Source organism: Phyllobates terribilis, unplaced genomic scaffold, assembly GCF_046119375.1.
Source record: "Phyllobates terribilis strain yellow unplaced genomic scaffold, ASM4611937v1 Scaffold_5__5_contigs__length_657084704, whole genome shotgun sequence".
Lineage (NCBI taxonomy): Eukaryota > Metazoa > Chordata > Amphibia > Anura > Dendrobatidae > Phyllobates > Phyllobates terribilis.
In genome coordinates, this window is record NW_027362765.1 from 291,437,073 (window position 1) to 291,493,975 (window position 56,903).

The 56,903-nt window shown below is 43.3% G+C and overlaps 1 protein-coding gene across 2 annotated transcripts; it reads right to left on the bottom strand.

The window, feature by feature from the left end:
• Positions 1–2,075: 2,075 nt before the first annotated feature.
• LOC141272995 (uncharacterized) lies at positions 2,076–33,929 on the bottom strand. Of its 2 annotated transcripts, XM_073684265.1 has the most exons (7): positions 33,831–33,929; positions 26,309–26,397; positions 18,955–19,146; positions 18,750–18,867; positions 17,917–18,011; positions 17,704–17,815; positions 2,076–4,613 (listed from the first exon to the last, which is right to left on the bottom strand). In XM_073684265.1, exons 2-7 carry the CDS (start codon positions 26,381–26,383, stop codon positions 3,466–3,468), a joined length of 1,740 nt encoding a protein of 579 aa, XP_073540366.1. In that variant the 5' UTR covers positions 26,384–26,397; positions 33,831–33,929; the 3' UTR covers positions 2,076–3,465. The 2 variants fall into 2 exon arrangements, with proteins under 2 accessions (XP_073540366.1, XP_073540367.1); XM_073684266.1 differs by lacking the exon at positions 26,309–26,397 and having other exon boundaries at positions 33,831–33,902.
• Between the last annotated feature and the right edge of the window lie 22,974 nt (positions 33,930–56,903).

A 56,903-nucleotide genomic window follows, 5' to 3' on the forward strand; every position in this document is an offset into this window, starting at 1 on the left:
TTACACACTCTTGGCATTCTCTTGATGAGCTTCAAGAGGTAGTCACCGGAAATGGTTTTCACTTCACAGGTGTGCCCTGTCAGGTTTAATAAGTGGGATTTCTTGCCTTATAAATGGGGTTGGGACCATCAGTTGTGTTGTGCAGAAGTCAGGTGGATACACAGCTTATAGTCCTACTGAATAGACTGTTAGAGAATGCCAAGAGTGTGCAAAGCAGTCATCAAAGCAAAAGGTGGCTACTTTGAAGAACCTAGAATATAAGACATATTTTCAGTTTTTTCACACTTTTTTGTTAAGTATATAATTCCACATGTGTTAATTCATAGTTTTGATGCCTTCAGTGTGAACGTACAATTTACATAGTCATGAAAATACAGAAAAAATCTTTAAATGAGAAGGTGTGTCCAAACTTTTGTTCTGTACTGTACAGTATATCTGGCACATAGAATCAAAATAAAGAACAAATCAATGGCAATAGCGCCAATCAAAATGTACACACTAGAAATACAGTACAGACCAAAAGTTTGGACACACCTTCTCATTTAAAGATTTTTCTGTATTTTCAGGACTATGAAAATTGTACATTTACACTGAAGGCATCAAAACTATGAATTAACACATGTGGAATTATATACTTAACAAAAAAGTGTGAAACAACTGAAAATATGTCTTATATTCTAGGTTCTTTAAAGTAGCCACCTTTTGCTTTGATGACTGCTTTGCACACTCTTGGCATTCTCTTGATGAGCTTCAAGAGGTAATCATCGGAAATGGTCTTCCAACAATCTTGAAGGAGTTCCCAGAGATGCTTAGCACTTGTTGGCCCTTTTGCCTTCACTCTGCGGTCCAGCTCACAACAATCCATCTCGATTGGGTTCAGGTCTGGTGACTGTGGAGGCCAGGTCATCTGGTGTAGCACCCCATCACTTTCCTTCTTGGTCAAATAGCCCTTACACAGCCTGGAGGTGTGTTTGGGGTCATTGCCCTGTTGAAAAATAAATGATGGTCCAACTAAACGCAAACCGGATGGAATAGCATGCCTCTGCAAGATGCTTTGGTAGCCATGCTGGTTCAGTATGCCTTCAATTTTGAATAAATCCCCAACAGTGTCACCAGCAAAGCACCCCCACACCATCACACCTCCTCCTCCATGCTTCACGGTGGGAACCAGGCATGTAGAGTCCATCTGTTCACCTTTTCTGCGTCACACAAAGACACGGTGGTTGGAACCAAAGATCTCAAATTTGGACTCATCAGACCAAAGCACAGATTTCCACTGGTCTAATGTCCATTCCTTGTGTTCTTTAGCCCAAACAAGTCTCTTCTGCTTGTTGCCTGTCCTTAGCAGTGGTTTCCTAGCAGCTATTTTACCATGAAGGCCTGCTACACAAAGTCTCCTCTTAACAGTTGTTGAAGAGATGTGTCTGCTGCTAGAACTCTGTGTGGCATTGACCTGGTCTCTAATCTGAGCTGCTGTTAACCTGCGATTTCTGAGGCTGATGACTCAGATAAACTTATCCTCAGAAGCAGAGGTAACTCTTGGTCTTCCTTTCCTGGGGCGGTCCTCATGTGAGCCAGTTTCTTGTAGCGCTTGATGGTTTTTGCAACTGCGCTTGGGGACACTTTCAAAGTTTGCCCAATTTTTCGCACTGACTGACCTTCATTTCTTAAAGTAATGATGGCCACTCGTTTTTCTTTCCTTAGCTGCTTTTTTCTTGCCATAATACAAATTCTAACAGTCTATTCAGTAAGACTATCAGCTGTGTATCCACCAGACTTCTGCACAACACAACTGATGGTCCCAACCCCATTTATAAGGCAAGAAATCCCACTTATTAAACCTGACAGGGCACACCTGTGAAGTGAAAACCATTTCCGGTGACTACCTCTTGAAGCTCATCAAGAGAATGCCAAGAGTGTGCAAAGCAGTCTTCAAAGCAAAAGGTGGCTACTTTGAAGAACCTAGAATATAAGACATATTTTCAGTTGTTTCACACTTTTTTGTTAAGTATATAATTCCACATGTGTTAATTCATAGTTTTGATGCCTTCAGTGTGAATGTACAATTTTCATAGTCATGAAAATACAGAAAAATCTTTAAATGAGAAGGTGTGTCCAAACTTTTGGTCTGTGCTGTATATGCTTCAAGAAAAAAACAGTATAGAAACAGATGTGAAACAATCAGCGTATAGAAGCAAAATTATTGTCACCAACTGCAGGGACACATCAGACGCACGTTCTACCAAATGATAAAGTCCGGGTTGGTTTATTGAAAGGGTTAGCTTGTGTCACTCACTTCCGCATCGGGAAGGCAGCAGTACTGAGGACATCGTGTCTGCACATAACTGAAAGGACATGTGCACTATGGGCAGTTATCGTGTGTGTGTCGTATTGAAATGAAAAGTACAGGTGGACGACACCTTATGATTGAGCACGTATCACTGCAGATCTATGCAGATGTGACATCAGTAGCAATGAATAAGTAAGCAACGCTACACCTTTTAAGGGAGTGGCGAAGGTGTGACAAGAAAAGAAATGTCATGGTGCGTGTTGCGCTCTGTTTTTTTAAGTTTAGGGGGAGGAAATTTTGTATGTGGGCTGGTGGAGTCTGTATGCCAGGGATGCTTTTTAGTTCCAGTCCTGCCCATAGGGATGCTGAAATGCAGCCATATTAAGAACATCCAAACAAGAACTTAAAGAAGTTGTCCACTACTAGGACAAGTCCTTCTCATATCCTACGTTTGGCCTCAATAAAATAAAAAAGCCTATACTCACCTCCCGTGAAGGCACCATTCCTGAGGTGTTGGCACTCACTCTCCACAGGGCTCTCTCTGATGGTGTTGTGACATGTTAGTGAGACACCCAATCTGTGCCAGCATCACTGTCGCCGCCTTTGTACAAACTGAACATGAGGAGGAAGTCAGAGATTAGCTGTAGCCTGGACTTCCTCTTCATGTTCAATTCGACAGGAGGTGGGTACAGCGACGCCAGCGCTGACTGGGCTCCGGGATCACGTTTCACAACACTGCGGGAACGGTGCCGGCAAGGGAGGTGAGTATAAGCTTTTTTTATTTTATTGGGGCCAAGTGTGGGGTATGAGAAGGGGGTTGTCCTAGTAGTGGACGACCCCTTTAAGATCCTGCTTTAAAAAGTATACGTCTTTTGACAACTGTGTGTCACTTATTTACAGTGGAGTATGGTTACATTTATAAAAGAAAAGATGGGCTCCCGCAACTTCATTTTTCTGAATTCTTTTCGCAATGAATTACAATCACAGGTTACCTCAGGTAAAAACATTTTATGCTTTGTCAGATCTCGGAAAATGTCATAAAATGTTTTTTTGTAATTGCCTGTTTTGCATGAGAGGACCTGATGTATTAAAATCATTGATTGTTGCGAAGACATTTTTGATATAGTGAGCATGACCCTTTCTCGTCCCTCTGATTTTTTTTTACAAAATATTTTCTATGGTATAAACAAATACGACTTCATACAAGAGTGAAGTTTCTGATGGCTAACAAGAGTTGATTTTTGAGTAAAACATTTTCCACATTCAGAACATGAAAACGGCTTCTCCCCTGTGTGAATTTTGAGATGCCTTACAAGATCTGATTTCTGGGAGAAAAATCTCTTACATTCCAAACATGAAAATGGCTTCTCCCCTGAGTGAGCTCTACGATGATAATCAAGTACAGATTTCTTGATAAAACATTTTCCACATTCAGAACATGAATATGGCTTGATTTCAGAGTGAATTTTTTGATGGTTAACAAGATATGATTTCTGGTTAAAACATTTTCCACATTCAGAACAGGAAAATGGTTGCTCCCCTGTGTGAGTTCTCTGATGATCCTTAAGTTTGGATTTCGTAATAAAGCATGTGCCACATTCTGAACACAAATATGGCTTTTCCCCTGTGTGAATCCTCTGATGTTCAACAAAAGAAGGTTTCTGAGCAAAACTTTTCCCACATTCAGAACATGTGTAAGGTTTCTCCCCTGTGTGAGTTCTCTGATGGTCCCTGACTCTGGCTTTACTAGAAAAACATTTTTGACATTCAGGACAAGAAAATGGCTTCTCCCCAGTGTGAGTTCTTTGATGTTGAACAAGATGAGGTTTTTGGGTAAAACATTTCCCACATTCAGAACAAGCAAACGGTTTCTCTCCTGTGTGAGTTATTTTATGTGTTAAAAGAAAAGATTTCTGATTAAAAGATTTCCCACATTCCAAACACGTAAATGGCTTCTGGCCTGTGTGAATCATTTTATGTTGCGTGAGACCCGATTTCCGTGTGAAACATTTTCCACATTCTGAACACAAGTATGGCTTCTTCCCTGTGTGAATTTTTCTATGTTGGAAAAGATTTGCATTTTTTGTAAACTGTTTTCCACATTCACCACATTGAAATATTTTTCCCTCGGTCTGACCTGTAACAATCTGTGACTGGTTAGGAGAATGTTCTTCAAGATTAGAGAATAGCTCGGCATTGTGAAGTTCCATATGTGCATTATGGGTGAGATTTTCTACTGACGAATGTTGCATGGGATCTTTCATTTCTTCTATATAACTTGGAGTTACACAGCCGTTTTCTTCCACGTTCTTACTAGGATTTTCTGCCAGATAAATAGATTTGATTATATTTTTAGTTTTTACAAACCACAAAATAGACTTATTTCATAATACTTATAATATTTTAAAATTAATGTGTGAAAAAGACATGAATTTACATGATAGTCACTTATTTACAGGTATGTGTACTAATTATTTTATCTGAACCTTCATCTTACCCTTGTCAGCACATTTGATCCATCCATACTGAATATTCCAAAAATATAACAGATTCCCTGAGTAAGGGGATCTCTTCTCACAACCCTGGTCCATGGTTCAGGTCAGTGCTCTCTGGCTGTGAACAGGAGTTGGCAAATTTCCTTACCGTCCGGGATCCCAGTCTCGGCTTATGATTAGCTGGGCTGGCTAGATATCAGCTGTACACTGGATTCTGCGTAGATAATATCATGACAGGCCAGTGAATCAAATGCCAAGCTGGCGAAGCATGAAGCTCAGGAAGTTTGCGCAGTTCATTTTAAGAGATAATATGCAGTGTCACAGAATACACTTTGTTTGATTCTATTTACAGTGCCGGTCAAAAGTTTGAACACAGCTGTTCTTGCAATAATTTTCCTTAAAAAGAAGTTGTCCATTACTTGGACAACCCCTTCTCATACCCCACGCTTGACCCCGATAAAAAAAAAAAAAAAACTTATACTCACCCTCCCGTGCCGACGCCGTTCCAGGATTGTCGGCCACTCGCGTTCCCGGGGCTCTCGTGCGGTTGTTATGACACGTGAACCTGGCGCCCAATCAGCGCCACTGTCCCTGCGTCCATACGGATTGAACATGAAGAGGAAGTGAAAGAGCAGCCACAGCCCTGACTTTCTCTTCATGTTCAATTTGTACAAAGGCAGAGACAGTGGCTCCAGCACTGATTGGGCGCCAGGCTCACGTAACAAAAGCACCAGAGCCCCAGGAACGCGAGTGCCGCCACCACTGGAATGGCGCCGACACAGGAGGGTAGTATAAGCTTTTTTATTTTATCGGCGCCAAACATTTAGATCAAGAAGGGGTTGTCCTAGTAATGGTCAACCCATTATAGATTCAAACTGAAGGCAGAATAACCACAAAGACACACATATGGAAACAAGAAGTAAAGAAATAAGTGTGAAACAAACCAGAATGTGTGTTAAACTTCAGATTCCTCAAAGTACCCCCCTTTTACTCTGATGACAGCCTTACAAACCCTTGGCATTCTGTCCAACAGCTTCATAAGGTAATCACCTGGAATGACTAAAGGAGCTGAAACCACTTTTCTTTTGGATTTTCTTAGTTTGTTCAGAATGGAGTTCGGTGCTCCTGCACTTCATGAGCCCTATGGGGTGAGCTGGCTGCAACTTTCCTTTTTACTATTTATTCACCTGGAATGGCTATCCAAATATTTTAAGTTGTTACCAGAGGTACTGAGCACATGTTGGCTGCTTCATCTTCACACTGCAGAGCAACTCATCCCAAACTATCTCAAGTGGGATGAGGTCAGGTGATTGTGGAGGCCATAGTGTCTGACTGATCCTAGTAAACATATAGTTCACTGGGAGCCTTTAAGTCCAGCTCCAAACCACAAAATATCAATCATTCACGGACAATGATTATTCAATTGAGAAATATTTTTCTCTTTAACTATATTTCAAAACCGTACAGTGGCATGTAAAAGTTTGTGCACCCTTGGTCAAAATGAATGTTATTGTGAACAGTTAAGCAAGTTAAAGATGAAATGATCTCTAAAATACCTAGAGTTAAAGATGACACATTTACTTTGCATTTTAGACAAAAAAAGTCATTTTTTATATTTAAAAAATTGCAAAAAGGAAAAATGGGCCGATGCTAAAGTTTGAGCACCATAGGAGATTTGTGTGCTCGGATAACTGTGACCAAGGTTTCAGACCTTAATTAGCCTGTTAGGGTTATGGCTTGTTCACTATTATCATTAGAAAAGGCCAGGTGATGCAAATTTCCCAGCTTTATAAAAACCCAGCCCCCTCTAAACTTGTGCCAAAAAAAGGAGCCATGGGTTCTTCTAAGCAGCGGCCTAGCACTCTGAAAATGAAAATGGTGGAGGCCCACAAAGCAAGAGAAGGCTATAAGAAGATAGCAAAGAGTTTTCAAGTTGCCTTTTCCTCAGTTCGAAATGTAATTAAAATAATGTAATTAATAGGCAATATACTCCTTACACCAAATGTAATTAAGAAATGGCAGTTAACAGGAACAGCGGAGGTCAAGATAAAGTGTAGAAGACCAAGCAAAATTTCAGTGAGAGCTGCTCGTAGGATTGCTAGAGAGGTAAATCAGAACCCCCGCTTGACTGCAAAAGACCTTCATAAAGATGTATCAGACTCTGGAGTTGTGGTACATTGTTCTACTGTTCAGAGACATCTGCACAAATATGGCCTCCATGGAAGAGTCATCAGAAGAAAACCTGTCCTGCGTCCTCACCATAAAATTCACCATCAGAAGTATGCAAAAGAACATCTAAACAAGCCTGATGCATTATGGAAACAAGTCCTGTGGACTGATGAGGTTAAAATAGAACTCTTTGGCCACAATGATACAAGGTATGTGTGGAGAAAAAAAGGGCACAGAATTTCAAGAAAAGAAAATCTCGCCAACCATTAAGCATGGGTTTAGATCAATCATGCTTTGGGGTTTTGTTGCAACCTTTGGCATGGAGAACATTTCATGGGTAGAGGGAAGAATGGATTCAATGAAATTTCGACAAATTCTTGATGCAAACATAAACACCATCTGTGAAAAAGCTGAAGTTGAAAAGAGAATGGCTTCTACAAATGGATAATGATCCTAAACACACGTCAAAATCCACAATAGACTACCTTAAAAGGCGCAAATTGAAGGTTTTACAATGGCCCTCATAGTCTCCTCATCTGAACATCATTGAAAATCTGTGGCTATACCTCAAAATAGCAGTACATGCAAGACGACCCAGGAATCTTACAGAACTGGAAGACTTTTCCAAGGAAGAATGGATGAAAATCCCTCAAACAAGAATTGAAAAACTCTTGTCTGGCTACAAAAAGCAATTACAAGCTGTGATACTTGCAAAAGGGAGTGCTACTAGGTAATAACGATAACACCTACACAGAACTACTAAGAGTCATAGGAGGTCAAAAAACATGTTTAAACAAAACATAATTTTATTAATTAACAGACAAAACGTTGAAAAAGACATATAATAAAGCCCTGCCTCGTGGCATGAGCTCAAGAAAGGGGAAAAGTTCCCACACAGTAATACAGAGGTATCAGTAAGGCTCACAGAAAGGCTCATTGGAAGGCTCACAGATAATACATTAATGTAACATAATAATAAAAAAGAAAAAAAGGAAAAACAGAGGACAAATGTATAATGCCCATAGTAACCTCAGAGATCATGGTCTTCCCTGTTAAAGGCATATCGGTATGAATACAAAGCTAAGTTGTACAGGGTAATTTGACCAGCCCTGTGGTTCACAGAGTTATACATGGCCACATGTAGCACCATGCTGCCAATAAAATTCCTCTCCTCCAGTTCAATAAGTAAGTCTAAATGTGAGAAAGTCAAATTGAATTAGCCCATAGTAAATGTAATATAGTGCATACCTAACTTCCACGCCAAAGATCTTGTCCTGTCCAAACGCACGTTTCGGTGCCAACAGGCACCTTTCTCAAGGGAAGTGAGGTAGCCTCTGAAGTTGAAAGCTGAAGTTGAAAACAGGATGGCTTCTACAAATGGATAATGATCCTAAACACATGTCAAAATCCACAATAGACTACTTCAAAAGGCGCAAACTGAAGGTTTTACAATGGCCCTCACAGTCTCCTGATCTGAACATCATTGAAAATCTGTGGCTATACCTCAAAATAGCAGTGCATGCAAGAAGACCCAGGAATCTTACAGAACTGGAAGACTTTTCCAAGGAAGAATGGATGAAAATCCCTCAAACAAGAATTGAAAAACTCTTGTCTGGCTACAAAAAGCAATTACAAGCTGTGATACTTGCAAAAGGGAGTGCTACTAGGTACTAACCATGCAGGGTGCTCAAACTCTTGCATTGGCCCATTTTCCTTTTTGTCCTTTTTGTACTTTTTACAATGTTGAAGAAGAAAATGTTTATATATACATTATATATATATATATATATATATATATATTTTTTTTTTTTTTTGCCTAAAATACAAAGGAAATGTGTCATCTTTAACTTTAGGACTTTTAGAGATAATTTAATCTTCAACTTGCTTAACTGTTCACAATAGCAGTAATTTTCACCAGAGGTGGCTAAACTTTTACATGCCACTGTATTACTAATTCTCTTTATTGCAAAAAAACCCAAAAACAAATACATTTCCAAATACTCACCGCAACATGCCCAATTAGGTAAAAGTCCATACAAAACATACAGTGTGGAAAAGACATGAAAAAGCACATATGGATGTTTCAAGAGGCATACCCTTACTTCAAGCATGCATTATGTGGCTCACACAATAGCTCTATAGTCTTCAATTTAAAACTGCATCCCTTAATTAAAACACAAACATCCACACATATTCTGTATTTTACCATTAGTGAAGTCTCATTCAAACACCTAAATTAGTTTAAATGGACATACCTAAAAAATATATGATTTTATAAATATATATATTGTAAGGCGGCGGTGTTCACACCGTGCAGTAACTGAGGCAGTGACCCAAGCAAGTCCAACAAAAACAGCTTTTATTCAGCAACTCACGGGTAAAACAGAAAGTACTCCGGTTCGCAGCCAGGTTCACATCAGTCCGTGCCGGGCCATTCAGAGCCTGACGGGTGCAGAGCCTTCCCAGGCGTGGGTTCAGCCACCCTCAATCCTGCTGAGCTCCCCTGCTGTGCTCCTAGCAGGTTCCAACATAGAACAACACTAATCCTTAGTGCAGGGATTTTAAAGGACCTGTGGCAAGAGCCACTGGAAAACCCGGGTTGGAGGGAGGAGGCCGCCCCACTGCCTCCTGTGACCTCCTCCAAGAAATGAAGGCCCTGCTGGGTTTTACTTAATCTGCCTTAGCCAGGTAGTCTGACCAGGTCAATGCTCACCTTCATTCCTGCATTGCAGCTGTGTCTATGACTGCAATGCACTCCATTGATTTTAATAGGTCTCTGTACACATTCTGGGGGAGATATAACGTCCCTCGTATACGATCCCGGTCACTGCCTGACATTATATATATATATATTTTTTTTTCTTATTATTATTTTACTATTCTGGTGTGAATTTACTTCAGCTTCATACATACAAAATGGTACATTGTTCAAATGCAATTTGTGCAATGTCCCATATGTTTTGTATGCACTTTTACCTATTTGGGCATGTTGCGGTGAATCTCAGTTTTGTGAAAAAGCAGTAGTAGAACAAAAGAAAAGAATTAAATCAAGAAGAAACATAACTGCACGCCCAACTGGGCAACCAAGGGTGGAAGCTGTGTCCCCCAATGAAGACTACGAAAAACCAAGGGAGGCAGCTGTGTCGCCCAATGAAGACTACGAGAAACAGATTTTACGGTGAGTACCAAAAATCTAATTTTCTCTTTCATCTCATTGGGGGACACAGAACCATAGGATGTCCTAAATCTGTCCCTAGGATGGGAAAGAATTAAATATCATTCTGTTACCACCAAGTCTTCCGCCGTAACTACGCGGAAGTCTTGGCTACTGCTGTCTGCAGTATCTTTCTACCAAGGCTTGCATCTGCAGATGCAAAAGTGTGGACCCTGTAAAACGTATGAACCGATGCTCAAGTAGCTGGTTTACAGAGCTGCAAAGCTGATGCTGACTAACCGCCCAGGAAGCTCCCACTACTCGTGCAGAGTGTGCCGTAATCCTAAATGGGGCCACCGTGGCCTTAGCTCTATAGGCCTGGATAATAGCAGTCTTGATCCAGCAGGCAATGGTTGTTTTAGAAGCGGCCTGACCCCTACGAGGGCCCTCTGGTATAATAAACAAATCTGCCTGAACAGCTCCGGGTGAAGAGCCCACTCTCCTGCGGGTAGCTGCTGGTGATTTAAAAAGTCTGTCTCTCAGTCATCTACACCTGGTATATGAACTGCCAAAATTAGAGGAACCTTGTCCTCGGCCCGCTCCAAAATCCCTACGACCTCTGTCATGGCAGATGGGCTTAGTGTGCCCCCATGACGATTGATATAGGCCCCAGCAGTAGCACTGTCTGATTTAACCCTGATCGGCAACCCTCGAACTAAGTGCTGCAAATGTAAAAGAGCCAGACGGAAAGCTCTGAACTCCAGCACGTTGATTGGGAGAAGTCTCTTCTGACTGCTCCAGATTCCTTGGACCGTCAAGTGACAGAAGATTGCTCCCTAGCCAGAAAGGCGGGCATCTGTGGTGAGAACCTTCCACTGAATGGGATGAAAAGAGCGACCCTGAGTTAACAGCGGTGACGTTAACCACCACTTGAGAGACTTGCGACAGTGAAAGGGGAGACGAATAGGCTGATCCAGAGACTGTATTTACCTGTCCCAAGGGGCTAGAAGCGTGTTCTGTAGAGGTCTTGACCGAAATTGAGCAAACGGCACTGCCTGGAATGTCGCCACCATCTTTCCTAGGACCTTCATGCAAAATCAAAGGGAATGCCTGCCTGGATGTTTCAAAGTTCTGATGGAAGACTGAAGAGCTAATTTCTTCTCCTCTGTAAGAAATACTGATGTCAGAACAGTATTGAACACCATTCCCAGATACTGTAGCCAGTGTGTCAGAACCAAAATAGATTTTGTCCGGTTGACAATCCAACCAAATCGCTCCAGAGTCTGTAGAACGATCTGCAGGCTCTCTAGATTCTGAGCAAAGGATGGCGCTTTGACAAGAATATCGTCCAAATGGTGGAAAACAATTATCCCCCGGACAGTAGCAATGCCATAACCGGTGCCAGGATGTTCGTGAATACCCTGTGCGCTGTGGCCAGTCCGAATGGGAGAGCCCTGAACTGATAATGAACTTGATTGACTGCAAATAGTTAAGAAATCTCTGATGGGCTGGAAAAATTGGCACGTGTAGATAAGCATCCCGAATTTCTACCGAAGAAAGAAATTCCCCGGCTTCCATGGATGCGATCACTGACCAGAGTGATTCCATCTTGAAGTGACGAAGCCGAACCCATTTGTTAAGGCACCTTTAATATAAAATAGGCTGCACTGAGCTGTCCTTTTTGGGGATGAAGAATCGGTGTGAATTAAACCCCCTGATGCGCTCAGAAATGGGCACACCTACAATCACCCCTGGGAGACCTGGGAGGGCAAGAGCAAAAGAAACGATCCTGAGGTAGAGTGGTGAACTATATTTTGATAGTTCACCACTCTACCTCAAGAGAGACAGAACAGCCAGCTGCCGCACCTGGCCCCTGCATAAGGACCATCACCCTCTCTTCCCTGGAGCCGTACACTGGCAACTACCACCCCAAGAAAAGGAATAGAGGGGGGTGAGGAGTAGGGAACAGGACGGGGGGGGGGTGAAAGGGAAGGTCCATGACAGGGTTATACCTACCTGTCCAGAAGATCCTGATTCCTTTAACTTCTGCTCCATGCACACGCACGCTATGTGGGGCGGCAGGCAAGAGCTAATTGGCTTACGGCCCTCCGCCCCAGTACCTGACTACCGACTGTGTCAATGTACATTGGTTCGGCTACACCGACGCAAGAGGATACGGACTGAACAATTACAGCCTGTACTCCCCCCGTCACTACATGGGTGTAACAGAGAGCACAATCACACTCTGTTACCCAGAGACATCCATCTGAAAAACACAAAGCAAAAATGGTTAGCGCTTAACATAAAACAGGTCTGAGACATACTTTACCTCCAAATGACACTACAAAAAACTGAGGAAGCTTGACTCTAGCATGCGAGGTATAGTCTGCTGGGGAGGAGCCAATTTTATTTAAATGTAATAATAGTGTCAGCCTCCAGGTGGCAGCAGACTATCTCATGGTTTTGTGTGCCCCAGTGAGACGAACGAAAAATATAGATTTCATATGGATCTCATGTTCAGTCCTTGTGTTACTTAATTCTCTAATTCTTGTTTGCAATCTTCATTATTGGATTCTTTGCAGAAATTCAAGCATAAAGCTATGCTTCTTGCAGTCTCCTCTGGACAATTGATGTTAAGAGGAGTCTGCTACTTGATGTCTGGGCATCATTTATGAGGATTATTTGAGGTGCTGTCAATTTGCAGTTTCTGAGGCTGGTGATTCAGATGAACTTATTCTCTGAAGCAGGGGTCATTCATGTTCTTTCTTTCCTGGTGCAGTTCTCATCAGAGCCAGATTCATCATAACAATTGATGGTGTTCATGACTGAACTTGAGGATACCTCAAGGTTTCAGCAATTTTCCAGACTGATTGAACAATATGTCCCAAAGCAATGATGGCCTGTCATTTCTCTTTACTTAGTTGAGTGGTTCTTTCCATATTCTGGCTTAGCACAGCCGTGGAATAAAGCCCAGCACTGTGTTTGCTGGGCCCTGTTTGTAAAACACTTTCTGAATACTACCTGATGAAGCTGCTTCAGAGAATGCCAAAGGTGTGTAAATCTGTCATAAGAATAAAAGTGGTGTACTTCGAGGAATTTAAGGTTTAATACACATACTGGCTTGTTTCACACGTGTTTCTTCACTCGTCTTCATATGTGTTCCTTAAGGGTTTTGCTGCCTTTTTTGTCTGAATCCACAATGTGCCCACTATAATAAGAACAAGGAACATCAGTGCATGAACAGGTGTGTTTAAACTTTTGACTGGTACTGCATATGACAAATGTCACTGTACTCCGATAGCCTGTACAATCACAAGATCTTTATCATGTAGAGCATATTTGGGATGTAGTAGAATAGGAGATATGCATCTGATACAAAAGCAGCAAATTAGTGACATTAAAGTGAGTCTGTCACCCCCAAAACACAATTTAACCACTTCTAGACTGCCCATAGAGTTTAAATGTCTAAAATGTCAATGCAGTCTAAGCAGCTTTCACAAGATTGTAAAGTTGTGGGGAACTGAAGCGGACTGCCATACCCTGCCACTCTTCCCAGAGAGAAGATAAACCATGTTTATTTTCTCGATCTGTATACACAGCACTGAACTAACACTTGTGTAAACAGATTAGTAAGCACTGACCTTGCTTCCTCCTCTGGACCCAATGAACATGTGATCACTGGGTGTAGGTCAGAGAACAGGAGCTGCTGGCTCCTAAGAAACTCAGACAGCTCTGCTATGCAAACTGCAGGTTGAAATTCCCTTGTACCTGGCGCTAATATACCAGCCGTAGTTACTAGGGAAATAAAGCATATAAAAAATGTATTGATATGTATAAAATAAAATGAAAAAAAAAATAAAATAAAATAAAAATAGCAAAAATAAAATAGAAAAAAAACAAACAAAAGCCAGTCTAAATCTAGTTCCGCCATACAAAAATATGTTCAATAAATAAAATTTTTTACAGAAATGGGAACGCAATTTAAAATGTTTCTAGCGGTCCGTTGTGGTAAAAAAAAATTACTAAAAACATTTTTTGCATTATGTATTATGCAAACTAAGGAGCTCAGAGCACTCTTGCTATGGCCAAATTCCCAATGCACAGTCCTAACTATTCCCCCTTTGCTGACTGATGCTGCTTGCTTGCCCAGAGCGAGCCCAGCCGGAAATAAAAACTCAGTTGTACGCATATACACTGACACTGCAGAAGCCGAGCAGTCGCACACACATCCTTCTCTCGTCTGCTGCTGCCACTCACCACTGTGGATCAGTGTAGCGAGCGGACACAGCAGACAGGAGAGAGGGATGTCTGTGCCTCCTGCACTGACACTGTGTGTACTTTACTCATGCAGTCAATTTGTGTGTGCACTAACGACTTTTCAGTCCATAGTAGTCGATAATATATAGAACTCTGAAAGTGTAGGTAGGTGTCCGAGTAGGGTCCCATTCCGTAACAGTATGTAGATGAAAACTCAGCACTCAGATGCAAGGAACAGAAGATATTGGGGCAGCACGGTGGCTCAGTGGTTAGCACTGCAGCGTTGCAGCACTGGGGTCCTGGGTACAAATCCCACCCAGGACAACATCTGCAAGGAGTTTGTATGTTCTCCCCATGTTTGTGTGGGTTTCCTCCGGGTTCTCCGGTTTCCTCCCACACTCCAAAGATATACTGATAGGGAATGTAGATTGTGAGCACCAATGGGAACAGCCATGATTATGTCTGTAAAGAGCTGTGGAATTAATGGCGCTATACAAATCAGCAAAAGAGGAGGAGGCAGAAGGGGGAACTGAGAGTGTGGCCACAGCAAGGAAGCATCCAGCATCCTTATTTACATAATATATTCATATAATTTCTGGATAATCATAGCTGAGAAAACTAAACAACAGTCATGATTTTTATAGGAGTTAAATCCCGTATATGACCATTTGATTAGTTCAAGTTCAGTTTTAGGTGTCACAAATTCCCTTTAATATGTCATAATGGAGTAAACCCTCAAAAGGTTCCATAAAAATCATACGGCCCCATGGCAAAAGCTGAAATTGCCACCCTCCACCCAGTAGGGTCATAGTGCATAGAAGTTGTCCAGAAATGTCAGCGGGCTCAGTTGCTTATTGGCAGGGCCCAGAAGTCAGGACCAAGTTGGAAGAAGTGGCCGGATGCTGGTTAGGGTGATGGGGCAGTTCAGCATCTCTGTGGTATGTCTCCATTGAGGGTACACAACTGCCTATACAGTAACAGAAAAAAGTATTCCAGTTCAGCATATGGCAAAAGGACAGATAAATGGGCTCTAGCATCTAACACATTCAGAGATTTTATACAGCCATAGTACACACACACAGCTGTATTACAGCCATAGAACACACATGGATCTCTGCTACAACCATAGTACACACATAGGACTGCTACATCCACAGTACACACACAGCTCTGCTACAACCATAGTATACAAATAGCTCTGCTACATCCTGTGTACATACACACAGCTCTAATATAACTATAGTATACAAATACACACACAGCTCAATTACAAGCATAGTACACACACAAACACACACACAGCTCTGCTACAACCATAATACACACAATTATGTCTGCTGCAGGTGTCCCAAGTGCAGACATACCACAGAAAAATAAACACTTGAAAAGCACAACCCAGAGCCAGTATCTTCTACACGAGACTGATCACATGGACTTGACACCCTCCGGATCTTTAGCATGACCACGCACACGGAGTGCGGCATCAACTGTTCAGCCACACTGTTTTCCAGCTACAGTAAAATCAGTGGCGGACATATGTGCTGACAGTGCAGGGGCAAACAAAATACATTTCTCTGCAGTGTGCACACTTCTTGGCAATATCTATGCGATTTTTGTTAATGATACAGGTTACAACTATCTATGTAGTCTGATATGGGACAAGGCCGTTGGAAACCGGACTTCCCCAAGTCACGGGCCCCATAGCAGATGTGTGACCTACTGCTATTGGAAGTACGCCACTGCCAGGATCACACATAAGTGTTACATAGCATCAAAAACTGTATTAACCCCTTTCATCACCCCTGATTCAGTGCGGGCTCCGGCACTGAGCCCGCACTGAACCAGGCACAGCACATGTCAGATGATTTATACAGCTGATATGTGCCCGCAACAGCTGCGGGTGGAATCGCGATCCACCCGCAGCTGTTAACCTGTTAAATGCCGCTGTCAATCTCTGACAGCGGCATTTAACATCGCTGCACCAGAAGCGCGGCATTAGCCCCATCCATTGGTGACCCCATCACATGATAACGGGTCACCGATGGGTTGGCATGACAACCCGGGGTCTGCAGCAGACCCATGTGGTTATCATGTCCAGATTGCTATGAGCGCCGCCCAGTGTTTGGCGCTCATAGCAAGTGAGCACTTCTGCTGCATACAGGCCGATCAGGCAAGTGCTGCTTCTAGTCTCCCATGGAGACTATTGAAGTAAGCAAAAAGTGTAAAAAAATGTTTTTAAAAATATTAAAAAAATAAAAAATAAAATCTAAAAAAGTTTAAAATCACCCCCTTTTCGCCCCATTCAAAATAAAATAATAACAAAAAAAAACCACATACACATATTTGGTATCACAGAGTTCAGAATCGACAGATCTAGCAATATAAAAAAAGAATTAATACGATCGGTAAAAGGCGTAACGATAAAAAATTCTAAACGCCAGAATTACGTTTTTTTGGTCGTCGCATCATTGCAATAAAATGCAACAACGGGCGATCAAAACATCGGATCTACCCCAAAATGGTATCAATAAAAAAGTCCGCTTGACGCGCAAAAGATAAACCATCACCCGGCCCCAGATCAGTTTTAGCATTCAGTGAACGTGGTAAAAAAAAAAAAAAAAACAACTGTGGAATTGCATTTTTTTGCAATTTCACCGCACTTGGAATTTTTTCCCGTTTTCCAGTACAGGATGTGGTAAAACCAGTGATGTCATTGAAAAGTACAACTTGTCCAGCAAAAAATAAGCCCTCACATGGCCATATTGACCAAGAAATAAAAACGCTATGGCTCTGGGAAGAAGGGGAGCAAAAAATGAAAACGCAAAAACAGAAAATCCCAAGGTTATTAAGGGGTTAAAATGCAATGAAAGGATCAGTTCAGCTGACGGTGATTATAACTGTCAGCTAATACATGTCTCACACCGTTAATGCCCCCTTTCATTTAATATAAGTCCTGGAGGCAGGTTTTCATGCAGATCAGTGTCCAGCCCATAGCCTGGAAAAGCTCATTTACATATAAGAAAAACATGGATTTCTCTGGAAAAGACATAGGATTGCAGATATCAAGGTATAATTTTATTCAACTTCCTATGACCTACATTCCCATACAGATGGCTTAGGAGGGTTCATCCTAGTGATAGATTCTTTTTTTAACAAATGTGTGACATGGCATATGGCGTTTCTGCTCAATGATGGAGTTTGAAGTTAGAGTCTGAAGTTCTATGACACTATATACACTTTTTAAGGATGAGTAAATAAGGTAATGGGTGAAAATCCAGTTCCCTAATAGAATATTAAATATTGCGAGATAAAAAGTTATTGTAATAAAAGTTACTTACCTATGTCAATATCTAATGGCATTTCCTCCTCCTTACACTGCGGATGAGTCTTCATATTAGTGACCTCGTCTTCTTCGATAACTTCAGCCTTGATATCAAGCAGATGTTCACTCTGAAGAGACAATGAGGAAATATACATAGAAAATATAAGTTTGGTCTATCAATGGAAGGTTATTATAGGAGAATATGTGAGGAGACTAAAGTGCCACCTACCTGACGGCTCTGCAGGACACTACATTTCTCTGCATTATCTCCAGAACTTAGAGGACTGGGGCTTCTGTCTGGTCCAATTCTGTCACTGGCTCCATCTGTGGTGGAAACAAATAACAATACATTTATCTAGAAGCCGGTAATGAGGTGTAACTAAGGAAAGACAACTTGTCTGCTCTGACACCAGCACGGTTTTGTGACCTTCAGAGGCCACTACATAGCTGTTACTTTTGAAGGGAATCTGTTACCAGGTTTTTGCTACCCCATCTGAGAGAAGCATAAAGGAGGGACAGAGATGTGTCATTTACTAGGCTGCTTAGTGCAGTTTTCATAAAATCAAAAGTCGTATCTGCTGTTGATCTACCAGTTCCCTGACAGTAGGCCAAGTAGTCCTCTAGTGATAATCGCCTGCTAATAAAATACTGATTAAAAAAAGAAAACTGCAGCAAGCGGCCCTGTACATGATATGTGGATGGAATTAGGGTCTCTGTCTCTACATCATGCTGCTCTCAGACTAGGTAGTTAAAAAATCATGACAGATTCCCTTAAAACTTAGTTCCTGACATATCTATCCTCAGTGACCAGCACTAGGATGGCAGCTGCTAGTGGGAGCAGTAGTGAGGTGCCAACTTGTAAAGAGGTGAAGAACATCCACAAGTGCCAAAATGAGTTAATGAGGTCAAACCTCAACCTACAGAGGGCATATTTTTTTCACACATGTGGATCCATTACACATGGTGGTATGAAAGTTTCAACATTGCCCCTGTATGCATGCACTTATTGGTGATCCTGAATAAAAGCTTATTTTGCACTTAGCCGATTACACTTTTCCCTACCTGCTGATGTGAGAGGCTGGTCAGTCATGACGTCCTTGTACAGATCCTTGTGTCCGTCTATATACTCCCACTCCTCCATGGAGAAATGGACAGTGACATCCTGACACCTTATAGGAACCTGACACACAATGATACATCATCATCATCCAGACACATCATCCCTTGTGTTCCTGTATAATGTCCCAGTATTCCCAGCAGCGCTCACCTCTCCAGTCAGCAGCTCAATCATCTTCTTGGTGAGGTCCAGGATCTTCTGACCATTGTGTCTCTCAGATATCAGTAAGTGAGGTGCAGGCTCCATGATGGGGCTCTGGCTCCTGCTCCATTCTCCAGACACAGGAGGATGGCTGCTTGGTGTGGCAGACTCATCAGAGGTCTTCTTAGCTGATATGTAATCCTGGGTGCGGAGGGAAAATGATAAATATCACTCGGTACATTCCCAGAATCCATCAGTCATGTCAAATCACAAAATTATATTGAATGTCAAACATTTGCCAAATATCCCAGCTACCAGGCTGAACACAGGTCTGGTTTATACATGTCGTCAAACTGTGATGCCGGGAGTCACCAACCGTTGGTAAGGTGAAGAGGGTGATTTAAAAAAAACAACAAAAAACTTTTGTGTTTACTTTAAAGGGAACCTGTCATGTCCCCAAACTCTATTAATGTGGAGATATGGGGTCAATCTGCAGGAAAGGTGCCCGGTTACCATAGCGAAAGGCCGGCTACTGGTAGAAAATGAACTTTATTCCTCCCGGCAGCCTACGGCTTTCTGTCATAGAGGCGCGGCCAGTGCGGCTTAAGTCATCGCTCAGTATACAGTGAGCGCCAGCTGTATGTACAGTACAGACCAAAAGTTTGGACACACCTCATTTAAAGAAATTTCTGTATTTTCATGACTATGAAAATTGTACATTCACACTGAAGGCATCAAAACTATGAATTAACACATGTGGAATTATATACTTAACAAAAAAGTGTGAAACAACTGAAAATATGTCTTATATTCTAGGTTCTTCAAAGTAGCCACCTTTTGCTTTGATGACTGCTTTGCACACTCTTGGCATTCTCTTGATGAGCTTCAAGAGGTAGTCACCGGAAATGTTTTTCACTTCACAGGTGTGCCCTGTCAGGTTTAGTAAGTGGGATTTCTTGCCTTATAAATGGGGTTGGGACTATCAGTTGTGTTGTGCAGAAGTCTGGTGGATACACAGCTGATAGTCCTACTGAATAGACTGTTAGCTGCTTTTTTCTTGCCATAATACAAATTCTAAGTAAAGAAAAATGAGTGGCCATCATTACGTTAAGAAATGAAGGTCAGTCAGTGCGAAAAATTGGGAAAACTTTGAAAGTGTCCCCAAGTGCAGTTGCAAAAACCATCAAGCGCTACAAAGAAACTGGCTCACATGAGGACCGCCCCAGGAAAGGAAGACCAAGAGTCACCTCTGCTTCTGAGGATAAGTTTATCCGGGTATATATACAGTACAGACCAAAAGTTTGGACACACCTTCTCATTTAAAGATTTTTCTGTGTTTTCATGACTATGAAAATTGTACATTCACACTGAAGGCATCAAAACTATGAATTAACACATGTGGAATTATATACTTAACAAAAAAGTGTGAAACAACTGAAAATATGTCTTATATTCTAGGTTCTTCAAAGTAGCCACCTTTTGCTTTGATGACTGCTTTGCACACTCTTGGCATTCTCTTGATGAGCTTCAAGAGGCAGTCACCGGAAATGGTCTTCCAACAATCTTGAAGGAGTTCCCAGAGATGCTTAGCACTTGTTGGCTCTTTTGCCTTCACTCTGCGGTCCAGCTCACCCCAAACCATCTCGATTGGGTTCAGGTCTGGTGACTGTGGAGGCCAGGTCATCTGGCGTAGCACCCCATCACTCTACTTCTTGGTCAAATAGCCCTTACACAGCCTGGAGGTGTGTTTGGGGTCATTGTCCTGTTGAAAAATAAAGGATGGTCCAACTAAACGCAAACCGGATGGAATAGCATGCCACTGCAAGATGCTGTGGTAGCCATGCTGGTTCAGTATGCCTTCAATTTTGAATAAATCCCCAACAGTGTCACCAGCAAACCACCCCCACACCATCACACCTCCTCCTCCATGCTTCACGGTGGGAACCAGGCATGTAGAGTCCATCCGTTCACCTTTTCTGCGTCGCACAAAGACACGGTGGTTGGAACCAAAGATCTCAAATTTGGACTCATCAGACCAAAGCACAGATTTCCACTGGTCTAATGTCCATTCCTTGTGTTCTTTAGCCCAAACAAGTCTCTTCTGCTTGTTGCCTGTCCTTAGCAGTGGTTTCCTAGCAGCTATTTTACCATGAAGGCCTGCTGCACAAAGTGTCCTCTTAACAGTTGTTGAAGAGATGTGTCTGCTGCTAGAACTCTGTGTGGCATTGACCTGGTCTCTAATCTGAGCTGCTGTTAACCTGCAATTTCTGAGGCTGGTGACTCGGATAAACTTATGCTCAGAAGCAGAGGTGACTCTTGGTCTTCCTTTCCTGGGGCGGTCCTCATGTGAGCCAGTTTCTTTGTAGCGCTTGATGGTTTTTGCAACTGCACTTGGGGACACTTTCAAAGTTTTCCCAATTTTTCGCACTGACTGACCTTCATTTCTTAAAGTAATGATGGCCACTCGTTTTTCTTTACTTAGCTGCTTTTTTCTTGCCATAATACAAATTCTAGCAGTCTATTCAGTAGGACTATCAGCTGTGTATCCACCAGACTTCTGCACAACACAACTGATGGTCCCAACCCCATTTATAAGGCAAGAAATCCCACTTATTAAACCTGACAGGGCACACTTGTGAAGTGAAAACCATTTCCGGTGACTACCTCTTGAAGCTCATCAAGAGAATGCCAAGAGTGTGCAAAGCAGTCATCAAAGCAAAAAGGTGGCTACTTTGAAGAACCTAGAATATAAGACATATTTTCAGTTGTTTCACACTTTTTTGTTAAGTATATAATTCCACATGTGTTAATTCATAGTTTTGATGCCTTCAGTGTGAATGTACAATTTTCATAGTCATGAAAATAAAGAAAAATATTTAAATGAGAAGGTGTGTCCAAACTTTTGGTCTGTACTGTATATAAAAATCTGAATATTCCGCTTGTCATGTTACTATCATATTTTATGTTTTTATATTTGTATGTGTAATGTTTGTGATATGTATTATAATAATGGTTTTATTTTGGATGCATACACGCCCATTACAGTGACCTCATGTGCTGGTGAACAGGTGGCAAATTAATGTCCCTCATTAACTATGTTTATATGTCGGTCAGCACTTGGGTCAGTGAGACCATGATTAAGACTTAAACGTCGAAACGCGTAGGTCCTGATCCTTGTAGTGCACCATATGGACAATTGGTGTGCAGCAATGTTTTAATGGGCACAATAAAAGCTATGTTTTATTTTATGAAACTAGCTTGATACGCTGGATCATCCTTTCCTTTTTTCTCATTTTATTTTCGATGTTACGTCTTCACTCCAGGACTTCAGCCAAAGTGCATGTCTTGTGGAATTGGACAGGACTAATGACCTAGCTGCGACCCTCACGGATTCTGCTGACGCATCTGCCAGGAAGTCTGTGGCCTTTAGGAGGATAGGTAAAGATGCTAGTATATCCTCTCTAGGGGTACCCATACTAAGATGTTCGTCAAGCTGGTTAAGCCATCTGGACATAGAACGTGCCACGCACGTGGAGACCACGTTTGTTTTTAGTAGGGCTGCCGAAGTCTCCCAGGATTTCTTTAGGAGACTGTTCATTTTACGGTCCAGAGGATCTTTCAGTTGTGAAGAGTTCTCGAATGGTAGCGCTGTTTTCTTAGCGACTCTGGCTACCTGGATGTCAACCTTTGATACTTCGGTCCAACATTTGGAGGTCTCTTCATCCACCAGGAATCTGTCTTTTAGTTCCGCCGGTATATTTAGTCATTTCTCCGGGGATTCCCACTCTTCTAAGATTAGATCTTTAATATTCTTATGTATGGGAAAAAACATTTTCTTTTTTCACCGGAGACCACCAAACATTTCCTCCTGAACTGTTCTGGTGTTTTTTTCTTTCTCCACCTCCATAGTCCTTCTTACTGCTGTGAGGAGTTCCTCAGAAGAAAAGTAATATTTTTTACTTTCTTGGCCTTCTTCTGCTGGGCTTACTTCACCTTCCTCTAGGACGTTTTCTAGTAAGGACATCTCATCTTGAGAATCTGATCCTTGACCTCTTCTTAGGAAATTTTCCTTTTCTTAGCCCTCCGAGGTATACTGGAGGTGGGCAGGAAGAATGAGGCCATGGAGGATTGAACAATCTGGCGAACTATTCTCTTAATTTCTTCTGTTAGGGACAGCTACTCATCTCTAATGATTTTCTCGGTACATTTCTGGCACAGCGGTCTCCTATTTGATGATGACAGCTTTTTCTCACATATAGAACATTTGCAGCTAACTTTACTCCTTGGTGCAGGATCCTTGTCCCTCTAAAACAGAGGGAGAAGGAATATGATGGTATAAAATTTACCTGCACCCAGGAAAGGACCCCAATGCCAGAGACTTACTGGGACTGCAACAGCACCGGGCTCTGCAGATGTAGAGCGGGAATAATTTAACCCTGTCATGTGTATATCACAAAAGGTTTGGTCCTACCTTAGGGTGTCTTCTTTCCAGGGCCTTATGTAGGCGATTGGACCCAGAGGCAGCTTCTCCCCCTTTGTCCAGGTGTAAGGCAGGGTAATACAGCGATACTGGCGGTCCTATCCCCGCCAATTCCTCATTCCCGGCCTTTCCTTTGCATATGCGTTCAAGCGTGGAAGGCAGGCCGGAGAGACGTCATCTATTGGGGCTCCGGCGCCCCCCGGCCTTCATTTCTAGTTATGCGTTCCAGCGTGGAAAGCATGCCGGAAGTGATGTCACCGGAATTAACTCCGGCGTCCGACGTCACTTCTGGCGTCCAGGGAGCATGTCTCACATGCTGCGGAGACCGGAAGTGGAGATCACCGCAGCTTCCAGCGTCCCGCGCTGCCCCGGAGGCCACATGAGGAGGGGGGAGGAGGCAGGTTGGAGAGCTCCAGGAGGCCTCCAACCTAGTACCCACAAGAACTTACCCGCGGGCGCGGACTGGATGAGGAGTCCTGAGTCCCGGAGGAGACAAGAGCAACCATAGGGAGGAGAGCATGGAATCAGTTCCAGCTGCCCGGCTTTCAGGTGAGGTTTAGTGTCCGCCGCCAGCACAGAGCACCACAGGATGACCTCTTCATCCCAATAGGGACAGGAAAAACACTGTAGGGAGGATGAGGGAGGGGCTAGTTGACCTCTTTGTGTTTCCTGTCCCTATTAGGGTGGGGTGACATCCTCCTGTGGTGCTGTCGTGGGGGGTTCTTAGAGACAAAAAGTATAGTGCTCTTGATTACCTTAATCCAAAGTCCATGGCACTGTTAGAAGCAATGGTTCTGATGGAAAAATTATATATGCTCCTTGCTGAAATACCGCTTTTACAATCAGAAATATTTTCAGGTTGAATCTGTAGGACTTTCTTTGCCTTGACTGTGAGATATGTTTTTGCCTTGGTAGGCTCCTTACCTCTTCTTTCCTGTTTTATACTATACAATTTTATTATCTTGTACTTCAGATGTCACAAATCACAAATGTTAATTTCTGTTACGCTCACGCCCGGACTGACTGGCGTGAGCGTGATTAGTGATCCCACTGTACCATGAACTGAGGAGTGCCTGGAGGGGCGTAACTAAGTATCAACCCGATCCGACCAAGGTCGCACGGCGGCCACTCGACTCCGTGGACCAAGGAGGAATCGAGCAGAGGGACAGGTGCGACTCCAGGTCAGACCCCGGTCACAGTTGTTGACTCACACCGGGGAATGCAGGAACAGGCAGGTTAGACTGGCATACAGGCAGGTGGGTATTGGCAAGTACGGCTGGTATGCAGACAGGTGGGCTCTGGCAAGCATGGCTGGTATGCAGACAGGTGGGCACTGGCAAGCACGGCTGGTATGCAGACAGGTGGGCACTGGCAAGCACGGCTGGTATGCAGACAGGTGGGCACTGGCAAGCACGGCTGGAGTGCAGACAGGTGGGCAATGGCAAGCACGGCTGGAGTGCAGACAGGGAGATTCTGGCAAGCACGGCTGGAGTGCAGACAGGGAGATTCTGGCAAGCACGGCTGGAGTGCAGACAGGGAGGTACTAGCAGGTTGGAGCGCAGGCTGGATAGGGTCCAGTACAGACTGGGAGACAGGTACAGAGCCGCAGATGCGGTAGACAAGGAAGAGCAGAGAGAAACCGCCGGAGAGGTGGGTAAGTCAGAGCAGAGAGAAACCGCCGGAGCGGTGGGTAAGTCAGAGCAGAGAGAACCCGCCGGAGCGGTGGTCAAGACAGAGCAGAGCGGAACCGCCGGAGCGGTGGGTAAGTCAGAGCAGAGAGAAACCGCCGGAGCGGTGGGCAAGTCAGAGCAGAGAGAAACCGCCGGAGCGGTGGGCAAGACAGAGCGGAGCGAAACCGCAGGTGCGGTGGGTAAGTCAAAGCAGAGAGAAACCACCAGAGCGGTGGGTAAGTCAGAGCAGAGAGAAACCACCAGAGCGGTGGGCAAGTCAGAGCAGAGAGAAACCGCCGGAGCGGTGGGCAAGACAAAGCGGAGCGAAACCACAGGCGCGGTGGACAAGGCAGAGCAGAACAGGGCAGAAGGTGCAGGCAGAGATGACAGGGCTCTGTTCACATGGAACAGACTGGAAAATGCAGGAAGATGGCTAAAACACAGGAGGTGGATACGGAGGAAGGGAAAAGGGACAAGCAGAACCAGAAACACACAAGGTACTTACTATGAAGTAGCGAGTGGACACAAAACTCACAAACAGAAGTACAGAGACAACGAGTAGGAGTTAGGTGCAAGTTCAGATACTGCAGGAAAAGGGAAGGTGCGGATATAGAGACAAACAGGTAACAGGCTAGGATACAGTTCAGACAGGAACTGCTACTGCAAAGAGATACAAGAACGAGTCTGAGAATACAGCCCCCAGAGTGGCGGAAACAGACTAGAAGTCACAGGTAACAGGCCTGGGAATACAGCCCCCAGAGTAGCGGAAACAGACTAGAAGTCAGAGATAACAGTTCTGGGAATGCAGCCCCCAGAGTGGCGGAAACAGACTAGAAGTCAGAGATAACAGGACAGGACCTGGCAATACAGTTGCAAAGACAAACTGAGTGAAGGTGTTGCTCAGGCACCTCCTACTGGGTGGAGGGGGTTTAAATATCCAGTGATTCACAGCAATAGGCTGGAGACGCATTAGGGGTGCGCCCACAGCAGCTATAAGAATCAGGAAGTAACCGGGTCGCCGCCCTAAGCAGTCAGTCAAGAGGCAAGCACACAGCATGAAGTGGAGCAAGATTTGCAGGCTGGACTGACAGGTAAGATTGCGGTCTTGCATAGTGGGAGGTAGTGCAGTATGCAAGCACGCCGCCAGGGATGTTACAATTTCCTTTGTTTAAACTGCTTAAAAAAGCCAATAAAGATTAGCCAAACTCCTCACCTCTCCGGTCAATAGGTAGATGATCTCCAGGGCAAAGTCTAATATTCTTTTCCTAATTGTATTATCGTCCTTCATTATTCTTAGCAGTTCTGTTAAAAAAGGAGAATTAGAGATGAGAACCTGTGAATCAGTGGGAAATTCAGTAGGAAATTTCTTCTACTGCAAGTATCTTCATGAAAAGAGAAGATGCTCTAAAATCATACATAGGAATTAACGTGTGAAATGTCACTTAGGGTATGTGCACAAGATATCTTTTTTCTGGTGGCAGTGCAGCCGAATTTTTCAAGGCAAAACCACTACAGGAAAACATTGGCTTTCTTCTTACAGAGGCTTTGCTGTTTTCCATTGCTTTTTGCGGCGACTCTGCCGATGACATCTTTTTTTTCTATTCTTTTAATTATCATGGCCAAAGAATGAATCTGCTACTTCTTTTAACAGCTTCTTGGTTTCCAAACCCTGAAGCAGTTAAAAGAAGTAACCACAGACTGAACATGTGCACAACTATGTCATTTTTATATCTTGATGAAAAAGACATATACACATACCTTGCTGAGAAAAATAAGATTGTCAGAGTACAAAATGAGAATAGAGAAATTACAGTAGACTCATGTAAAGCAGTGGGGAAATTAAGATTAACCGTCAAAGGGGTGAGAGGACCTGGTGTATGAACAAGATGAAGGTGCAAAGTGAACCTCATCCAAAGTTTAAAGTATATTAAGGAGAGTAGAGAAGTTTATAGATGCCAAGTTTGTATCTAAGGGTAACCTAAATACCCTGGAGCCTGGATGGAAGATGTCCTATCTTCACCCATAATTTTGTGGATTTATGATGGAACGAATTTAAAATGCAATTTTAGATACAAGACACATGGTTCAAAGAGACGTGGTTGACCCCTCCTTTCAATTTACTCCATGGAATTTGGGTATGTGGGATTTTCCACTCTGCCATATGAAGTTTTTAATTTTTTTATGCTGCCTAATAGAGTAAATCCTGCTAATATCACAAAAATGGTTTGAAAAATGGTAAAAGTAAATTCACATGGAGTCACTGGCCAATGCTATCCAACAAAGTGTATCTATCAAAGGCCTTTGTGAAGGTTAATCTGAACAGTTAAAGCTTTAAAAGGTTGAGTAACTTTAAAGAGACTGTTCAGAAATACTAAACATAATGATACCTAAATGTGAAGTAAGCCACCTTCAGACTGTTTTTCCTGGAGTGGCGATTCCATAAAATAATTGGGGATTCATATACCTGTGGTACCGGAACAAGTATATGTCCTAAATTATCCTTCTTTGCTGTGTACCCTAGAAGGTGATTTTTTTTAGGTCTAGATCAGCCTTCCACTCTCATGGTTTGACAGGATAAATGCTCTTAAAGTACTTTAGGTAAAATGTTCATTTTACCTGTTTCAAACTGTAAAGGAGATAAAGATAGTTGACACCCTTTGAAAAGATTTGATGTATAACAAAATGCTTTATGGGTCCTAAACATGGTTGGAAACATCACTGACGCCCTGAGAAGTGGAACAGAAAATTGAGAGCTCAGCTGCAGCGAACACAACCTGGAACCACAGATGGAGTAGTTGTAGGTTTGTGGGGACCCTGAGACGGCAAAGCCAAAGTATGGGGCTGAGGCAATGTGCAGACCAGACCTGGAGTTGTAAGTCAAAGAATATTGGACTTGCCAGGCCGTGGCATTGGTTCTTTACAAGAAGAGGGCTGTGAGAGAAGAGAGTAAAGATGTCCGTAACTATGGAGGGCGCAGATCAGATATGCTGTATAATTGAAATATTGCTTACAAGAAGATGTTGCGAGCATGTATAACCATTAAGCCTGTGCCACTGTTCTATGTTCCATACAGGGGATGTAACCACTAAGCTTTGTATCTGCTTCCACCTGTATATACTGTATATTTCATCAAGTGACACAGTAAAATCAGGTATATTTTAGTAAAGTGGACTGAACACTTACTTGTCACAATCGTGAACTCTGTGTTCCAGTGACATCAAATAGTATACGACCTTAGAATACAACATCTGCAGCAGTTACCATCACATACACCCAAGGGAACCTATTTCACTAGTGTCTAGGACACCTCAGTCTGTGCGACCCTTACAAAACCATACCTGACGATCCTATCAGGAGTTACTTTATCAGGCTTTGCAGGATAATGAGCAATTTTACATGGTGTAATACTTGTCATAAGCAAATGTTGAGGCCCAAATTAAGAGGAGGAACTGATCCAAGTCACTTCTCTGTGTACCATGTGGCATTCACCTGAAATTGTATTTTAGATTTGTTTCATCATAAAGCCACAAAACTGTAGGTTCAAACAGAACACAAATTATTATCACTCCAGGTCCAGAGGCTGTTTTGGTTACCTATACACACAAAATTGGTGGGCCATGAATCGGTCATCCACTCTCCTAAACATAATCAACCTGTGTAAAAGATTCGACAAGCACCTTTGTGCTGTTCACATGTCAGGCCCTCTTACACCTTTGGTGGGTAATCCTCAGTTTCTCTCCACACTACATGAGTCTACTTAATTTTCCCTACCCAATGATCCTATCACTTCACTTGCATAGATGATGCACTCGATTCTCGGTTTAAAATCTCTTCATGCACTCTTGGATGACCAGGAGAGCATAACAGGTATTTGGATGAGATGTCTTCAGTTTTGCAGAGATTTTAATTCCCTGACACCTACATCCAATCTCCAATCCACAACTATTTCTTATGAGAGGCTAGGCTTCCCTTTGGGAGGCACTGACGTATGCCATTTGTTTGATCTTTAACATTGTAATGTCAGAACGCAGATGACAAATGTCTCAAATTTATGAGTCTGTGGAAGAGGAAACAAATCAGTTGAGCCATGGACTAAATCTTTTTTCTTAACCCCAAAACTGTCAGCATTCTGTAAACTTAAGGAACTAAACTACAAGATGCTGACCTGATGGTATAGAACACCTGTCAAACTCTATAGCATGGTTCCTTATGTTACAGACATTTGTTGGAGGTGCTCCTCAACTCCTGGTACAAGACTGTACATTTGGTGGAGTAGCCAGGGGTCCAACCTCTTTGTAATGACATATTCTCCCTTTGTAATTGATTAAGAAACTCACATATCACATTCAGATGTCACCAAAAGTAGCATTTTTATTCATGTTTCCAGATTAAAAAAAGCCTACTAAAGGGATTTTGATATAGCCACTCATCAGATTATCATCAGGCTTTGGAAGGAGCAATCTACACCAACTAGGATCATGAGGATAGACTCTGTGGACTCACTTCAGCATATGGATAAGTTAAGGGAATTTGATGACAAAGCAGAATGAACGGTTTACCACAAGGTACTACTGGTCGCAATTTAGAGTGTTTCCAGATTTCTCAACATAGTCATCCTAAGGTACACTCCTTGATTAAACTTTTTATAATATTGTGACCCTTGGAATAAAAAAAAAATGCATAGAAACCCTGCAGTAAGTAAATAGTAACACATGTAAAAAACAGGGTAAAGCATAAAAGCCATGCCACTGTGACCATGTGTACCCATTCAGGATGGTCTATACTCTAGTAACTCAGCTTGCTATGAGCCAGTAAACCTCAAAATAGACGGCGGCACAGCTGGATTCGGGCCTGACTGTGGAAAGATGAGTAAGTAAGGTGCACAGCCCAAAGGAATTGTCACAACCCTAAATGTACTGAGTTACAAGAAACTGAAACAAAGCAAAAAACAAAGGCCAGCACACCTATAAGTGTAATATGTAGTGTGCTATTACTATTTATAAAAAGGTCCTATAGGGACACATGTTATACATGGTGATCCCTTATCTGTGGATCATATTTATTTTCACATCACATGGGTATTGGTGGCTTTTAATGGATTATAATTAAAGATATAATTTTTAGATGATCACACACTGTCTGTGACTAAACAGCCTGGACCCAGACTCCCCTCTATTACATCCATATCGCCTGCGTTTTCCATTTCTTGATTTTGCATTCATATGTGATTTGCTATGTGTTTTGAAGAGAAGATACAAATTGTGCAAAGCATTTATATGGTGCGGACCCAGTGGACGCACTTGACCCTCAGTGGTTTCACCAGGGGTTGGATACATGTGTGTGAAGCAACACATCTAATGACCTCTTAGGCTATGTGCACACGAAGCGTTTTTACTGTGGAAACGCTGCGAAAACGCTTGTTAATAAGTCTGCCAGGTATAGCAATGGTAATCCGGATGTGCTGTGCACATGATGGGGAAATATCCGCTCCGGATTACCATTGCGGTAAAAAATGCAGCATGACCATTGTTCGGGCGTTTCTGCCGCGAATTCGCGCCCATTGACTTGCATTGAACCGCAGCAAACCCGCAGGTAAAATATCTATACTTGCGAATTTGCTGCGTTTCAATTAAAGCCAATGAGCGCGAATTCGCGCCGGAAACGCGGTGGGGGTGGTACCCGGGTAGGGAGAGGAGGACTACAACTCCTCTCATCCGACCGCTGCTCCCGCTGATAACAGCGAGAGTGGTGTGGCTGGGAGGAGCAGTAGTCTGCTCTGCACAGCTCGCGGTTAAAAAAAAAAAAAAAGAAGTAAAAATAAAAACCTTATACTCACCTGTCATGCGGCACCCGGTGTCCTCCTGGTCCCCGGCGGCGATCCGATGCTCCCGGCGGCCAGCGGTACACTGCAGCTGATGGTCATGTGACCTCCCCATGGGAACATTTTCAAGAATGCTCGCACGGTGGTAAGTTCACCGGGGCTGATCTTCAGCTGATCAACCCGAGTGACCTTCTGCAGCAGCATGTATACTGATAGTAGTGATTTTACACCCCTGTCAGTATACACTGCTTTCTTCTACAGCAGTGACACCAGTGATTGCTGATGTCACTGCAGTAGAAGTGACCCGGATCGTCGTGGGAAAATCGTTGGCGGTACGTGGACTGCGTCGTTGATGGCGGACAGGTGAGGGATATGCTTGGTTGTTATTTTACGTTTTTTCAGAAGATCGATGGCTTCGCGGACAGAGGGTAATAAAAAAAAATTGTAGAACCGTGTGTGTTTTATTTCATTAAAATACTTTATTCTAGCCGTGTCTTTTATTGAAAAAGTGGCAACCATTTTACTACGCAGTTAGTAATGGGGGCGTCTTATAAACGCCCTCCATTACTAACCTGGGCTTCACGTCAGCCGCCAATACAATGCTGACGTGAACCCCAACCCCAACCCCATTACTCCACTCGCCACCGCTACAGGGCAGTGGGAAGAGCGGAAGCTAAGTGCCAGACTTGGCGCATCTTATGGAATACCCCATTTCTGGGACTGCTGAGGGGTGATATTAATAGCCGTGGAGTGAGCTATTATTCATGGTCCCTTCCCTGGCTATTAATATTAGCCCGCAGCTGTCAGTTTAGCCTTTGCTGGTTAGATTGTTAAAAAATTTTCTGGGGTCCCACTGTAATCTAGCCAGTAAAGGCTAAACAAACAGCTGTGGGCTGATATTAATAGCCCTGGAACAATGTTGGCCAATGGTCATAATATCAGCCCCCAGCGGTCGGCTTTGCCTCTGTTGGTTATGAAAATAACGCGGGAGCCCATGCCATTTTTTTTTTTTTAAATTTTAGGCTCTGTGCCCACGATCCGGACGTAGCAGCACTTTGGACGCATATTTTTGCTGCGTTGAAAACTTTGCATTCTATTGAATGCAGGTAAATCCACATGTGTTCACTGAACCATGCAGATTTACCGCATTCTATACATTCTAGTGGTCAAATTTCTGTTGCAGAGGCTAGTGACTCCGCAAGAGAATTTGACATGCTGCGGTCCTGAAAGACACACCGCATGTCAGTGTCCACGGGTGATCCGCATCCTCCTATGCATGTATAGTGGACATGGGATTTCTAGAGATCCCATCCACTATGCTGTAACATCTGGATACTGCGGGTTTGACGCTGTATAAACACGCAGCTTCAAACCCGCAGCGGCTCCTGTTCGTGGCCACGTACCCAAACTTACCCGCAGCCTGTCAATTTCTGTAGCGGACACGTCAGTGCACATTTTGACTAACTGAAGTGTCATTATATGCGGTGGATTCACATGTACTAACATCAAAAGTGCGGCATTAGATCACAGTGTTTTGGACGCAACAAAAATACGCTGCGTCCAAAACGCTGCTGAGTGCTGATCAGGGGGACTTAGCTGCTAACGAACCAGCAGTGAGGTGTAAATTATAGCCAGGGACCATGTTTGCAAATGGCACCTTCCCAGGCTACAAATAGCAGCTCACAGCAGCTGCATAAATTACGTGAATAGAAATGCTAATGAAGATTGAGTGAATGGGACTAGCTGACACCTAGCTCTTTTGTTTGGTGATGACAAGACCTTTTCATGACCAAACCTAAGTAAAGTAAAGAGTTAAATAGACACACAAACACGAGAGTAAACACTTTATTTGAAATACAATAGACACATTCTTTAATCATTTAAATTAACCAATATACTCACCCCAGTTCTGATGGTAATCCAAGGGTTTAAGCAAATAACTTTATTTAGCTCCAAAAAGCATTCATTGAGGTACAAAAACGCTTCAAAAAAAGCATCAAAAAAGCGACAAAAACGCGCAGAATTTCCGCTTGTGTTTTTCCTGCCAAGGAGATGGGGAAACACACAGGAAATTTCTGCTTCAAATCTTGATCATGCGCACATAGCCTTAGGCTACGTTCACATGTTTTTTTGCTGTGTTTTTTTCTGCAGGCAAAACCTACTTTCTTTGCAGTAAAGAAACAGCATCAAAAAAGCAGGTTTTGATGTGTTTTTGCTGCGTTATATCAGGTACATTTGTCTCCTGTGTGTGCTGATAAAGTTTAGTGCATAAAAAAACATGATCCAACTTCCTGAGGTTTTTGCATCAAAACCTGATACATGCGTTTTTGTGCTACCCATTGCTTTCTATGGGTGAAAAAAGCTGAAAGTGACATGCCGCATTTTGCAAAAAAGCACAGCAGTTTGACAAAGCAGTCAGGGAAAAAACCCAATGTGTGCATGAGATTTCTGAAATTTCATAGCTTTTGCTGGTACTGTAAAACACGGCTGTCAATTTGCATAAAAAAATGCATCAAAAACGCAACGTGTGAACATAGCCTTATGATGTCGCATTCTGACTTGCGGATGTTACAGTCACAAATGTTTCCATGTCATCCTGAGAGTAACTTTCATATTAGAACCTGTGGGCCAAACTGGACAAACCCTTTAAACATAAGGGACAGTGCTGGATCTATAGCTACCAACACATCTGCTCTGGGAGAATACGATGGAGGCCAAGATAAAGCTCCTGCTCACTGCTGTGTTTTGGGTGATAGGCATCCCAGAGAGGTGTTATCGTTGTTTACTAGCTCCATGGTAACCTCAAGTATTTGTGAAGCTTTCTAGGGACATACAGCTATACTTCTTTCCCTTGTAGCATAGTATAGCGTCCTGTACAATACACACAACACCGGGGACTACAAGTCATACATACCCCGAGCTAGACCTCAGATGTAGCTGCTGAATACTGGTGCCTGCAGGACCTGCGGTGACGTCATCGTCATGTGGTCGGTGACAGAGATGGGCAGGTTCTGAGGAGAGGACACTAGAAAGTGACTGCAGGACCTGTGGTGAGGTCATGTGACATTAGGGGGCGCAGCTCTGCAGTGGGAAGCTGCTCTTTGTGAGGTCTCCTGGGCTCCGTGGGGGGGGGATCACGGACACCGTGTGGGGGCTCCTGGGGTCCGTGTGAGAGGACAGTGGAGAAGTGATGGCTTCTGTGTGATTACACAGCAGAAATGTATCCCAGTGGCTCATGCAGACTGATAAGAGCCTTGCTGGGAGTTGTAGTTCTATTCACTTCTACCTTCTTCCTCCATTGTCCGGTATTGTAATCACATAGTTGCCAAATATCCTGAAGATAAGCAGCAGGTCTCCAAGACTAATCCGCCAATTTCCTGGAGCCACTACATTCTGAGAAGAGGCTGTGACCAGGGGCGTACATTGAAATCATGGGGCCCCATAGCAGAAGTTTTAATTGCCCCCCTTCCACAAAAAAATAAATATTTGTCTGTGTCACAGAAGAGCAGACAATTTTCCAGCCTTTACATAGTAATTTTCCTCCTGCTGAAGTCCTAGATTCCTTTTTCATTGTCCCCATAATGTATGACGCCAATAAAAGTGCCCCCCAAACACAGTATGATAACCCCATGGTGAATTCCTTCACATTAGACTCCACATGCACAGTAAAATGACCCTACTGTACCACACCTCAACTCCCAAGGCAAAGTGACTCCAAAACAGTATGATCCCCCAACTGTGACTCCCACACAGCTCTCCATACAGTATAATGGCCCGCACTAGCACTCCAAACAGTATGATGGACCCCACACAAACCTTCACACCGTATAATTGCTTTCATACAGTATAATGGCCCCCCACATAGCCCTCAAAATATTATAATGGCCCCACGTAGCCTTCCATATAGTATAATGCGCCCCCCATAATCCTCCATATAGTATAATGAACTTACAATGGTCCTCCGTAGAATATAATGCACTCCCCATAGTCCTCAATACAATATATTACACACCCCATAGGGTAAAATGCACCCCCATATAGTATAATGCACCCACAGTTCTGCAGTATTATGGGCACCACGTACTCACGGATGTTAAAATACCGTATATCTTAAATAAGACCCGAGTATAAGCCAAGGCCCACAATTTTACCACAAAAAAATGGAAAAACGTATTGACTCGAGTATAAGCCTAGGGTGGGAATTGCAGCAACTACTGGTAAATTTCCCCATCCTGGTAAGCATTGCCACTCATCACCAATCCTGGTATGTATGGCACCCCTCATTCCCCAATCCTGATATGTGTGGCCCCACTTATCCCCCAATCCTGGTATGCGTGGCCCCCTCATCCCCCAATCCTGGTATGCGTGGCCCCCCTCATCCCCCAATCCTGGTATGCATGGCACACCTCACCCCCAATCCTGGTATGCATGGCACACCTCACCCCCAATCCTGGTATGCATGGCACACCTCACCCCCAATCCTGGTATGCATGGCCTCCTCATCCCTAATCCTGGTGTGCATGGCCCCCTCACCCCATCATGGTATGTATCGCACCCCTCATCCCACAATCCTGGTATGCATGGCACCCCTCATCCCACAATCCTGGTATGCATGGCCCCCTCATCCCCCAATCCTGGTATGTATGGCACCCCTCATCCCCCAATCCTGGTATGCATGGCACCCCTCTTCCCCCAATCCTTGTATGCATGACACCCCTCATCCCCCAATCCTGGTATGCATGGCACCCCTCATCCCCCAATTTTGGTATGCATGGCAACCCTCATCCCCCAATCCTGGTATGCATGGCACCCCTCATCCCCCAATCCTGGTATGCATGGCCTCCTCATCCCCCAAACCTGGTATGCATGGCACCCCTCATCCCCCAATCCTGGTATGCATGGCACCCCTCATCCCCCAATCCTGGTATGCATGACACCCCTCATCCCCCAACCCTGGTATGCATGGCACCCCTCATCCCCCAATCCTGGTATGTATGGCCCACTCATCCCCCAATCCTGGTATGCATGGCACCCCTCATCCCACAATCCTAGTATGCATGGCACCCCTCATCCCACAATCCTGGTATGCATGGCCTCCTCATCCACCTATCCTGGTATTAATGCCCCCATATCATCCTCCAATCCTGGTATGCATGGCACCCCTCATCCCCATTCCTGGTATGCATGGCACCCCTCATCCCCCAATCCTGGTATGCATGGCACCCCTCATCCCCCAATCCTGGTATGCATGGCACCCCTCATTCCCAATCCTGGTATGCATGACACCCCTCATCCCCCAATCCCGGTATGCATGCCCCCCTCATCCCCCAATCCTGGTATGCATAGCCTCCTCATCCCCCAATCCTGGTATGCATGGCACCCCTCATCCCCCAATCCTAGTATGCATGCCACCCCTCATCCCCCAATCCTGGTATGTATGGCACCCCTCATCCCCCAATCCTGGTATGCATGGCACCCCTCTTCCCCCAATCCTGGTATGCATGACACCCCTCTTCCCCCAATCCTTGTATGCATGACACCCCTCATCCCCCAATCCTGGTATGCATGGCACCCCTCATCCCCCAATTTTGGTATGCATGGCAACCCTCATCCCCCAATCCTGGTATGCATGGCACCCCTCATCCCCAAATCCTGGTATGCATGGCCTCCTCATCCCCCAAACCTGGTATGCATGGCACCCCTCATCCCCCAATCCTGGTATGCATGGCACCCCTCATCCCCCAATCCTGGTATGCATGACACCCCTCATCCCCCAACCCTGGTATGCATGACACCCCTCATCCCCCAATCCTGGTATGCATGGCACCCCTCATCCCCCAATCCTGGTATGCATGGCCCCCTCATCCCCCAATCCTGGTATGCATGGCACCCCTCATCCCACAATCCTAGTATGCATGGCACCCCTCATCCCACAATCCTGGTATGCATGGCCTCCTCATCCACCTATCCTGGTATTAATGCCCCCATATCATCCTCCAATCCTGGTCTGCATGGCACCCCTCATCCTCATTCCTGGTATGCATGGCACCCCTCATCCCCCAATCCTGGTATGCATGGCACCCCTCATCCCCAATCCTGGTATGCATGGCACCCCTCATCACCCAATCCTGGTATGCATGCCCCCCTCATCCCCCAATCCTGGTATGCATAGCCTCCTCATCCCCCAATCCTGGTATGCATGGCACCCCTCATCCCCCAATCCTGGTATGCATGCCACCCCTCATCCCCAATCCTGGTATGTATGGCACTCCTCATCCCCCAATCCTGGTATGCATGACACCCCTCATCCCCCAATTTTGGTATGCATGGCACCCCTCATCCCCCAATCCTGGTATGCGTGGGCTCATCATCCCCCAATCCTGGTATGCATGGCTCCCTCATCCCCAATCCTGTTATGCATGGCCTCCTCATCCCCCAATCCTGGTATGCATGGCCTCCTCATCCCCCAATCCTGGTATGCATGGCCTCCTCATCCCTCTATCCTGGTATGCATGGCCTCCTCATCCACCAATCCTGGTATGCACGGCACACCTCATTCCCCAATCCTGGTATGCATGGCCCCCTCTTCCCTGAATCCTGGTATGCATGGCCCCCTCTTCCCTGAATCCTGGTATGCATTGCACCCCTCATCCCTAATCCTGGTATGTGTGGCCCCCTCATCCCCGATCCTGGTATGCATGGCATCCCTCACCCCCCAATCCTGGTATGCATGGCACCCCTCATCCCCAATCCTGGTATGCATGGCACCCCTCATCCCCCAATCCTGGTATGCATAGCCTCCTCATCCCCCAATCCTGGTATGCATGGCACCCCTCATCCCCCAATCCTGGTATGCATGCCACCCCTCATCCCCCAATCCTGGTATGTATGGCACCCCTCATCCCCCAATCCTGGTATGCATGACACCCCTCATCCCCCAATTTTGGTATGCATGGCACCCCTCATCCCCCAATCCTGGTATGCGTGGGCTCATCATCCCCCAATCCTGGTATGCATGGCTCCCTCATCCCCAATCCTGTTATGCATGGCCTCCTCATCCCCCAATCCTGGTATGCATGGACTCCTCATCCCCCAATCCTAGTATGTATGTACCCCTCATCCCCAATCCTTATATGCATGGCCTCCTCATCCCCCAATCCTGGTATGCATGGCCTCCTCATCCCTCTATCCTGGTATGCATGGCCTCCTCATCCACCAATCCTGGTATGCACGGCACACCTCATTCCCCAATCCTGGTATGCATGGCCCCCTCTTCCCTGAATCCTGGTATGCATGGCCCCCTCTTCCCTGAATCCTGGTATGCATTGCACCCCTCATCCCTAATCCTGGTATGTGTGGCCCCCTCATCCCCAATCCTGGTATGCATGGCATCCCTCACCCCCCAATCCTGGTATGCATGGCACCCCTCACCCCCCAATACTGGTATGCATGGCACCCCTCATCCCCCAATCCTGGTATGCATGGCCTCCTCATCCCCCAATCCTGGTATGCATGGCCTCCTCATCCCCCAATCCTGGTATGCATGGCACCCTTCATCCCCCAATCTTGGTATACACATAAAACAAACACTTATACTCACCTTCCTTCCTCACCTCTGCTCCAGACCTGCGTCCTGTCTGACAGCAGCTCATGTCAGCATCTGAGCAGCGCGCACTCTCAGACGCTGATGTGAGCTGCCGGCATATTCTCTCTTCTCCACGCCAGGACTATGGGCATGGAGAAGAGTGAATATGCATTCTCTTTAGTAGCGGGCACTGTCAGCAGGAGCCGCGGCTCAGCGCTCCTCCGTGCCTGCTGCTAAAGAGAATGAATATTCATTCTTCTCTACGCCCATGGGAGTGGAGAAGAGTGAATATTAATTTCCCTTTAGCAGCGGGTACACGTGGTAGCTGCAGCAGCGGCTACTGCATGTGCCCCGCTTCTCCGCTGCTGCAACCTCCTCTCCCCCCCGTAAATACAATACTCACCTATACTCGTTCCCCCGCTGCTTTGGGCCCCCCGGCTCACGGGCCCCATAGCAGTGGCGTGGCCTGCCGCCATTGGCGTTACGCCACTGGCTGTGACCCTGGTAGGGGCGGGCTGGGTCAGTGGACAGAGTGCTGGCACCTTTTCTGTTTTTTGCACGGCCATAGACTTTTCTCCTCCCTTTCTTCTAAGAGCCACCACTTCTTTATTCTTCCGTCTCCATACCCATATCAGAGCATGTTTTAGCAGAACAGGTTGAAGTTTTGTACAACCCTGTGATTCATTTCACCATATAGTGACCTGAATAATGGGGGAAAAAAAATCTTAATATGGTGAAAAACTACAATTCCACCATTGATGATTGGGTTTTTCTTTCTGTGTCCAGTGCGGTATAAATCACCTGGTATCATGAGTCTCCAGGTCACTTTGACTACAGCGATACCAAAATCGTAGTTTTTTTTTTTTCATTTGAGTAGTGGGCAAAAAATTCCGACATCTGAAAAAAACACTGGTTGCCAGTGCCACATTCTGAGACCTGTAACATTTTTATTCTCCTGTCAGTGGAACTGGGTGAGGTTTGTTTGTTGTGTACTGAACTGACATTTTTTATGCCATTTTGAAGTACATATGACCTCTTTGAGCACTTTGCTTTTTTTAAGGTAGGTATGGTGATGAAAAACAACACAATTCTACATGATAAATATTTATATATGTTGATAATCAGACTTACAGACCTGGAAATACCAAACATGTTGATATTTTTTCTTTACTATTAAATGGAATCTATCACCAGGTTTTCCCAATATAAAGTACGGCCACCACCTTTAATTCCTATTTTACAGCAATCAAGTATGCTGTACTGTAATTCCCCAATCCCCTTTGCATAGCACAAAATATACCTTTATTATATCCCCATACGGTGTGGTCTGGTCCGATGGGCGTCTGGTTTTGATCCAATGCCTCCTCTCTTACGCTCTCCGTCCTCCTGTCTTGCATCATGTGGATGACACATCCTACGGCAGCCACACAGTGTCCTGCGCAGGCGTACTTCTCCCTGCACTGCTGAGAGCAGAGCAAAGTACTGTAATGAGCATGTGCCGACTTTACTTCCGAGGCATTGGCACTCTTTAGCCTCTTCCGGTGCATGCGAACTACAGTACAGTTAGTCCTCGGGTTACGACGGTCTCGAGTTACGTAATTTTGTGGTTACGACGCTCATTCCTAGGTGTTACAAGGAGATCTTGGAGGAGAAGAAGATGGTCTCCTTCCAAACTAACCTGGAGCTGTACTTCAAGAAGGTAGAGAGGCCTGCAACAGATACTGTACCCTCTACCTCAGCTGCCCCTCTTGACTCAGCTGCCCCTCTTGACTCAGCTGCCCCTATTGACTCAGCTGCCCCAGTATCTCCAGCACCTTCTGCAGCTTCCTCCCAATAAGTAAGCCTGTTCTCTCTTTGGAATTATCTTTGTTTATTATAGTGCTGTACACTGTTTATTACTGTTACAGCACTACAGTACAGTATTTCATTATTAAACGTACTGTACTGCACAATATTTTACTGTACCTATGTTTATTGATAATTATGTAGGGTACTGTGTTAGGATAGGCTAAGTGTTTGCAGTACTGTAATATTATTATGGTACAGTACTGTATGAACCTATGATCCGACTTACGTCGAAATTCCGTTTACGACGCCGCGCAAGAACGGATCAACGTCGTAAGTCGAGGACTACCTGTACTTTGCTTTGACCTCAGCAGTGCAGAGAGAAGTGCGCCTGCGCAGGAGCGCGATCCACTGTGTGGATGACGTAGGACGTGTCATTCACATGAAGCAGGGCAGGAGATCAGTGCTAGTGACGAAGAACCGTATCAAGACCAGAGACGCCCATTAGACCAGACGGCACTGTATGTGGGTATAATAAAAGATCTTTTTTTGTGCTATGTAGAGGTAATTTGGGACTTGCATTCAGTTTGCTAGAATACTGTTAAAGAGACCTTAAAGGTGGTGGCCGTACTTTATATTGGGAAAACCTGGTGACAGGTTCCCTTTAAAGGGGGAAAGGCTGTTGATTTGTTTTTTTTTTATAAAAAAAAAAAATCAATAAAAAAAGCCCTTTCTTTTTTTCTTTAGTCCTCTTCGGGGATGTGAACTTGTGATCATTTAATCGCTGTTCTATATACCACAAAACTATGGTATTGCAATAATTAATCAAAATGGCATTAATGTAGGAAGACAAGCTCCAGGCTGTGCTTCACAAGAAGACCAAGATGACAGCCATGGAAGCTTTCAGCAGCCATCAGTTGCCGTGATAATCCATCGGTTCCCTGAAATTGCACAATTTACATGCCATTGTCAGTGACTGACAGCAAAATGGTTAAACAGCAATAATCAGAGCTACAGTAGCTATTACTGGCAGGTACTGGGTGTAAAACACAACTGGCATCTCCTCGGATCTTGAGCCCACCTATATTCTCACACCATTATACTTGACAGATGATACCAAGTCCCCCTTATGTGTGCCTATTTGTACATGTTGGTATGTAGGAAGCATGTATACAAAGCAGCTGCATCTATGTTTGTAGCAGTGATGCGTGAGCGTGTACATCTATGTAGTCAGTGCATATAAGTGTGCATAGGATTAGTGTCTTTAGTAGTAGAGATGTTTTTTGGTTTTAGAAAACTTTTTTCCCAGCTGAATGCAAAAAAAAATAAACTCACCCTCACCAGGTCCGGCAATAAGTCTCTGCCACGGTTCCTGATCTGTGTTATTGTCTGCAGGTTTGATGTCGCATTGACGGCACTGCAGCCAATCAGTTAAGTGTCTCTGAGCGGACCAAGCCGTTAATTCGACCAGAACCACTGAGCTCACTGATTGGCTGCAGTTTTCAATGTTATGTCAGCACTGCAGACAATAATAGACATTGGGAGCAATTACTGAGACTCAACACTGGACCCGGGTAAGGGGAGTAAAAAATAGTTTGTTTTAGATTTATATTGCTAATGGGTTATATGTTTTAATATCACAGTCTGTCCTGAATCAGTTTGTGTAAAAAGAAGGATGTCAGTCACTATATGAGCCAGATATCAGGACTTTGTTTTAGGGCGGTGAGAGGGTACCATAATACTTGTTCTGGAATGGGTTTTACTGCAGGGGGAGTATTAGCATTTACTGCAAGAGAGAGTGATTAATTATTATACTACAAAGGGTGTAAGATGATTGCACATGTGATTGCTCTGAGGAGCGGAGCTCATTATCCTGCAAGAAGTACAGTACAGACCAAAAGTTTGGACACACCTCATTTAAAGATTTTTCTGTATTTTCATGACTATGAAAATTGTACACTCACACTGAAGGCATCAAAACTATGAATTAACACATGTGGAATTATATACTTAACAAAAAAAGTGTGAAACAACTGAAAATATGTCTTATATTCTAGGTTATTCAAAGTAGCCACCTTTTGCTTTGATGACTGCTTTGCACACTCTTGGCATTCTCTTGATGAGCTTCAAGAGGTAGTCACCGGAAATGGTTTTCACTTCACAGGTGTGCCCTGCCAGGTTTAATAAGTTGGATTTCTTGCCTTATAAATGGGTTGGGACCATCAGTTGTGTTGTGCAGAAGTCAGGTGGATACACAGCTGATAGTCCTACTGAATAGACTGTTAGAATTTGTATTAAGGCAAGAAAAAAGCAGCTAAGTAAAGAAAAATGAGTGGCCATCATTACTTTAAGAAATGAAGGTCAGTCAGTCCGAAAAATTGGGAAAACTTTGAAAGTGTCCCCAAGTGCAGTTGCAAAAACCATCAAGCGCTACAAAGAAACTGGCTCACATGAGGACCACCCCAGGAAAGGAAGACCAAGAGTCACCTCTGCTTCTGAGGAATATCCGAGTCACCAGCCTCAGAAATTGCAGGTTAACAGCAGCTCAGATTAGAGACCAGGTCAATGCCACACAGACTTCTAGCAGTAGACACATCTTGTCAACAACTGTTAAGAGGAGACTTTGTGCAGCAGGCCTTCATGGTAAAATAGCTGCTAGGAAACCACTTCTAAGGACAGGCAACAAGCAGAAGAGACTTGTTTTGGCTAAAGAACACAAGGAATGGACATTAGACCAGTGGAAATCTGGGCTTTGGTCTGATGAGTCCAAATTTGAGATCTTTGGTTCCAACCACCGTGTCTTTGTGCGACGCAGAAAAGGTGAACGGATGGACTCTACTTGCCTGGTTCCCACCGTGAAGCATGGAGGAGGAGGTGTGATGGTGTGGGGGTGCTTTGCTGGTGACACTGTTGGGGATTTATTGAAAATTGAAGGCATACTGAACCAGCATGGCTACCACAGCATCTTGCAGCGGCATGCTATTCCATCCGGTTTGCGTTTAGTTGGACCATCATTTATTTTTCAACAGGACAATGACCCCAAACACACCTCCAGGCTGTGTAAGGGCTGTTTGACCAAGAAGGAGAGTGATGGGGTGCTACGCCAGATGACCTGGCCTCCACAGTCACCAGACCTGAACACAATAGAGATGGTTTGGGGTAAGCTGGACCGCAGAGTGAAGGCAAAAGGGCCAACAAGTGCTAAGCATCTCTGGGAACTCCTTCAAGATTGTTGGAAGACCATTTCCGGTGACTACCTCTTGAAGCTCATCAAGAGAATGCCAAGAGTGTGCAAAGCAGTCATCAAAGCAAAAGGTGGCTACTTTGAAGAACCTAGAATATAAGACATATTTTCAGTTGTTTCACACTTTTTTGTAAAGTATATAATTCCACATGTGTTAATTCATGGTTTTGATGCTTTCAGTGTGAATGTACAATTTTCATAGTCATGAAAATACAAAAAAAATCTTTAAATGAGAAGGTGTTTCCAAACTTTTGGTCTGTACTGTATATGTTATTGGAGGGCATTATACTGCTACCACATTATATATGTATACTCCAATCAGGGTGATTTACTATTCTAAAAGGTATGTATGTAAATATACTACGAGGAGTGATACCACCAGTACATGAATGTAGTGCCAGAACGAGCATCAGTACATAAATGCAGCATCAGAACCACAGTCAGTGCATGAATGCAACGTCAGAACCACCATCAGTAAAGATGTATAGCACCAATCTTATTACAGCGATCAATTGTAATGTCAGGTCAGCCCCATATATAATTGTATTGTGGACCATGCAAAAGTCACAGTACTGATGAGACGCAGGCAGTATCACAAATAAATATTTACATCCAGGTACCTTATAGGGCATCTTCTCTGATTGGAGTCTGTAGCATCGGCGTCTCTGCCCCCTGCCAGGCAGAGACGCCGTCCCACTCACCTCCTCGCTCCCCGCTCTGTGTTCTCCAGTGCTCCTCTTCCTGCTGCCGGCGCGCACAGCTCCCCAGGCACTGTGCTTAGGGCGCACGCTCCCTCTTAAAGGGGCCGCGCACGCCATCCTAAGGAGTCCCCGGCCAATGGCCGAGGATCCTTCTATATATAAGGCACCTCCTCCAAAATGGAGGTGCCCGAGCAAAAGTTGTTGCACAGTGTTTCTGACCTCTGCTTCAGCCCTCAGGTCCCGTTGCTAGCCTGACTACCAGTCCTTCCCGCCAGCCTGTTACCTGCCGTGCCCGCCAGCCCGCTCACCTGGGAGCACTTGCCTGTTACCTGCCTGTCACCTGCTGTGCCTGCCAGCCCGCTCACCTGGGAGCACTTGCCTGTTACCTGCCGTGCCAGCCAGCCCGCTCCCCTGGGAGCACTGGCCTGTTACCTGCCTGTTACCTGCCGTGCCTGCCGGCCCGCTCACCTGGGAGTACCTGCTTGTTACCTGCCTGTTACCCACTTGTTACCTGCCGTGCCTACCCGGAGGCTCCTGCCGTCACTTGCCGTGACCACCTGCCAGCCTACCTAGAGACTCCTGCCGTCACTTGCCGTGTCTACCGGTTAGCCTACCTGGAGGCTTCTGCTCGTCAGCCTGCCTGCTGTGCCCATCTGCAATTCCGGTCAGTCCCTACCATCTGTACCATGGGAGTCACCTGCTCTCTTACAAGGTCGTCCCCAGAGTAGCACCTGGTCCCTCAGCTCGGTCCCTCCCTGGTCACGGAGTCGTTAGCCGCCGTACGACCAGGGTCGGTCCGGGTTGATACTTAGTTACGCCCCTCTGGGTCCATCCTTGCACCGCAGCACAGAGGTTCCACCACCCGGACCCGTAACAGTCGTTCCCATCCCTTTTGACTTATTATTGTACTAAAGCCCAGAGCTCGTCTCTCCAGACTTCCCTCTTCTCTGGTCTTCAGCAGCACCTTGCAACACGGTGTCTTTAAAAATAAAAGTATCATTGAGATTTTTACATCTTTTCTTGGTCCAGAAAGAGCCGAAAGCATTACTATTGAACAAATACATTGTGCTCTGAGACCTAAACCAAAGCCCTCTGTCCCACCAAGGGACTTAATCTGCGGTCGGTTAAGCTATGTTGATACTGCAGCAATCCTATCCAAGATGAGGGAAGCGGGTCCTATAACTTACGACAATAACCCGATACAAATATTTCAAGACATAGCACCCTCCACCTTGGCCAAGAGGAGAAAAATTAAACCTCTCCTAGATGCTATTCGGATCAATAAGTTGGTGTATAGATGGCTCTTTCCTTTTGGCTTAGCCGTTTTAAAAGATGGCAAACAAATCTGCATATGTACTCCGGAAGACCTTCAGGCTTCATGGGATATACTTGGAATTCAAAAAATTGATATTCCTTCATGGTTGCCATTAGATGAAGAAATTTTCACCTTTCCTCTGCTACAGAGACCTGAAAAATGATTGATGCAGGGGAAAAGCAGGGGAAGACCACCTAGACACCCCCCTCCATGATGAACTAGACTTCTCCTACCGGTTTCCAGTATATCCTTCTTCACTTGACTTAATCGGCTGAGAAAGCTTTTCTTGGAACTCCCCCCGATTGTTTTTCTCCTTACTAGTTTTGTCCTCACCTGACAAAAAATGTTATGATTATGACTAGCTTTGTTCACTACTGTCATACCTGGTATTGGTTTGTGTATTACCTTTTATCTCTTTAAGGTATCACCTCCTGATTTACCTTGTCTGCTATTCTTGGGATGACCCCCCCCCTCCTGCAGCAGATAAGTTGTATATTAATTATACTATAGTTCTAATATGTCATATATGTTTATGCTCGTGCTCTGCTGATTGGACCTCTTTACATTCTCATGTCTTTGAAAGAAATTATAATGACAAGGATGACCCTAAATGACACTATAGTAATCGCGTCATTTTAATGTTAAAGGGTTTAACTCCCTGCAGAAACGCAGTCAAATCCTTCACCTGTTAAATAAAAATAACACTTCCATAGCTTTCATACAAGAAACACATTTTAAAGCAGAAAGCACTCCTTACTTGTCCAGATCTAAGTTCCCAACTTGGTACCACAGCTGCGGCTCTTCAACATCCAGAGAAACCAGTATTCCTCTTCATAAAAATTTATCCTTCTCTTTCAAGGACCAACTTTCAGATGCTGAAGGTAGATATGTTTTCGTTAAAGGAAGTATCGCAAACACCATTGTTACATTATACAATATTTATGTCCCAAATCAGGGTCAAGCTGGCTGGTTGGTAGAAACTCTGGATACTCTAAACTCCTTTTAAAGAAGGCCCCTTAATAGTAGGTGGTGACCTTAATTCCTCATTAAATCCCCAATTTGATGTTTCCTCAGGATTATCTGCTCTTCCTCAAAAGACTTTGAGGAAAATACTTATGTCTCTGAATGCTTTACACCTAATAGATACTTTGAGACTCCTAAATCCCTATTCAAAGGATTACACCTTCTTTTCACATCCACACTCCACCTATCACAAAATCCCTATTCAAAGGATTACACCTTCTTTTCACATCCACACTCCACCTATCACAGAATAGACTATTTATTTATTCAAAAGTCTTCTTTATCACTTTTAAAATCTGCCTCAATTGGTGTTAGAACTCTCCTGTTAGGTTTTTTCTATCTTGCTGGTCACATGACCTTTTTTGCCTATTTAGTCCTGCTCTGCCCTCCTGGCCTTGCTGGACTTCATTGTAATTTCTACTCCTAAGCTAGCCTGGTGCTTAGTTACCTTTCTCAGTCAGTTTAGCTAGGTCTTCGGACCTTTATGTTCTATGTTGTGTGTTTGTCTTTTTCTGCTACAATTTCTGCTAGGAGGTGTCCAACTTTATCCCAGTCCCTAGTTCTTGTAGGGATCCCTCCTTTGCATCTATAGGTCTTCGTACAGACTAGCCGAGGACTTTAGCGGGTCTGATCGCAGGATCAGGTTCCCCGTTACATCGTAGGGATCTAGCTTAGTTCTATTGTAGGGACAGATCTCCTTTCTTTCCTTAGTGCTTGTAGCAGATCACAACAATTGGTTCTATAACACTATCGGACCACGCCCCAATTTTCTTGGAATTATCCATATCCTCACTACCAAAAAGTGAAATGACTTGGAGATTAAATAAGTCTCTAATAAACAATGAAGAATATATCTCTAAGATCTCCAAATCTCTGGATTTATACTTCCAGGAAAATTTGAACTCTGGTCCCTCTGTCCCGGTGATTTGCGAAGCCCATAAGGCTGTCATTAGATCATTAGAGGTGAACTAATCTCATTAAACGCCCATCTAAAAAAATCTAGAGACAAAGAAATTTTTTCTGTGCTCCATCAAGTCAATACTTTAGAAAAACTCCATAAAAAGTCTCTAGCGGATAAAGCTCAAAACGACCTTCTGGTCTTAAGAAATAAACTCAAGGATGCTTTAAACATAAACTCTGCTAATATATTCCAAAGGTGCAAGCAGAGAATTTATCTACATGGTAATAGAGGGAGTGAGCTTACATCCTCTTTGCTCAAGAAAAATCTTGAGCGCTCTTTTATTAAAAAAATACGCTCCAAAGATGGTACCTTAAGTGAAGATACGACATACATTTCACACTCATTTAAATCTTACTATCAGGAGCTATATAATATAGAATCCTCGCCTTCTATGCTTGATCCATACTTGGCATCTACAAAAATTAAAAAAAAATTTAAACTTGCTGAACCTTCCCACTCTTAAAACAGAACACATACAGTACAGACCAAAAGTTTGGACACACCTTCTCATTTAAAGATTTTTCTGTATTTTCATGACTATGAAAATTGGATATTCACACTGAAGGCATCAAAACTATGAATTAACACATGTGGAATTATATACTTAACAAAAAAGTGTGAAACAACTGAAAATATGTCTTATATTCTAGGTTCTTCAAAGTAGCCACCTTTTGCTTTGATGACTGCTTTGCACACCCTTGGCATTCTCTTGATGAGCTTCAAGAGGTAGTCACCGGAAATGGTTTTCACTTCACAGGTGTGCCCTGTCAGGTTTAATAAGTGGGATTTCTTGTCTTATAAATGGGGTTGGGACCATCAGTTGTGTTGTGCAGAAGTCTGGTGGATACACAGCTGATAGTCCTACTGAATAGACTGTTAGAATTTGTATTATGGCAAGAAAAAAGCAGCTAAGTAAAGAAAAACAAGTGGCCATCATTACTTTAAGAAATGAAGGTCAGTCAGTGCGAAAAATTGGGCAAACTTTGAAAGTGTGCCCAAGTGCAGTTGCAAAAACCATCAAGAGCTACAAAGAAACTGGCTCACATGAGGACCGCCCCAGGAAAGGAAGACCAAGAGCCACCTCTGCTTCTGAGGATAAGTTTATCCGAGTCACCAGCCTCAGAAATCGCAGGTTAACAGCAGCTCAGATTAGAGACCAGGTCAATGCCACACAGAGTTCTAGCAGCAGACACATCTCTTCAACAACTATTAAGAGGAGACTTTGTGCAGCAGCCCTTCATGGTAAAATAGCTGCTAGGAAACCACTGCTAAGGACAGGCAACAAGCAGAAGAGACTTGTTTGGGCTAAGGAATACAAGGAATGGACATTAGACCAGTGGAAATCTGTGCTTTTGTCTGAGGAGTCCAAATTTGAGATTTTTGGTTCCAACCACCGTGTCTTTGTGCGACGCAGAAAAGGTGAACAGATGGACTCTACATGCCTGGTTCCCACCGTGAAGCATGGAGGAGGAGGTGTGATGGTGTGGGGGTGCTTTGCTGGTGACACTGTTGAAGATTTATTCAAAATTGAAGGCATACTGAACCAGCATGGCTACCACAGTATCTTGCAGCGGCATGCTATTCCATCCGGTTTGCGTTTAGTTGGACCATCATTTATTTTTCATCAGGACAATGACCCCAAACACACCTCCAGGCTGTGTAAGGGCTATTTGACCAAGAAGGAGAGTGATGGGGTGCTACGCCAGATGACCTGGCCTCCACAGTCACCAGACCTGAACCCAATCGAGATGGTTTGGGGTGAGTTGGACCGCAGAGTGAAGGCAAAAGGGCCAACAAGTGCTAAGCATCTCTGGGAACTCCTTCAAGATTGTTGGAAGACCATTTCTGGTGACTACCTCTTGAAGCTCATCAAGAGAATGCCAAGAGTGTGCAAAGCAGTCATCAAAGCAAAAGGTGGCTACTTTGAAGAACCTAGAATATAAGACAGATTTTCAGTTGTTTCACACTTTAAGTATATAATTCCACATGTGTTAATTCATAGTTTTGATGCCTTCAGTGTGAATGTACAATTTTCATAGTTATGAAAATACTGAAAAATCTTTAAATGAGAAGGTGTGTCCAAACTTTTGGTCTGTACTGTACATTTATTAACAAAAAAGGTCACTCAACAAGAAATTCTGGACACGCTAAAATCCATTCCTAACGGTAAATCACCTGGCCCAGACGGCCTTCCCATAAATTTACTATAAAAAACTTATCAAACCTTTTCTCCCATACTTAGAATTATTTAATGCATTCCTGTCAGGAGACACTCCGACTACACAAACTCTGGAGGCACATGTTTTTGTTAATCACAAGGAGGGCAAAGACTCTACACATTGCGGTAACTACCGTCCAATTTCTCTATTGAATGCTGATATTAAACTATGGGCTAAACTCCTTGCTAGGAGGCTGGAATATGTGCTCCCATATCTAATACACCGTGACCAGGTGGGTTTTGTTAAGGGTAGGGAGGGAAAAGATAACTCTAGTAAAATCATTCACGCCATTGCCCATGCTAGGAGAGGGGACATCCCTTTGATCTTGCTCTCTACAGTCTCCGAAAAGGCGTTCGACAGAGTGAGTTGGAGGTTCTTAGCATATACTCTCGAAAAATTTGCTTTCCCTGAAATTTTTGTAAATGCTATCTTCTCTCTACTCCTCCCCGTCTGCTAGAATACGGGTAAATGGTACTCTTTCACAAAGTTTTATTATTCAAAATGGGAGGAGGCAAGGTTGCCCCCTCTCGCCTTCCCTCTTTATTCTCCTCATGGAAACACTTGTCCAAGTAATCAGACAGGATCCAGACATTCAGGGAGTTAAAATTAAAAATACTGAACTTTTGTCGGCAGTTTTTGCAGATGATCTGCTCCTCATGCTTTTCAATCCAATTAAAGCATTCCCCAAACTCATGTCTATTTTTGATCAATTCGGAGAGCTCTCTAATTTTAAAATTAACTACGAGAAATCAGAAGCATTAAATATCTCCACCCCCACATCTGATGTTGAATTTCTACAGAGTTCTACCCCCTTTAAGTGGCAACACGGCTGTATCAAATATTTAGGGATCCAGATCACTAATAACCGAGATCTTTTATATGAGAAAAATTTTACACCATTGGTTGAGAAAATTAGATCCCTCCTTAAAACTTACAATAACCCACTGTTATCTTGGATTGGTAGGAAAAATGTAGTAAAAGCATACATTCTCCCTAAAATCATCTACCACATAAATATGCTCCCCATATGCCTCCCTATGTCTTTCTTTTCTTCCATAAAACAAGTACTAGCTCAATACATATGGAAACATAAAAGACCTAGGCTCTCACACAAATTATTATCCCAACCAAACCATAGAGGTGGCATTGGACTTCCGGACATCGTAAGATATTACAAATCTATTCACATGCTCAGATGGCTAAAGATGGCCAATGCCTCCAAAAGAAGAGATACTACAGATATTGACTATCTTCTACTAGGTAACAACCCCAATAAGTTCATATGAGCAGATGTAATTCCTGTTTCTGTGATGTCGAGGAACACCATTACATCCACCTCTCTGGCTATTAAACGTAATCTAGTTCAAGAACTCCATGGTGACACTATCCCTATGTCTGATGCCCCAATATCTACTATCCCATACTTTTTAGACCCCAAGTACACAGACCCTTATAACCTCTGGTCAGAGTTACCAAATTATTCTATTAAACAATTCCTTTCAAATGAGATCCCTATGCTAGACTCTTGGCCAATTGGTACCTCGGCGCGACCCAAAAACTTCTTGCAACATAATCATGTCTCTCATATCTTCTCTCAGTTTAGAACTAGATTCTCTAACATTTGGAAGGGCTCTTGGATTGACATGTTAAGTAGACTTTCTTTTCCTTTTTCCAAAGGTATTTCAAAGATATATGACCATTTGACATTATCCCAGTTCTCTCAAAAACCCACTTTCATATATTCCTGGGAGAAGGAATTAAATATTACACTTTCCGAAGAGGAAACTGACTCCATCCTTTCCAATGCACATGGCTTCTCAAGATGTATAACTTCACAAGAGAATTCATATAAAATTATTTCGCGTTGGTACAGAACCCCGGAATTATTACACCATTTTGGTCTGAGTGACTCTAACTTATGTTGGAGATGCAACCTAGCTGTGGGTAATATGACACATATCTTTTGGGCATGGTCGAAGATTAGACTATTTTGGAGTAAAATAGAAGTGGCCCTAAAAAATTAGGCCTGATAAGACACTCATTAACCCCTAAAGAAATCCTATTATCCTGCCCAACAGATAATTATAAGCCAAAAAAACATGACTTGATCCCCTTGTTGTTGGGTTCAGCAAAACAACTGATCTTTCTACATTGGAAACAGGAATCTCCCCCTACTCACTCCGAATGGATAAATAAAGTAAACATGATTAGACGTTTAGAGGAACTCACCAGCTGGGAAACCTATAGTCATCCCAAATTTTCTAAAGTTTGGAGCCAATGGAGTCAGGAGGTTTAATTCTTTCTTTGTCCCCTCCCTCCCCCCCTAGAAAACCATATCAATCTACTGATATTGATATTCTTTCTATTCTTAGTCCCTATTCTTATCCCCTTTCCCTTTTGATTACACCCATACACTCCCCCCACCCTTCTCCGAATAAAGTACTCCCTTGGTCGAGAGTGTTTATCAACCTCTAACTTTTTATGTCACTAAACTTTAAGAGACCTACTATTCCTTTATAGGATTATTTGACTGAAATTATTTTATTTCATATTCATATGTCTTTTACTCATATGTCTGGCCACTCTTTATTCTTGTTTCTTATTTATTTATTTCTTTTTTTGAGGTCTATTTCATGGGCTACAAGCTTGTTTATGTTGTTGTCCTTATTTAGTTTTTTTCCATTTTTTATGTTACTATGTCCTTTTAATGTATCAACACGACTTCTGTACCTTTGACCATTGTGCAACTATTTACTTATCGTGTATTTTCGATCTTTTGTGTTCTATACCTTATTCAGAAATAGAGAATGTTAAAAAAAAAAAAGTATCATTATATTGCTCCATAAATAAAAATATCTCCCATGCTGCGCCCCTGAATAAATAATTGTTGTGCTTTTTGCACAAAATATTTACCTTACACACATTGCCCTTCTTCATAATATCCCCCACACTGCCCTCTCCATAATATTCCTGATACACTACCCCTTTTATAATATTCCCGACACACTGCCTTCACCATATAATATTCGCACCATATTGCCCCTATCCATAATGTACCCCCTAAACTGCCACTCTCCATAATGTCCACTGTACACTGCCCCTCTCCATAATTTCCCCGACACACTGCTGCTCTCTATAATGTTTCCCCCACTCTGCCCTTCTCATAATATTCTCGACACACTACCCCTCACCATAATATTCCCCCCACACTGCCCTTCTCCATAATGCCCCGCCACATTGTCTCCATAATATTGCCCCCAAACTGCCCGTCCATAATATTCCCCCACACTGCCCCTCTCCATAATATTCCCTCCATATTGCCCCTCTCTATAATGTCCACTGCACACTGCCCCTCTCCATAATGTCCTTGACACATTGCCTCTCTATATTGTTTCCCCCACACTGCCCCTCTCCATAAAATTCCTGACACACTTCCCCTTTCTGTAATATTCTTCACACTACTCCTGTCCTCTCCATAATATTCCCCCACACTGTCTCTCTCTATAAGATATCCATATAAACTGCTCCTTTCCATAACCCCCTCGCCCCCACACTGCCTCTCTGCATAAGGTTCCCACCACCCCATAACGCCACTGCACACCAGGCCCAGGGCTGACGAGCGCTCCTCTGCCCCAGTCCTGTGTTCAAATGTATTAAAGTTTGAAAGGGCTGCAGAAAACAATTTGGCGGCCCGCATTTTGTGGATATTCAATACCTGCACCACCTGTTACTGAATATTAAAATAAACAAAACTGCTGCTGGAGCATAATATATTACACACATCACCTGCTGGAGAAGAATATATTACACACATCACCTGCTGGAGAATAATATAATATACACCTCACCTGCTGGAGAATAGTATAATACACACCTCACCTACTGGAGAATAATATAATATACACCTCACCTGCTGGAGAATAATATACAACACCTGGCAAAAATTATGGAATCACCGGGCTCGGAGGATGTTCATTCAGTTGTTTAATGTTGTGGAAAAAAGTAGATCACAGACATGGCACAAAACTAAAGTCATTTCAAATGGCAACTTTAGGGCTTTAAGAAACACTAAAAGAAATCAAGATTAAATATGTGGTACTCAGTAAGGGTTATTTTTTTCAGACCAAGCAGAGGGAAAAAAATTATGGAATCACTCAATTCTGAGAAAAAAATTCTGGAATCATGAAAAACAAACACACAAAAGAACACTCCAATATATCACTAGTATTTTGTTGCACCACCTCTGGCTTTAATAACAGCTTGCAGTCTCTGAGGCATGGACTTAATGAGTGACAAACAGTACTCTTCATCAATCTGGCTCCAACTTTCTCTGATTGCTGATGCCAGATCAGCTTTGCAGGTTGGAGCCTTGTCATGGACCATTTTCTTCAACTTCCACCAAAGATTTTCAATTGGATTGAGATCCAGACTATTTGCAGGCCATGACATTGACCTTATGTGTCTTCTTTCAAGGAATGTTTTCACAGTTTTTGCTCTATGGCAGGATGCATTATCATCTTGAAAAATGATGTCATCATCCCCAAACATCCTTTAGATAAGAAAACTGTCCAAAATATCAATGTAAACTTGGGCATTTATTGAAGATGTAATGACAGCCATCTCCCCAGTGCCTTTACCTGACATGCAGCCTCATATCATCAATGACTGTGGAAATTTGCATGTTGTCTTCATGCAGTCATCTTTATAAATCTCATTGGAACGGCACCAAACAAAAGTTCCAGCATCATCACCTTGCCCAATGCAGATTCGCGATTCATCACTGAATATGACTTTCATCCAGTCATCCACAGTCCACGATTGCTTTTCCTTAGCCCATTGTAACCTTGTTTTTTGTAGTTTAGGTGTTAATGATGGCTTATGTTTAGCTTTTCTGTATGTAAATCCCATTTCCTTTAGGCGGTTTCTTACAGTTCGGTCACAGACATTGACTCCAGTTTCCTCCCATTCGTTCCTCATTTGTTTTGTTGTGCATTTCCTGTGTTGGAGACATATTGCTTTAAGTTTCCAGTCTTGACTCTTTGATGTCTTCCTTGGTCTACCAGTATGTTTGCCTTTAACAACCTTCCCATGTTGTTTGTATTTGGTCCAGATTTTAGACACAGCTGACTGTGAACAACCAACATCTTTTGCAACATTGCGTGATGATTTACTTTCTTTTAAGAGTTTGATAATGCTCTCCTTTGTTTCAATTGACATCTGTCGTGTTGGAGCCATGATTCATGTCAGTCCACTTGGTGCAACAGCTCTCCAAGGTGTGATCACTCTACTGATGGAGAATAATATAATATACACCTTACCTGCTGGAGAATAATATAATACATCCCTCACCTGCTGCAGAATAATATAATACCTCACCTGTTGCAGAATAATATAATACGCACCTCACCTGCTGTAGAATAATATAATATACACCTCACCTGCTGGAGAATAATATAATACACACCTCACCTGCTGGAGAATATTATAATATACACCTCCCCTACTGGAGAATATTATAATACACACCTCACCTGCTGGAGAATAATATAATACACACCTCACCTGCTGGAGAATATTATAATACACACCTTACTTGTTGCTAAATAATATAATACACACCTCAACTGATGGAGAATACTATAATATACATCTCACCTGCTGGAGAATAATATATATTATATTATACAGCTCATCTACTACAGAATATTATATAGCTTCTCTACTGCAGAATATTATAATATATACCTCATCTGCTGCAGAATATTATATTATACAGCTCATCTACTGCAGAATATTATATTATACAGCTCATCTACTGCAGAATATTATATTATACAGCTCATCTACTGCAGAATATTATATTATACAGCTCATCTGCAGTAGAATATTATATTATACAGCTCATCTGCTGCAGAATATTATATTATACAGCTCATCTACTGCAGAATATTATACAGCTCATCTACTGCAGAATATTATATTATACAGCTCATCTACTGCAGAATATTATATTATACAGCTCATCTGCTGCAGAATATTATATTATACAGCTCATCTACTGCAGAATATTATACAGCTCATCTACTGCAGAATATTATATTATACAGCTCATCTACTGCAGAATATTATATTATACAGCTCATCTGCTGCAGAATATTATATTATACAGCTCATCTACTACAGAATATTATACAGCTCATCTACTGCAGAATATTATATTATACAGCTCGTCTGCAGCAGAATATTATATTATACAGCTCATCTGCTGCAGAATATTATATTAGACAGCTCATCTGCTGCAGAATATTATATTATACAACTCATCTGCTGCAGAATATTATATTAGACAGCTCATCTGCAGTAGAATATTATATTATACAGCTCATCTGCTGCAGAATATTATATTATACAACTCATCTGCTGCAGAATATTATATTAGACAGCTCATCTGCTGCAGAATATTATATTATACAGCTCATCTATTGCAGAATTACAAGGAATAGATTACAAAGGAAGGAAAGATTACAAGGAATATAAGAGGCTGTTATTATGGGATACTAGAGGACATTACACGGAATATTAGAGGCTGTTATTATGGGATACTAGAGGACATTACACGGAATATTAGAGGCAGTTATTATGGGATACTAGAGGAGATTACACGGAATATTAGAGGCTGTTATTATGGGATACTAGAGGACATTACACGGAATATTAGAGGCAGTTATTATGGGATACTAGAGATTACACGGAATATAAGAGGCTGTTATTATGGGATACTAGAGGACATTACACGGAATATAAGAGGCTGTTATTATGGTATACTAGAGGAGATTACACGGAATATTAGAGGCTGTTATTATGGTATACTAGAGGAGATTACACGGAATATTAGAGGCTGTTATTATGGTATACTAGAGGAGATTACACGGAATATTAGAGGCTGTTATTATGGGATACTAGAGGACATTAGACGGAATATTAGAGGCTGTTATTATGGGATACTAGAGGACATTAGACGGAATATTAGAGGCTGTTATTATGGAATACTAGAGGACATTAGACGGAATATTAGAGGCTGTTATTATGGGATACTAGACGAGATTACACGGAATATTAGAGGCTGTTATTATGGGATACTAGAGGAGATTACA

Bases quoted from the DNA above. Each gene is read 5' to 3' on its own strand.
- LOC141272995 (XM_073684265.1), bottom strand. From the start codon at position 26,383: ATGAAGGACGATAATACAATTAGGAAAAGAATATTAGACTTTGCCCTG. The intron at 18,868-18,954 runs GTGAGCGCTGCT...ATTGTGTGTCAG, and splicing joins TTGAGCTGCTGACTGGAGAG to GTTCCTATAAGGTGTCAGGA. The intron at 17,816-17,916 runs GTAGGTGGCACT...TTGTCTCTTCAG, and splicing joins GTGTCCTGCAGAGCCGTCAG to AGTGAACATCTGCTTGATAT.